This window comes from Cydia splendana, chromosome 24 (assembly GCF_910591565.1).
Source record: "Cydia splendana chromosome 24, ilCydSple1.2, whole genome shotgun sequence".
In the NCBI taxonomy this organism is placed as follows: Eukaryota; Metazoa; Arthropoda; class Insecta; order Lepidoptera; family Tortricidae; genus Cydia; species Cydia splendana.
The window spans coordinates 2,242,470-2,301,792 of record NC_085983.1 but is presented as its reverse complement, the minus strand read 5'-3'; the positions used below and the strand labels follow the sequence as shown (position 1 = coordinate 2,301,792).

The following is a 59,323-nucleotide window of genomic DNA, read 5'->3' as shown; positions in this document are numbered from 1 at the left end:
GAGAGGTAATTGGTTATCGCAAACTCTGAGACTGTTTAAGGAATCAGTGTATGATATTCCTGGTCCTGGGATGCCATCCGACACTAAGTCACCCAAATTTTGTCCACTCAAACTTTACTCAGTGGAACTCCCCAAAAGGGAGGACTGGTCAAACAGTCAAATTAAGTGGAAAGAAGGAAGCCTGAGGTGGTACACTGATGGCTCCAAATCCGGATCTGAAGTAGGCTGCGGAGTATATGGTGAAGCGCCTAGGAAAAGCATCAGCTTAAACCTAGGACGCTTTTGCTCTTTATTCCAGGCAGAGGTATACGCCATTCTAGAATGCGCGTCAATCAATCTGCAAAGCAACTACGGCACCCACACTATCTATATCCATTCGGATAGCCAGGCGGCACTCTTAGCCCTAACCTCTGATGTAACCACATCGAGGCTGGTTGAGAACTGCAGGCAACTATTGAACAACCTTGGAACCAGGAACAAGGTTGTTCTGCGTTGGGTCCCGGGGCATGCGGGTATCGTAGGAAACGAGAAGGCCGATAAACTCGCGCGAGCAGGGGCTAAGGGGAAGAACTACAGTCCTGAGCCTTTTTGTGGTATTCCCAAAAGCCTAACGCGGCTCACCCTAAAGACCTATATACTGTCACTACAAAACCATTCAACTCTGGAGAGAAACAACAGGTTTGAACCATTCCAAAGCGCTTATCAAGGCCTTCAGCAAAAAGACGTCGTCGAACGCCTTAGCGCTGTCTAGGAACCAACTGCGCAACTTGGTAAGGGTGCTTACTGGGCATTGCGGCCTAAATAAGCACATGCACACTATGGGGAAACGTGACATGGGGCGGTGCAGACTCTGTATGGAGGCAGAGGAGACGCCCTTGCACATCCTCACAGAGTGCCCTTGCCTAATGCGTACTCGTGACCTAATCCTGGGCGAACACATTTTGCGCCCGGAGGAGGTAAAGTCTCTCGAGACCAAAAGGATCCTGCAGCTGTTTGAAGTTGCAGCCGACTTGCAGGTTTGGATCGAGAGTTGTAGTAGGTGGCGATCACAATAGATCAGGAATGGTCGCAGTGATACATAGGCTTTGGAGCCTTATATAGCCCCTAAAAAAGAAGAAGAAGAAGAAGAAGAGACATGGGCACTCAACAAAGAGCACCGAGACAGGCTTAAGTACTGTGACCGACATACTCACTAAAAATAGATCAGCAGAATAGGAGATCGACTGGCCACATGTTGAGAGACAGGCAGGAAAAATGGAGCAAAATCGTAACATACTGGTACCCAAGGGGTTGTACACGGAGCCAGAGGAGACCTCGAACAAGAAGGGAGGATGAACTCAAACTCACAGCGGGCCCGAACCGAGTCCGAGCGGGAGAAGAGTGGCCCACGACCGACCCCAATAGAAAGAGCTAGAGGAGGCCTTTGCCAAGCGGCACACTGAGCTTAGAGACATACTTTAACTCAATATAAACGGGCTTAATAGATAGATAGATGGTTAAAGTTAAGAGTCGACAACTGACCTGTTGGTGCATGGCGCCCGCCGCACCGCTCCGCCAGCTCGGGACCGAGCACGAGCTCATCGTTCTTGACGTGATCGGTGTACAGCGCCTCCGCCGCGCTCACGCCGGGCGCCTCGCCTTTTACACACACATCTGAGCACCATCACCAGCACAGCACATCAACAGCACAGAACAGCACAGAATAGGAAGGAATGGGAGACACTGGGGGAGGCCTTTTCCGCACACGCGGCATGCAAATGAACAAAATAAATTGAAAAACAAATAAAATTTAATTAATAAATGTAACAACAATGAAAGTGTAAAAATAACAAAAACGCATGAAATAAAGGCTATTACTATTACTATTACTACTGAGCACCATAGTTCCGTTTTTATACACACACCCTCGCACCTGGGCTCGTCTATAACACACACATCATGCGCCGCGCTCACGCCGAGCGACTCGTCTTTTACACACACATCTGAGCACCATGGCTCCGCTTTTATAGACACACCCTCGTACCTGGGCTCATCTTTTACACACACATCATCCAGCAAAGGCTCAGCTTTCAAAGTGAGCTCATGTTTTATATGCACATCTTCACAAGGCTCAGCCTTCACGCAAACATTGTCTGCGCCCTGTAACGGTGACAACTCCATAGTAAATTTTAAACTTCGATATTATTGATAGTAAGTTACGAAAAGTAAATGTAATTTTTTCAATTGATATAGGTATTGTTTCAAATCCATACAATATAATTTTTCTTGATAAATCTATTCCTATTCCTAATATCAGAGAGTATAGAGGGTATATATATCTCTGCTAATATAAATGTACTCCATGTCATGTCATTGTCAACCAAGTTTGACTTTTCGCCAATTGTTTTTTAACAATTATCGCCTGGATGCGAGTTTTTTGAGCCAACTTTTTGAAAAGATAAGGTTGATATTGCTTTGCTACATACAAACGGGACGAGCGAGAGGATAGTCGAAGTACTTTTCTAATTTCTAAAAGCCGTAACACACTTCCGCACCGCACCATTTTAACCATAATTTGAAGTTTAGTTCAACGTAAAATGGTCAAAACAGTAATACACCTACGAGTATATATGTTTTCAACTATCGTGATTCATTTCATTAATATAATTTTTTGTATGATATATCATTAAAAAATGCATTTATTCTGTGTAAAAACCACGTGCAAAGATTGCCTGAAGCGCTAAAGCCCCGCATTCACACTCCTACCTTGTAGTCCGTACAAGGTACAACGGTACAAGGTAGGAGTGTGAATGCGGGGCTTAACAACCATTTTGAAGTTCTGTAAGCTATACTGATATTAGGAGATCAGAAGCGTTTGAAATTCTGGTGCATATTCTCGCCGGATTACATGAAATTTAGTAATGCGTTTTTTACCTTTAATGTTAGTGAACATGGACACAGTGAAAGAGGAGGAAGAGGAATAGCCAGAGTTGTTGGCAGATAAGATAATCACTTGAATTTTGACAACCCTAAATAGCCGAAAGGGATAGTGCCATAAGTTAGAAAGCGATATCATGATTCGACCCTGAAACGCTGTCAAACTTCAGTTTTGTACGAAGTGTCCTATTCTGTGCTCACGCTAGACCGGGCCGGAGTTTCGTTTTCTATGGAAGCACCAGGGACCGGCCCGCTATCCCTTACAGAGGGTTTTCTATAAGGGTGCTAATTGAAATCGTCTACCTTGTTAATAAAGCACACATTACTTCGAATCCCGAGCGATGGCCGGCGGCGTGACTAGCGTAGATATATACTAATCCTGTCTCTTTCACGCAAGGCTGAACTACGACATTAGTAAAGGGAAAGCTTTATAAAAAACGCTTAATGATAAGGGTAACCCTTATTAAAGGATTGCAAGGCATATAGATAAGTTTTTCGGTAAGGAGTAGTCAAATGAATGGGCTTGCAGTTCAAACTGGAAAGTTTTTCAATGTGTTAGCCGTGTTTAAGGGACGTCCATTGAAAGGCTTTTATCGCGGAAAAAGTTCTCCGGTCCCTGGAAAGCACCACGTTATCGATCAGCCGTCATATACTGACACCATGATGACGAAATAAATGAATCTTATTAAATTGCACAACGGGACTTAATCGCCTATTTAGGTTTTAAGATTTACCTCCGACATTTCGACGACGACGTTGTCCCCGTGGTCTTGGAGAAGACTGGCTAAAGAACATCACTGACACACTGGTATCATCATCTTCTAGCCGCGCGAGTTTTTCGAACTACCCGCACTTGGTCTTGTTTTTCAGTTTGAACGTTTTGCGCACTAGGGATGTTTCTCTGTCGATACACAACACTAACGATATCGATGTCGGAGGTAAATCTTAAAACTTAAATACGCAATTAAGTCCCGTTGTGCAATTTAATAATATTTAAAAATCGTGAAAGTTTAAATCTTTAAATAGAAAATGACATGTCGGACGCCTCGGCACAGAAAAAGAAGTACATCATCTGTGAAAATTTTAACTGGCTAGCTATCACGGTTCATGAGATATACAGCCTGGTGGTGACAGACAGACAGACGGACAGCGGAGTCTTAGTAATAGCAGGTAATAGGGTCCCGTTTTTACCCTTTGAGTACGGAACCCTAAAAATGACCTCATCGTTCGATCGATCGGACTACAAGGAAATATATTGTCCTATTAATTCGACAATCCGACAACAAGAACTTTATAGAGTTCGATCAATCGAACCAACAGGAAATCAAAAAATCGGAGGCCTGATATCGGACCACATGGCCTAAGGGCCCCTCTGACTTTTGAACGAATCTTTTGAAGAAAGAAATCATTCAAGTATAGCTTAATAAAGACTTTACTGTTAGTTTTATATACATATTGTAAAAAACTAACCTAAAGGGAAAATGAATAAAGGAATAATAATAGGTAAGTTTATTTATTCCGAAAATCAGTCCATAGCAACATTATATTACACTAACTTAAATTAAACTAATACTATAACTAAAATAACTAAATTAGCCCAACACCAAAAGCACTTCTCCTGAGTCTCCTGACCATGCGCATGGCGTTTCACTTTTGAACTTTCTCCAGTGTGTTTCCTTCCATACATGGTTTAGCATATGACATTTTTGGGCACTAGCGGAACTATACACTTATTAAGGCATTTCATCAATGCGTCCACAAAAATTCGTTAGATCAATGTGTTTATGTAAATGGAGTAGCAGACAATTTTTATAATACGTAGCATAACTGCAATGTCCGCATTTGTGAGGCTTTTCTCCAGTGTGTTGCTTTAAATGAATTTGCAAATAATATTTTTGGGCACAAGCATAACTGCAATGCTCACACTTGTACGGCTTTTCACCAGTGTGTTTCCTTGCGTGAACCTTCAACTTACATTTTTTCCAGCAAGCATAACTACACTGATCGCACTTGAACCGCTTTTCAGCAGTGTGTTGCTTTACATGGTCCCGCAAATAAGCTGCGTTGGTGCTAGCATAGCTACAATACTCGCACTTGTATGGTTTTTGACCAGTGTGGTTCCTTACATGAACTGCAAAACGACCTTTGTCGCTGTCAGCATAGCTACAATGTTCACATCTGTATGTCTTCTCATTGGTATGTATCCTCAAATGCCTTATTAACCGTGACTTCATAGCTGTTGTATATTTACAGTGGGCACATTGGTAATTTTCGCTCGGTTTCTTCTGTGTAGCTTGCCCTGTAACAAGATTGTTTTATTTTACCTTAACCTTTCTGTCTAAGCACTGATCAGTGCGCACGAATTAAAATCCTTTGTTTAATACAATAGGTTTAAATTCGTTCACACTAATCAGTGCTTACATGTTGACCTATGTATATTGTGACAGTTCATTTTTGTATGGAGTAACTGTCATTTGTCAACCTCAAAATGTTTCTGGACTTTTTTTGGCACTATAACCATCTATAACACATTTTTAGGTTTCCGTACCTGAAAAGGAAAAACAGGAACCCTTGTAGGAACACTTGGTGGTCCGTCCATCAGTCTGTCTGTCTAGACCCTTTATCTCGGGAACGCGTGGAGGTATCAAGTTGAAATTAAACCCATATACTCAGTTGTAAAGTCCCTTGAAGCTGTGAACAATTCAAACTTCTAAGTAAACGTAAAAAAAAATACGGCCGTTTATGCCGCAAAAAACGTATATATATTTTGACACTCTCAAGTGAATCAAAATTCATTCAAAAATCGTTCATTCCCGTTTACCTAGAACTATGAAATTTAGCAAGTAATAAATCTTCTTATACTAGAAGTACGCGGAATGAATTCATCTAAAACAAAAGTCATGACTTTAGAGAAACTGGGTAGGGTGAGTAAAAGACTCCGTTGACTGGTAATCTTAGACTAATTTATTCAATCATACCTAGGCGTTTTATACATCCTGTTATCTTTACATCACATCTCTAATCTGCGGCGACACATACAATATCTCAACTGAATCAGCGCGTGCTCTAATCTATACCAAGCTATCGACACGCGCTGATTATATTTTTCTGACCGCCATAATGACAAATGGACCAAAGGAATAAATTGAATTAAGAGGTACAAGCGTAGAGTATGTGGATGAATATGAATATCTAGGCCAGACAATATCCCCAATGGACCAAATGGAAAAAGAGATCAATAAAAGGATTGGTAACTCTTGGAAACGCTACTGGTCATTGAAGGAGATCATGAAAAGTAAGGAGATTCCAGCACTAGAAAAAGGCAAGATTATAAACACTTGCATAACACCATGTATGTCTTATGGATGCCAAACCTGGGCCCTTACAAGCAGAAACATGAGAAAATTAGAAGTATGCCAAAACCCCATGCAGAGGAGCCTATAAGACATAAAATTAAAGGACAGACAAAAAACAAAGGTGATCCCCATAACAAAAATTGACAAAAAACTTAAGTGGAGATGGACGGGTCATATGACCAGAGGCCCAAACAAATGGTCACAGAAACTAACCCATTGGTATTGGTACCCCAGAGATGCTAAAAGAAAGAGAGGCAGACAGATACTAAGGTGGGAAGATGATATAAAGAAGGTTGCTGGACCAGCTTGGAGTAGGGAAGCGCGGGAGAGAGAGCGCTGGAAGGTTTTAGAGGAGGCCTATGTCAGTGGACTAGCTAGAAATAATAAAAAATAGAGGAAATAAAATAAAACATGTAACTACCCATAATATCTAGCAATAAAGGCTATCTTTTAAATCTTCTTATACTAGAAGTACACGGAAAACCCATAAAATATAAAAATAAGTTAAATTTGTAGAGCCGCGGTTTGCTGACCCCTGTCTTACACCAAAAGTTAAATTTAAAAAGGGATACAATGACATTGACACTGTCACTTTTGACATAAACACTCTTGACAGTGACATTGACATGTAGGTTCACGTTCAGAAGCATGCAACACTCGCGCTTGTTCAGTTTAAGAACTTTGAGTTATGTTGTTATTTCATATTTATGAAAATAAAGCACAGCATAAGCCCCATCGAAATATAGTCTTTTTGCGTACTATATTGTTTCCTAAAAATATATATAGTACGCAAAGCCGAAATATAGTACAATACTATATTATATAGTACGGTTGGCAACCCTAGATACAACCAACCTAAGGCGAAAATACCACACAGATCTCTTACCTCTATCGTTTCCTTTAAGGTCCCCAACTGTGTTGTTTTTGTGACTTCCATTATAAACATGTGTCGGGCTGTTGCAGTCTATGCTCCGAGTGACGGTGAGCAGCGTGTCCACATCAAGGCGCTCCAGCTTCACACAGCAGTCCCTCAGATAGGGTCTCCAGGGGACAATCTCACACGACTGCTTGACTCCTATTGCTAGGTTGAAAGCTGAAATCACCACTCTGATGTAAACAAAAACAACATTTAAATAATCGCTGGCTCAATATTACAGGGTTCTACGTTATGCCAGTTTCACACGAGGGCAGAGCAGTGGGGCAAAATAGTAGGCAGCACAGTACTGCTACAATTTGAACGCACACGCTGGGATAGAACAGTACTGTGCTGTGTGTGTGTGTGTGTGTGTATGATCACTCTCGTGTGAAACTGGCATTACATTTTCAAGATCAGTTCATTGTCACTATAACAATGTTCAAATTTCAGTTCAATAAAAGTGAAACATAGAACCTTGTAATATTGGGCCAGTGAAATTGTACTAATGAATGCAGAGTCAAACCACTATGCTTTAGTCTGGTAAACCAAATTAGTCAGTAAATAAGAACAAAACAAAACTATACCCTCTTCCTTTGGGTGCTAGTAAAGCCTGACCAGAAATATATGATCGCGCGCCATGTTGCAGAATTTCACTGGTACTAAATTTTTCATACCATACTGAACGGTCACCAAATGAATTACCTTGTCCGTTGATAAGTTTTGAGACGATACAAAATTTCATAAAAGTAACGAAAGTCGATTAAATATTTTTCAAAATGTGTCATATTATTTGTATCTTCTTGGATTTCACATTTAGAATAACAGTGCCCTCTTGACAATGATCATATATTACTGGTCCGGCTTTACTAGCACAAGTCAAAAGACAGTATAATTCGCTGTCTATGTTTGAAATGAGACAATTTCTAGCCAAACTATAAAACTGCATGCCACTTGTAATGACTAAATTGACCAATGTCATCAATAATGTCATATTGCTACGAAAATTAGATATTTATAATGACCCTCCCTCACTTTGTTCCTATTAAATTGGTTCAAAGTTAGTTAAGACGGACTCTACTTTATTTCTTCTTTCAGAATTCTTTACTGAGTAAATGAGTTTGCAAACCCGTATTTCCCAAGCCCTAATGATTCAACTTCATTTATTATTATTATATCTCCATTTTGGTTTTCACGGGCCTATAAATCCTGGTCTTTCGATAGGCTTGTGTGGGGATACAGATCAATCTCATAGAGGCCCTTTGGAGAGCTTTTATGTCATGAAGAAGTATTCTTATTATGGTTAAAGTACTTATTTTTCCCTGCATTACATACGGATGTGAGACATGGGCACTCAACAAAGAGCACCGAGACAGGGTTAAGTACTGTGACCGACATACTCACTAAAATAGATCAGCAGAAGTGGAGATGGACTGGCCACATGTTGAGAGACAGGCAGGACAAATGGAGCAAAATCGTAACATATTGGTACCCATGAGGTTGCACACGGAGCCAGAGGAAACCTTGAACCAGATGGGAGGATGACTCAAACTCACAGTGGGCCCGAACTGGAGAAGAGTGGCCCACGACAGACCCCAATGGAAAGAGCTAGAGGCCTTTGCCAAGCGGCACACTGAGCTTAGAGACATACTTTAACTCAGAATAAAAGGGCTTAATAGATATATGGTTAAAGTTAAGAGTCGACAACTAACCTGTTGGTGTGTGGCGCACGCGCCGCTCTACTAGCACGGGGTCGAGCACGAGCTCATCTTTTACGGCGTGATCTGTATACAGCGCCTCTGCCGCCGCGCTCACGCCGAGCGACTCCTCTTTTACATACACATCTGAGCACCATGGCTCCGCTTTTATAGACACACTCTCGTACCTGGGCTCGTCTTTTACACACACATTATGCGCCGCACTCACGTCGAGTGACTCCTCTTTTACACACACATCATGCGGCGCGCTCACGCAGAGTGACTCGTCTTTTACACACACATCTGAGCACCATGGCTCCGCTTTTATAGACACACTTTCGTACCTGGGCTTATCTTTTACACACACATAATCTAGCAAAGGCTCAGCTTTCACAGTTGGCTCATGTTTTATATGCACATCTTCACAGGGCTCAGTCTTCACGTAAACATTATCTGCGCCCTGTAACGCTGACGACTCCATCGTAATTTTTAAACACTCTTTGATATTATTGATAGTAAGTTACGAAAAGTAAATGTTATTTTTTCAATTGATATATTGTTTCAAATCCATACAATATAATTTTTCTTTATAAATAATATTAATCTATTCGTATTCCTAATATCTACCACATGGCCTTGATCTACCATCACACCATCAGTCTATGGTCTACCATAAATGTCATTGTCAAATGTCAAACAAGTTTGACTTTTCGCCAATTGTTTTTTAACATTTATCGCCTGGATGCGAGTTTTTTTGAGCCAACTTTTCAAAAAGAGTTTTGACAAACCATATTGGAACCGTATTTTACTGCTATTAGGGTTGATATTGCTTTGCTATAGCTTTGAGAGAGGATAGTCGAACGAAGTCCTTTTCTAAAAGTCGTAACACACTACCGCACCGCACCATTTTGACCATAATTTGACGTTTGCTTCAACGTAAAATTTGGTAAAATGATCAAAATAGTATCTGTGTTTTCGACTTTCGTGATTTATTTCATTAATTTCATTTTTTGTATGATATACCATTAAAAAATGCTTTTATTCTTTGTAAAAACCACGTGTAAATAATGCCTGAAGCGCTAACAACCATTTCCAAGTCCTGTAAGCTATACTGATATTAGCACGGACCTAGAGAGTAAACCGGATAGTGTACATTAGCCAAAAAGTGTGTCCACATGAGAAGACAAGGTGGGCCGTTGCATCTCTTTCTAATTAGGGGGACCATAAGTCATATGTATGTGGGATATTAGGATAACATTGAATATATAGTTTGGCCAGGATCTTTTCTTATTCGTGCATAGTTATATTAGTTATAAAGAATCATACTGTCTTTTCGCTGTGCTAGTATTATGGCCTAAAAAGGGATGGATATAGTTTTTTTTTTCTCTTCTGTACAACGCTTCACACAACCTTAGGTACTTAATTAATTGTTCTAAAAACTGTTATTAATAGGCGTAGATGCTGGACCACGAACAAGGTCGATCCTCAGAAAGGTGGTCCACCGTAACGTCTTTCAAGAATACAGGTATGAGTGAGAGAGAGATAGAGAGACAGATATGCTGACAGAACCAGAGGGTCTACCGCGAACCGCGTTCGACGTGTCGCCCCTCTGTCACACTTACGTACGAAAGTGCTACAAAGAGGCAACTCATCGAAAGCGGCTCGGGGTAGGTTCTCAGGACACCCCCACTGTCCTGAGAGCTTTTTACAGTCTTTGCCGCGTTAGGTCCCAGGCCCTTCATAGCAAGCACTAGCCGCCCCTTTCTCAGCACCCATCATAAAGACTGCCACTTAAAATCAGGCCGCCCTAGGCCCGGGCCTACTCGGCCTTATGGCAAATCCGCCACTGCCACAGGGTCGCGTGGGACCGCTACGCCCGTTTGCTATAATTTTTAACTAGGACGCTTGTCACTGGAGCATAGACACCGAAGTTTGCATCGTTTGACGAGCATCTTTCTCTGTCTCTGTAATTACTCCTTTATAGGAGTAAAAGAGAAAGATGCCCGCAATTTGCGAACCTCGGTGTTCACGGTGGTAGGCCATCTGTGCGAAAAGAGAAGAGTCGTGAAATGTAAAGAAACTAGTGAAGTGCCGGTCCCAGTAAATTTTCCAAAGAGGGTAATTTCCCAGTAACGTTTCTGGTATCGTACCAAAAGTCAGTAAATTACCATAAAGTTCTATTTTTCTTTTATTATCAATGTGTTTTTTATTATTATAACAATGTATAAATGTGTATGTAATGTTTAAGGACTTTGGATTTCAATTTTGGCAATTATTTATTCTGTATTGGCTCTCATTTCACCAATTTAAATAAATAAATACATACCTATTCATATAAACTTACTTTTAAGTAGCTAATAAGAATTGTGTAACACTGATTCTCATCGTGCCGACATCATGGTCACCCTAATGAGTTTGACAATGTTGACTTGTATTTTTATCGCAAAATGTAATAATTGTGGCTTCCTTGTGAAACAATATTACACAATTAGAAATTCTTTCACTCCTACAACCTTTAACGCAACATTTATTCACAATTTTTAAGAAATTTTTCATTCACGTGTTTTGATAACATGTCATCACACGTTAGGGATACCAATTAATATTCAAAGTTACTACAATGTCTACCATATCAAAATTAGTGTTTTTTTTGTTGTGCACATGCTTGGTTAAATCAGTTAATATACTTGGTCAAGCAGATCTTGTCAGTAGAAAAAGGCGGCAAAATTGAAAAACGTACCCTACATTTTTCAATTTTGCCGCCTTTTTCTTATTTCGAAGGGATATCGTCTCATAGAAATTTTGAATTTCGCGCCTTTTTCTACTGACAAGATTTGCTTGACCATCTATAATATTGACATCATAATTATTTATAAATTTCTTAAAAGATATCAGAACCTTACTCTAAATATAGCACTTAAATAATATAAGAAGGTATTTAATTTCAGTAGTATATTGATATAAATACTACCACAATGGTATATTTTTAACATTGGCAACATGTGCGAGTGAGACACCGCGACCCACCTTTGCTATCTCAAGTGGACCGTTTTCTCTAGTCTGGTAAGAACGTCTTTCTGGCTCGGTGATAAAGTTAAATTTAGTATGGCAAAAAAAGTGACAGTTCACTCCATCTTATAATTTCATGGATATTAGTAGATCGCGGTTGAAAGACTGGTGCCAATTCTAGTCGAAATACATGAATTTTAGCGATGCCTTTACCTCTAATGTTAGTAAATATGGACACAGTGAAAGTGGAGGAACAGCAGGAGTTGTTGGCATGTCGGATTTGTCTGGCTTGGGACGTGAAATTGTATCACATTCGCGAGTCTGGCTTAGATCAAATGTTCTCGGAAATCATGGGAACTTCGGTAAGCACACACACTAAGTACACACTTACACTTACAGCTTACATGTATATCCAAAATTAAGGCAAAGTTTTACTTTATTCATTTATCGTCCTAAATGACTGTGTGTTATTTCCTAGTAAGGATGCTACTTAGGATGACTGATATAACTAAGATGTATCAGGCCTTTTAGATACAGTGTTTATATAAAAAATAGTTAATTTAACACTAAGAATTTCACAAAAGGATCGTCAAACATTAAAAAGATTGTATAAAAAAATACTAGTCTAGAATTTCTAGAATAAAATCTAAATGTCAAAAAAAAAGCATAAGTAACAAAAGAAGTAGATAGTATTACATCGGAATATCCATTTCCTCATCAATAATCAAATATATCTAATAAATAAATAATCATTTCGAATAACAATTAATCCCACGTTGTAATATCATTCATGTAGTCTTGTGTGGTATTATAAGCTTTAGAAATAAGTTTACGCTTTACATAATTCTTAAATTTATTAATAGATAATTCAGTAATATGGTTTGGAAGTTTATTATAAAATCTTACACAATTACCCATGAATGATTGTGTAATTTTATGGAGCCGAGTGAAGGGCACTGCAAGCTTATGTTTATTTCTAGTATTAATATTATGAATTTCACAATTTTTCCTAAAATTTACAATATTTTTATGTACATACAGAATATTCTCATAAATGTATTGACAGTGCACTGTCATTATGTCAATTTCCTTAAATTTATCTCTAAGTGAGTCTCTATGGTTCATTTTGTATATTGCTCGAATAGCCCTCTTCTGCAGAACAAAAATGGTATTTATCTCTGAAGCACCGCCCCACAGTAAAATACCATATGCCATAATGCTATGGAAGTAACTAAAATATACTAATCAAGCTGTTTTCACATCAGTTAACTGACGGATTTTGCTCACTGAAATTGTATCACATTCGCGAGTCTGGCTTAGATCAAATGTTCTCGGAAATCATGGGAACTTCGGTAAGCACACACACTAAGTACACACTTACACTTACAGCTTACATGTATATCCAAAATTAAGGCAAAGTTTTACTTTATTCATTTATCGTCCTAAATGACTGTGTGTTATTTCCTAGTAAGGATGCTACTTAGGATGACTGATATAACTAAGATGTATCAGGCCTTTTAGATACAGTGTTTATATAAAAAATAGTTGTTTTTCTCTAAGTAGCAAAATTCAACTAAATCATAGTGGTTTAAGTGTGAAGTAACAAGATACACTTTCACATTTATCAACGGCTTGTTGGCCCAAAGTACAGTATGTCTGCTTTTCGTGGCAGCTTTCGATACGCCGCCACAAAGTGTAGGAATAATCTGCCACCACCTATAAGAAATTGTACTTCAACAGCAACTTTTAAAAGTAAGATTAAAAAGTATTTAATTGATCTTCAAACTTCCAACACATGAGCTGACGGTGCCAGATGTTATTATTATAATTTCTTCAAGTTTAATTGTTTCAAGTTTGCAAACAAGAATGTTCACCTACTCTCTAATTGTTTAAAGCACAGATTACTTATATAGGTACTGTTTTTGTCTATTAATAGTTTAAATTCACTTTCTCCCACATGTTAGCTTGGTTTTATTCTGTTTTATTGTTTTAATTTTTAATTTTTATTGTGTTTTTCCTGGTTGCCCTGAAAACCAGTGCCATGACTAAGTATCTTAGTCATCGGCATATGCTCAGTGGCATCCATTTTGGTGTTAGAATAATTAGAATAAAAATCAAAAATCAAAATATACTTTATTCATGTAGGCCTAGCAACAAGCTCTTATGAATCGTAATTAATCTTAATCTAATTATCAGAGCAATTTATTGATGTTAATATTATTCCATAATAAAATTGGATTATTATACATGTCAAATTTAACACTAAGAATTTCACAAAAGGATCGTCAAACATTAAAAAGATTGTATAAAAAAATACTAGTCTAGAATTTCTAGAATAAAATCTAAATGTCAAAAAAAAAGCATAAGTAACAAAAGAAGTAGATAGTATTACATCGGAATATCCATTTCCTCATCAATAATCAAATATATCTAATAAATAAATAATCATTTCGAATAACAATTAATCCCACGTTGTAATATCATTCATGTAGTCTTGTGTGGTATTATAAGCTTTAGAAATAAGTTTACGCTTTACATAATTCTTCAATTTATTAATAGATAATTCAGTAATATGGTTTGGAAGTTTATTATAAAATCTTACACAATTACCCATGAATGATTGTGTAATTTTATGGAGCCGAGTGAAGGGCACTGCAAGCTTATGTTTATTTCTAGTATTAATATTATGAATTTCACAATTTTTCCTAAAATTTACAATATTTTTATGTACATACAGAATATTCTCATAAATGTATTGACAGTGCACTGTCATTATGTCAATTTCCTTAAATTTATCTCTAAGTGAGTCTCTATGATTCATTTTGTATATTGCTCGAATAGCCCTCTTCTGCAGAACAAAAATGGTATTTATCTCTGAAGCACCGCCCCACAGTAAAATACCATATGCCATAATGCTATGGAAGTAACTAAAATATACTAATCGAGCTGTTTTCACATCAGTTAACTGACGGATTTTGCTCACTGCAAAAGCTGCAGAGCTCAGTCTATTCGAAAGAGTAGCAATATGGGGACCCCACTGGAGTTTAGAATCTAAAGTTATACCAAAAAAAACTGTACTATCAACTAATTCCAATTCCTCATCCTTCACAATGACACTTGTTTGCACATGCCTTACGTTACTACTAGTGACAAACTTAATACATTTAGTCTTTTTCTCATTTAACAATAAATTATTAACATTGAATCAATTTACTACTTTTGTACTACTACTAATAAGATGTATTATAGGTTAAGTTTTATGTTTTACACCGAATAAAGTATTTCTATTCTATTCTATAATAATATTAGTATCGATGGATACCAAGTCGTTATCTCTTAAATGTCATTCTATCTAATTCTGGAGTGATGGGTGTCACCAGGGGGATTGAAAATGAATACATTCTTCCAATTTTTCTTCCTTAAATGAAGGTGAGATGAGGTGATTGGCATAGGTAGATAGGTAGTTTTTTTTGACAAACGCACCCTATTTCAATCCTTTTTTTTTTCAATATCATAATTTTGGACTTCCGGTTCGAGCGCCATCTTGATGGTCACGCGTCGTGATCAATTGCTTTGTTTTTTGCTCATTAATATTGTTTAAAGTATAATATCGATAGCCTATTATACAGTAAACTGATGTGGTAGTGTGCAGTGAATGGAGAATTAATCTTGAAGCACGTTTAACCATCATTTTGGAGTCAACGGCCGGTTGTCCACGTGTTCCTTGTAAAGTCCGCTATCGCTTTACAAGAGCTAAATCACCGTACACTGTCTTGTACTAACCATACAATATCAATTGTATTACCTTGCTACTACGACCTTGATACTGGCGAAATAGCCCCACTGGGCTGAAGCCATAATTTTAAAAGAATGAATATCATAATTTCCTTACCTATTTTTTTTGTTAACCCTTAGCCCACGTATTGTGAATCCAGGCATAGTGCACTGTATGCTCGCTCTGTGTGGACCCGGCTATTCAACTTATTTTTATAACAGTGGTTGTAGCCGCCGTTCAGGGATTCACAAGGGTTCTTGTCTAAATGGTTAAATGCAGAAGTGGTGTGGTTATTGTATGGAGGCTGATGCGAGAGTGATTTGCATAATTTGAACAGTACAAAAGATTAGATTAAGATTAGGTTTAGATTTAGGTGCCTCTAATTGGCCGCGATACAGGATATGTGGAGCGCTCCTAATGGTGCTTTAAAAAAAGCTTCCAAATACTAACCGAGCCCGACAGCTGCGTTTAGCTACTGCATTAGGAATATAGATGTTATACAAATAAAAGGTTGCGTTCGTAACATTGGTTATATCCATGGTAATATAAGCTTATTTATCAGCTGTCAGCATGGGATGGTCTGCCACAGCACCTGTGCGCGTGGTGCCGCGCGCAGCTCGCGCGGGCGCAGGCGCTGCGTGCGCGCTGCCTCCGCGCCGACGCGCTGCTCAAGCAGGCACTCGTGCAACAGCATATTGTAAGTATCTTTCATAAGCTCACATACTTAATATTGTGATGATATTTAGATTACCAAAATTAATAGCCGATTGCAGAATTTGCGAAGAAAAAAACCGGACAAGAGCGAGTTGGACTCGACAATGAAGGGTTCCGTAGGTACCATTACACAAAAAACGGCAAAATCCAATGGGAACCTAGTTCAGTTCATACTGAACTAGGTTACCCATTGGATTTTGCCGTTTTTTTTATGACCATCTCAATACATTTTTGACATTGGACGTCACGACTCCGAAACCACGCAGTATAATATGGATAGAAATTGATAAATTTCGACACCAGGGAATTTTACTTTACAAGTACATTTTGAAAATTTTATTGATTGAGCGAGTGTACTTTTCATGTCAATCAAATTAGAAGGTTTTAAACCAAATATAGTAGCACTTGTATTATTTCATTGCTTTGTCACAGAAACGAAAATCGCAATTTACTGTATAACAAGGTTTAATACAATTTAAAAAAGGAAATTTTTGTATGGTGGGTCGCACTATAGTATTTATATATTTTCAGATAACAAACGATTTTATCCGAACAATTAACCGCTCAACGCACGACCTCACGCACACACTCTCAACCCAAATATTTAACGAAGACGCCACTTATTATTATAACTACGACACACAGGCCGATTTATACAACTCATGTTTTATAAATAATAATGGACTAATTAATACCGTTGTCGGAAACGATGACATAAATAATGATCTCAAAAACGATGATATACAAAATAATTCCAGTTCAGAGTTAGATGTAGACAAACTAGAACTTGAGGATGATATCAATGTTAAATTAAAAGATAATATCAGTAACATAGATGCAAATATAAATTTACCTGAAGAAGAAAAAGTTGAATGTTTAGATTCACAGTTTAAAAAGGTAAAATGTAAGAAAAAAAGACTGTCAAGAAAAAGGCATGACAGGAACAGTAAAGATACAAAGAAAATAGAAGAAATAGAAATATTTGAAACTTGTTCAGATAAAGAAATAGACATTAATAGAAAAAGACCGACTAGACGAAAAATGAAAGAGCAAGAAATAAACAAAGTAGGAAAAAGAAAAGAGCGCTCAAAGAATAAGTTTTGTACTGAAGAAGATTTCAAAGAATTTGAGAAGAAATACGATTTCCAAGTGCAGTGTTTGACTGAAGAAGAAATGGAGAAGGAGATGGAGAAGAGAAGAGAATCTGACAAATATCTTAAGGGAGAGTACAAGTGTGAGTTGTGTTATAAAGGGTTCCTGACGTCTGTCACGTACGAGAACCACATGAAGACTCATGATCCGGTAAGTGCAATAACAGATGCAAATCGCGTCAGTGGCGGATTTGCCCTAAGGCCCAGTAGGCCCGGGCCTAGGGCGGCAAGATATTTAGGGGCAGCAAATTGTGACAAAAAGTTCGCTGATGATAGTGATGATAACAAGAAATAACTCAAAATGTAGTCAATATGATGGGTGCTGAGAAAGGGGCGGCTGCAGGGCCTGGGGCCTAAGGCAGCAAAGACTGCAAATCTGCCACTGAATCGCGTACTAAGTATAAGTGAACACCAGCTGTCGTTTCGTTGATGGTTTGAGGAACAGCAACCACCTAAGCACAAAGAAAAAAATTCTCGCTTCTATTAAAAAAAAAATCTCTAGTTCTCGCCAGGCATGCGATGACCGACGAAATTAACGCCTGGCCTGGGTCTATCGCGCTTTTACTAAGGGCGTCCATTATACATATAATATCGTGAGGTGTTCAAGGCGAATATCACCAGTTATCACTTAGGGTAGAGAGAATCTCGGCAAACTCGCTTTCAGCTCGTTTCATAAATCCCCACTCGTATTTTAAAGCCTTTCATTATGTAGCAGTCACATAAACTACTAATATGAATGCTTGGCGCAGGCGCGCGGCGAACACGCGTGCCGGCTGTGTCACGTGCGTTACCAGTTCCCAGTGAAGCTTCGCCAGCATGTACAGAATACCCACCGGCTTAAGTTCCGATGCGCGCGGTGCAACGAACTCGTGCACGGCAAGTGAGTATTTATAGGTATAAAACTTTTACAGTAACAACTGTCAATCACAATGAAAAAATCAACGATGATCAACTCTGGCCAACGTGGGACTCAAACCCACATCCTTGGATTGCCGGTCCAATGCGTTACCAATTCCGCCAGGTGACCTCCCGTCAATCAACGCAAATTTAGTCTTTGCAACTGTGACAACGTCACTAGCGACATCTGCATTCTAAGGTTCATAACCTTTGACCACCTCTGATTATAATATTGGTCCTTACCTATGAAATTGGCGTTTTTGTTCATAGATATAAGTCTGATCCTAGTTTTTTTTTTTTTTACAAAAGTACATACACAATTACAATAAAACTACAGTGCACTCAATAAACAACGATTTTACATACAATTAATTGTTATTTTTTATTGTTAAGTGTTCAGAATTAAGCCTTGAAAATAGGTCTTTTCATGTGCTGTCGGTTCGAGTATTAAAATTACTTATATTTTTCTAATGGTACCAATTTTCAAGAAATGGAGATATTGAAAACATACCTTAAAGGTGTCAAAAATTACTGGAAAAATTTTGTTTGGTTTGAATTAGCCATCAAAAAAATATCCGCAAAATTAATTGTATGGAAATTCGTGTTTCGTTGAAATTCTCCGAACAAAACGCCAATTTCATAGGTAATGACCTAATAATCATCTTCTTGATCTGTATAGATTGTAATAACACACACACACACACGTCCTACAATAAGAAAGGCAAAATATATTACATTTAAAAACGTCACTTACACGCCAAGGTAACGGGCGGAAGTGAGATAATGTAAACCTTACTTCAAAGTATCACGATTACATTGACAGCGTCCGCCATAACACCTATAGTTTGTCCTTGGCGCTGTGGGCACGACTAGTAACGACGAGTTTAGGTGATCTTGGCGTTCAAAGATACAATTTCCCGTGTAATAGATACGCCACTTTTAACCTTTTGGACGCCAATGACCTATATATCCGCACCGCAGGTTCAACGCCAAAGACCGATTAATCGGTCACAGACCACAGAGCAACATAGATCTACGTGCATATGCATAAAGTTCAATTGCAGTTTTGACACTTGGGTGACGTGGCGTCTGAGTGACAGCTTTTGTGTTTGACACGGCGTCGAAAAGGTTAAAGGCCTCCTAATCCAGGAGTCACCAATTTTACGAATCTTAAATGTTATTTTCCGTAGTCAAGGAACTCGAAGTGTTAATCTTCAAGTGACTTGAAGCGACGCATTTGATTCTCTAAAGTGCATGCGGCTTCGCGGTTTTTTCGTCGCCTCTCGTAGCCTAGTCGGTAGTGACCCTGCCTACGAAGTAGGAGGTCCTAGTTAGAAATCCTGATAAGGTCCTGATGATCCTGATATTTGGGTGTTCATCACAAATATATTTTTCTGAGTTATAAATGATTTCTATGTATTTATCTGCATCTATCACATCATAATCATATAAAGGATTTAAAATTTAGTACAAAATTTACTGTTAAAAGTTAAAACCTAGCTCCTTCATCACTTTCTTCCTACACACCTCGGCCGGGATAGGAATGTTCATAAAATGCCTCGCTTCGCTCAATTCCCTATTCCTCATTAAGTATTTTATTGTATGCAGGGCATGCGCCGTGCTGCACGCGGCGTACCACGCGGGCACCACGTTCCAGTGCGCGCATTGCGACAAACAGTTCCTGTGGGTATCTTTCTAAACGGCTAATACTATTCGCAAACCAAACTGATACCAGGGGTGCGAAACTCCTCCCTTCGGGCAAACTCGGCTCCGTTCGGCTCAGCATTGCTCCGAGCAATTATTAGGGTTGACATAACTTGATGTCCCTTTGCGTGCACGACCACAGATAGGATCTTCTTCTTCTTCTTCCTCGCGTTATGCCGGCATTTTGCCACGGCTCATGGCAGCCTGGGGTCCGCTTGACAACTAAGAATTGACGTAGGCACTAGTTTTTACGAAAGCGACTGCCATCTGACCTTCCAACCCAGAGGGGAAACTAGGCCTTACTGGAATTAGTCCGGTTTCCTCACGATGTTTTCCTTCACCGAAAGGCAATTGGTAAATATCAAATAATATTTCGTACATAAATTCCGAAAAACTCATTGGTACGAGCCGGGGTTTGAACCCGCAACCTCCAGATTGAAAGTGGCACACTCTCACCGCTAGGCCACCAGAGCTCTCTTCAGTTTTTCTAATGACTTTTCTCTAACAGTAAGAAGACGTCGCGCACTTCGCACATGCGTATGGCGCATCCAGTGGAGAACGCGGCCGGCGGCACCTGCGAGGTGTGTGGAGAGACCTTTACCAGCCGCACGGGACTCAAGGCACACAAGACGCGCAGCCACAAGAAGGTATGTCTGTCTTACAGCCTGGACCCTAAAACTGACAAGATAGGGTCGCCATGTAAGTCTTACAGCCTGGACCCTAAAACTGACAAGATAGGGTCGCCATGTAAAGCGGGGCAATTTGGTGTAGACCTTTACCTGGCCCATGGGGCTCAAGGCACATACGACGTGAAGCCACAAGAAGGTATGTCTGTCTTACAACTTATAGCCTAAATAAGCAAGCATGGCAGGGTCGTCATGTAAAGAACAAATGAGTATGCAAACTCTAAAATCCAGAGATGATTGGTTTACCTTAGAGGAGGCCTTCACCTGCAAATGGGTCCCTGCAAAAAAAACTTACTTACAGGATAAAAAATAGTAATGTTGTCATTATTTTCTAATATTTTGACTAAAATCTTTTTATTTCATGATACTAAAACTACTTTATGGTGACAACTCTAAAATATTCTGTAAGAAATATAAACTTATATTTTGTTTTATCGCAATGTAACTCAGTAACGGCAAAGAGAATTGATTGTAAGAGAGAAATTGTAATGATGGTCCAAAACAGATGGCGCTGTACTCCGCCATATGTTTTGCGGTCACTGAATTGTCAAAAGTCAACTTTTGACAATCAGAGTTACCGCAAAATGTATGAAGCTGTACAGCGCCATGTCGTTTACCTGTCAAAATCGAAGCACAAAATTGTCTTAGATTTAACGCATCTTATTCGATCAATATATCTTTGGTAACGATAGATAACGAAGACAATTTAAATTTTTTTGCCAATAGGGAATATTAGGCAAAACTCTACGTAGGTGGCACCACTAGCACATACAGTAAACAAACCTCATTGACATCATCAATGACACATCATGCGTCACTAGGTCAATCACATGGCCTACCGCGAAACACGACAATCGAAAGTTCGGTTTCTGCCTCTCTATCACTCTTGCTTATTCGATCGATAGAGAGGCAGATAAAGAAATCCCGATTTTCACGTTTCGCGGTAGGCCACCTGTAAACAAACCGCCTTGGTGCATCAAAGTCATAGTGAAAACTTGTCAAAAAACTGTTTAAACCCTAGTATGTATAAGTTGCTCTATGGTTTACTAAACAACTTATTGCTGCATTATGGCGGCAGAACATTGCAGTAATACTCCCAATTCACATTTATATCTGTTACCTATTCCAGGTTAATTTGCCTGAACTCCGATGCCGGAAGTGCAGGACACAGTTCGACAACATGGACGCTCTGAAGAGGCATAAAGAAACGTACGCGAACAACAAGTGTGATTCCAGCTTGAGGTAATTTTGTTTAATTCATTTAATATATACATTATCTGTGAAAATTTCAACTGTCTAACTATCGCGGATCATGAGTTACAGCCTGATGACAGACAGACGGACGGACAGCGGAGTCTTAGTAATAGGGTCCCGTTTTTACCCTTTGGGTACGGAACCCTAAAAGATAAAAGATAAAGATAGATAGTTTATTTTTCAAGTAGGCATATTACAATGCGCTTATGAACGTCAAATAAAGGTACACCGGCTCCAACCCTACACCTCTGCCTCGAGAAGATTTAAATCCCTCTTAATTGGAGGAGGGTATCCCAATATGGGACCGGCAACAAACTCGGCGAGGCATATATTTTCAAAACATTACATCTTATAATTAACATCTATTGCGAGTGAATAAGAAAAAATACAATTTAAATTACTATAGAATTTATGCAATTACATACAATAGGGTATTTGACTGTATTTATGTATATTACTTTATACTTTAGGTCTTAATGAATTAGATATGTATTAAGTATTAACGCATGTCGTGTTTACCTATAATTGGATAGACACTTATTCATGTACTTTTGGCTTTTGTCTGTAATTTCTGTAGTGTTATATCTGTTGGTATCTTGGACACAACACCGTACAAACGTCTCCATACTTGAAGAACTTAAGGTGAAAGAGAGGCTCTCAGCTACGGTCAGAGCGCGTATCCTCAGATACTTCGGTCATGTGACGCGACGTGGAGAGCAGGCCATGGAGAGACTTGTTGTCCAGGGACGGGTCAATGGCTGTAGGTCAAGAGGACGTTCCCCAATGCGTTGGACGGATCAGATAAAAGCCCTTACCAACACCCCACTTAACACATGTGCCAGAGAAGCATCTGCCAGGGAGAACTGGCGTAGAATCGTTCGTCGTTCAACGTGACCACGACTGCTCTGTCAAGAGTAATTCGACGGAGAAGATATCTGTTGGTAAACCTTAAATAAAAAAAATAAAAAAAAAATTTAAAATCAATTATTTTAGAACATGTATGAAATAAAGCACGAGAAGATTAATAGAGAAACGTCGACAGCAGTTATTATTAGACACAATTTCCATTTTAAAACCCGTATAAAACTATAAAGAGTAGGTAATTTGATTGTGACGTCACATGCTAGTGTTTCATATAAATCCTATAGTGGTAAAATCGTTTTGACAGTTCAAAAAAAGACACTGATTTAAGTAGTAGTCAAATATTTAATTACACAAACGGGTCTACCGCGATATAATTTCATTGTTTTTACCTTTAATTCCGACGTTTCAGCTGAGTTGCACCAGCTGTGGTCACGGTGTCTTTCCGTGACCACAGCTGGTGCAATTATATCGCGGTAGACCCGTTTGTGTAATTAAATATGTGTACAAAACGCGAGAGTTTAAAGTGTTATAGTAGTCAAATAGACAAATACCTTATAGATAGGTACTTTTCTTTCCTGGTTTTACATTGTTTAATGTGTCATTATCGCTTGTAGCGCGTGCTCGCAGTGCGGGGAGAGCTGCGCGAGCGCCGACGCTCTGATCTTGCACGCGCACGAGCACGGCGTGCAACTCTACACCTGCGACACTGTGAGTACTGTAGCGGTCATAGCGGTGGTTTGACTCAAACAGGCGTTTCAACCGCCACGGTGCAACCGCTAAGATGGTATAGTCAGTCGATTCGTAGCTGGCCCCGAACTGCTATGATGCTGACTCCTGTGTCTATTGTTAAGTAAAACCGCACGTGCTACTTACCTGCAAAAAAGGGTCTTAATTATTCTAATTAGCACCTGAGCGCGGGCTAGTCCAACGCTCAAAAAACCAGTGTAGTAGGTGCGCTCTCCGATAACGCGCCTTTGTTACACATCTGGATGACACATTTTAGACTGGTTCGACTCGCCAGCACTCAGTAACCGTAGATAATTACACGATCCTTTTTTTTACAGCTAGAGGCACGTGCGGTTTTACTTAACAATAGACAAAGGATTAGCGGCTCGGGGCCAGCTACAAATCGACAGACTATAAATAAAATCATGTGATTTTATTAACCGTCTGATGGATCATTGAGTGAAACTTCATGGTCTTCATCTTGTCTTTCATGGTGTTTTAATTTTATTTTAGTTGGTTCGATTCCTGGGTGAGAATGGTGTCAATGTGATACCATAAATGAATTAAGCACCCCCGATTTATACGAAAAACGATACCAAACACGGCTGGCAGCAGCTACACTGATGATATCAAGATAAAATTGAGAGCCCTAAATTAACTTTCAAGAGCGGATATCTTAAAAACTATTCAAGATATCAAAAAACTTGACTAAATTATACTTGTAGCAAATTTAATCAGCTTTCAGTGTGTCTAAGTAGTCATGTCGCTAAGACGCAAAGTTTCCAAGAAATAAGTGAAAAACCGAAAATGGGACCTTCTTAGCCCCTCTACCCTCCGGCTTAGGGGCTACGGCCGGGGACTTAAGATATGTGTACCTCTTAACTAGTCCAAACAAAGTTACGTAGTCAAAAATTGTGTTCCTAGCATTTCCCTCTACAACTTTTTTTGAGCATTCGTTGCCTGACCTAAATACCAACTACCTTCCCTTATAGGGATAAGTTCGCCTTTGTACTTCCATTACTGTAATTTATTTTTGTAAACCTGTGTTGTGTACAATAAAGTGATTACTACTACTACTACCTTCTGTTGTACAGTGCACGAAATCCTTCACATCAAAGCCGTCGCTCGCGACGCACATCGACCGCGTGCACCGGTTGCTGCGGCCGCCGAAGGCCGACTACAGCGACGGAGGGCGGCGCTCGCAGCCCGACTGGCTGCACTGGGCCTCCGTGTGCGAGCACTGCGGGAAGCGACTCTCCGTGAGTACTTGAGTAGAGGCTCTGTTACCAGCGGCATAAAATGCAAAATTTCTTATCTCTCTTTCTAGGACTGGCCGACGTAGAATAGACACAAAACACAAAATGGCTTTTTCACCTATTTCTTATAAAAAAATCTCAATTTCGTTCATAGGAAAGACACCCATTTTCGTAAACGTTAGTGACCCAATTTTACCATCATATTCAATAAACCTATATATACAATAATGACCGTAAGCTAATTGTACGATTAAACTTACGTTTTTTTCACTCACTCGTGTGACCTGTTTCGGAGAGCCTAGGTCTCCATGTTCCAACACTAAGGCCCACTTGCACCATCCCACTCCCGGGGTTAACCGGTTTAACCTGGAGTTACCATGGTTACCAGTATAATTTGACACTGGGTTAACGGTTTAACCGCTTAACCGCGGGTTAGTGCGATGGTGCAAGTGGATATAACCAAACGCAGTAGCCATTAACAGGCGTTCCCCTCTGTCGAATATTGTATAGACTGACGTTTATCTGACATGGCTATTTTTACGTTACGTATACATTTGACGTGCCCCTCCCCCGCAAAAATCGACAGACTATTTTGTACCGAAAATTACAGACATGGCGTCTCCGTTTGGTTATATCCTATAAGATGAGCAGCGGTCAAGATCGCGATTAGCTTAATGTTAGTGTGTATGTTTAAATTTAAATGATGACCTCTCTTTCAGTGCCTGGCGACGCTCAAGATTCATATGAACAAGCACACGGGCGAGAGGCCGTACAAGTGCTCGCTGTGCCCCAAGGCGTACATGACGCCCTACGGACTTAACGTAACTAGACTACATTATATCACACCATAATAATAGTTATTTGTGTTACAAGGTGGCAAAGTAGTTGTTTAACCGCTCGTGCTAATATTGATACCTGAGCAAGCGAAAGATTCCAAAATTGAACCACTCGCTACGCTCGTGGTTCGAAAAATGGAATCTTAAGCGTTGCGAGGGTTTCAAAGCACGAGGGTTAAACAAAATTTGCCCCCGAGTGAAACTCATAATATTTCACCACACCAACCCGAATATTAAATGTAAAATATCAAACAAACTCAGACCAAATCAAATTCAAATGAATGTTATTAAATATTTATCATTCAAAATCATCATTTAACACATTCGACACCGCGTACCCGACTCTCGGGCACTCGTAAACTTTACTCAGATGCCGGCATACCCGCTAGTCGGGCAAGAGCTATAAACCTACACGCGACGCCGAAGTGCCCGACAGGCGGGCAAGCATTGCATCTCATCATTATTTGTGAATCACAGCCTTTATGGCACCTAAATACTAAATACCTAATAATAATTAACAAATTTTTTATTATCAGTCACCTCTCTGTCACACCAATTTTGGCAGTATTAAAGGGAAGAAATCGGGGGGCACGGCAGTGCCCCCGCCAAGTCGAGCGCGAAGCAAACACTGCCGTACCATCCTTTACTGGAACCATTTCGCCGCATTTTCAGGTCCCTATTGAGAACCTCTGGATAAGACCAGAACGCAGAAATTTTCGTCATCCAGTAAGCTATAATCACATACTTAAAATCCAAAATTTCAAGTCTGTAGGTCATTTAGTTCCGAAGTTAAGCGAAAGCAAAGTTTCGCATTTTCGCACACACACTCACTCACTTATGATCATCAGAATAGAACTAGTACTTCCCATAAACTCAGAGAGCTGAAATTTGGTACAGAGTTAGGGTTTAATGGCCACATAAAGGGAAAACTATAAAAACTAGGATAATCGAAGATCTGGAGTACCTGGTGACCCTGATTAGAAAACACAAGAGCCCAACCAAACTATTGGAGATCGACATACCGCCTTTACAAAAAATATTCAAATTGGTGGGCCGCTTCATTTGATGTCAAAAATCGAAGGTCTGAAGTATCTGATGAAGAACCCTCAGCTGGTCTCAGCTGTATTAAGGCTCCGTCAGACATAGGCGTTTTGCTTGGTGCAACATATGTACACACTGTTTTGGTCATCCGATACGCTTTGATGAGCCTTTGGGAAAGTAGTACCCAAGATGCAGCTGATGCTGAACCCTGGCTGTACCTAATGGAACTCAGGCTTGGTGCAACATATGCACACACTGTTTTGATCATCCGACACGCCTTGATGAGCACTTGGGAGAGCAGTACCCAAGATAGAGCTGATGCTGAACCCTGGCTGTACCTAGTGGAACTCAGGTTTGGTGCAACATAGGCCCACGCTATTTTGGTCATCCGTCACATCTTGATGAGCACTTGGGAGAGCAGTACCTGAAATAGAGCTGATGCTGAACGCTAGCTGTACCTAGTGGAACTCAGGTTTGGTGCAACATAGGCCAACGATATTTTGGTCATCCGGCACATCTTGATGAGCACTTGGGAGAGCAGTACCCAAGATAGAGCTAATGCTGAACCCTGGCTGTACCTACTGGAACTTAGGTTTGGTGTAACATAGGCCAACGCTAGTTTGGTCATCCATCACATCTTGATGAGCACTTGGGAGAGCAGTACCTGAAATAGAGCTGATGCTGAACCCTGGCTGTACCTAGTGGAACTTAGGTTTGGTGCAACATAGCCCCACGCTATTTTGGTCATCCGTTACATCTTGATGACCGCCTAGTGGAACTCTGCAACAGGCACACGACGACAAGTCGGTTAACCAAAACAAAGTGTGCCTGGGTCAAAAACATTCTGTGTTCGCGTCTTTCCTGTAGACATACACAAGAGTTAAGGGCTATAAAGGTTAATTTTCTTATTTAACACAGAGAACTGTACTTATGTATAGGCGAGCCCGAAACAAACACTTCTTTTTGAAGCGTCAAATCGACCATCGATCTAACATAAAATAGACGTACAGACGGACTTCTATCAATGATTAGAAGTCCGTCTGTACTGGAAATATTTTTTTATACTGTATGTTTGGTGTCATGGAGCACCTGGTTTTGTACCCTTGTGTACCCTTCAACGGCCAAGTCACACAACATTAACTATAATAATAAAGAAATCGCAGTAAGGAACCTTAGACTTGGCACGACTTTGTCTAGATTTCATTACTTTTTAGAGATAAACAAGCAGCTCCATCGAGACTTGGCTAGTTTTTTACAGAATGTTTTTGGTGGGATATATGTTACTTATACTTATTTATAACAATAATATTAGTGTCAGAAAAATACATACTCCCCATGACTCACTAAACTGGCTAACATTTGTAGGATCACTAGACCCTTTCCAAATAATAGTTACAAAATGTGAAAACTGTGCAGTCAACCAATTTGGTTTCGGGGCCACTTCATAACTTGCCACATTATGAAGGGGTACCGAAATCAAATAGGTTGACTGGACTTGACAATTAACACATTCGACACCGCGTACCCGACTCTCGGGCACTCGTAAACTTTACTCAGATGCCGGCATACCCGCTAGTCGGGCAAGAGCTATAAACCTACACGCGACGCCGAAGTGCCCGACAGGCGGGCAAGCATTGCATCTTCACTACCTCAGGGCTGCCACTGCCACTAACAGAAAAAATTGTAAGTCTTCTGATTATTATGTGGTCGAAAAGTTGGTACAGTTGATTATTATATTTTATTACTTCACTTTGTATTTTTATTTACTTTACCTAATGCGATTACAAAATAAAAATTCTTATTAGTTGGTTACGTGAAATTGCAAACACGGGTATGTATCAATAGGAGTTAGAATTTTCGTAAATCGTACAACCTAATTTGTGTTTACGAATATTTAGTAAGTATAGGTATACATCTATTTCATGAGTACTCATAGGATGATTTTTGTGAAACAAAATTCGGAGAAAAATAAACCAAGAAATTCAACTAAGTACCTAACAACATTCTAATAACTTCTAAGCGGCACGGCAGTTCTCAGAAAAAGACAATAGGTCAGTCATCATAAAACAGCACTGCACTGCAACTGCGTGGAAGCAAAACGTAACAAGTAGCTTTGAATAGTTACGATAATTAGTAAAGTCGCAACTTCTTTGACAAAAGAATGTAGTTACTGTGATCATACACTTAACCCTGGAGATGTTGTTTACCATCCCTTATCTATTTGAAGTTTGCGACCCGGGTTTTTTTTCAACCCGGTCTCGGTGTAAAATTGCAATCGGAGCCATTCCGTAATGGTTTGTGGTGTGCTTCGGACGTTGCTGTGTTGTGTTAATTTTCATTTTGACGACTCGGCTTGTTTTTTGGACAACTGTGGTTTCTGCTTTCTTACTGGACTTTGTGTTTTGCCTGTTGATGATTTGGCTTTGTGTGATTTTATTCATTTCCTACTGCCCCACTGAATGCATTGTGATAATTGATAAAACGGGGAGCCTAAACAGATGAGACAGCAGATTTTATTTTATCCACGTACTTATACGAAAGTTACTTGGCACAGCCCTGAGCGTCCGCCGCTTGCCCGACTAGCGGGTTCGCGGCGTGCGGCATTGAGTTGCACGTCGTTGCCCGACTAGCGGGTACTGTCGGTTTCTGGGGTATTGTTTGAAATTTTGCCTGGTTGCGAAAGTGTTAAAAGTCAATACTACCAGCAAACATAAGAAAACAACTCAAATTTTGCACTTGATTACTTTGCGTCACATGTGAATTACTGATAGCAAAGTTGCACTTTGCTATCCGTTTTTGAAGTGCCAAGTAAGCCTTTCCGAGCTGGTGTGGTGAAAATAATAATGAGCTGTCTCGCAGTGCCTGGCGACGCTTAAGATAAAAAGCCCACGGGCGAGAGGCCGTACAAGTGCTCGCTGTATCGCTTAAATAATAAAGTATTGTTTCCAGAACCACCAGGCGTTCCACACGGGGGTGAGGAAGTGGCAGTGCCCGGAGTGTCCCGCCACCTTCATGCACCAGTCCTCCGTCTACCAGCACAGGAAGGTCAGCCCTAATGGTTTTAACCTCTTGTATGTTGTGGTTGTTGTTTTTAACAAGCTTTTATTAGGTCGACCTGTATGTAACTAACTATGTAATGGAATCTAAGGTAACTAATTTAACCATATTCCAAGGATCGTGGCGTCATGAAAATTGGCAGCTGTATGTAGTTCTGATGACAATACGATAATATGGTACTGTCGAACTGATCTGATGATGGAAACAGGAGGTGGCCATAGGAACTCCGTGATGAAACAACGCAACCTAATTGTCTTAGGGGTTTTTAGAATTGTCTCGATGAGTATTAGTTGTCTGTCGTAAGAAAAGTACAGTCAGCGATAAAAGCTTGTACCAAAAATGAAATTTTTGCCAAAAACTTATTTAATATACTTAACAACAGTTTAGCCAAGTAAGCTAATAAACAGAGTACATGATGTATTTGTTGTTTTGTCATTATCTCATTATGCATTTTACAGATACATACAGGCGAGCGCTCCCACCAGTGCACGATCTGCGAGAAATACTTCACGCAGTCGGGTTCCCTCTACACGCACGTCAAATACGTGCACATGAAGGAAACGCCGCCGCCGCGCAAGCGCAATAAGAAACCTGTACAACAGTAGGGCCCTTTACGTCTTTTATCATAGAGTAATACAAAAGAGTGGTAACTCCATACATCAGTTTTCTTACCAAAACTCGAGTTATTTCGTAGTCTAAGGTCAAGCAGAGAATAAATAATAGTACTAGGTACAGAAGACTCACTCTAACAAAACGCGTCTGTTACGATCAGGACAGATATGACCGCTAGGTGACGACAGCGCCACGCGCGGCTTATGGCTAGCCACCAAAATTGGTGTGGGACGTGTACTTGTAGCTACCTGTTGCAAAGCGACGAAATCGCGGAGTGAGCCACGCCTGCGTCAAATAGTGAAACTATCAGTACCGCTACTTGACACCAGATGTCACAAGTGTCGCTACTGACGAAAAATGTAGTAATAAAACAATTTACAACTAATATTAAAAGGAGTTGAAAATAGACTTCCAGTTAATCCGCTGAAAATTGTCGAGTATTAGATATTCGTTCGCCGTGACATCTATTGTCAACTAGCAGTACTGATAAATTCCGCTACTTGACGCTAGATGTCGACTACGAAATAACTCACCTTTTGGTAAGAAAACTGATGTATGGAGTTACCACTCTTTCTTTGCTTATGTTACTCTATGCTTTTATTAAAAGGGAACTTTAACAATGATCTGATGATATTACGTTGGAAAGAAAATTCACTTAGTCGCATACTATGTAAAGGATGTCAGATACGTCACAGACAGATCTAAAGATAAAAAAATATTACTGTTACAGAAACTCGTTGTAAAGTAAACAACTAAAATCATCGCATAGCAGTCTCCTAAAAAAGTTATAGTTTTGTTACAATGTCAAAATATATTTAATTTCCTCTGGAATCCATTCTAGTCATGTTTCTACTTAATTGTAATAAAATAAAATATGAAACTTATATGTATGTTGTGTAACAAATTAATATTTAGGCGAATCACACACTTAACAGCGAAATCTGCTGCGTGGACCAGAAAACGATTTCCAAATCATTCTGTACCCCGCGGACGATTCTTTTGGACCGCGGGCCGGGAGCAAATATCCTCAGTCATCGCCTCCCGTTTGATTCTTTGTCAGATGATAATTTAGATGCTTTTATAAATGACCATTGACGCGCCTGACCATTTATGTCCGCGAATCCGTAAGGCGTTTATTGAAACGCCTGATGAAATGCTACATACAAAGTTTCATGATTTAGTTATTACTAAATAAAAAGGTAAAGCGCTTATTTTTACATGTTTACGCAAGTAGCTGACGGTCTTTCCACCGCTATACAACCGGCTGACGGTTTTTTTTATTTATAATTGCATCCAAACTATCGTCTGCCAAAGTATCAAACGGGAGGCGATGACAATTTTTTTTATACATGTTTCGGTGGCTGCCATTCCTTAACCCACCAACGGAGCGGCAGCTGACGTCCATGAGGGTTCATCATACATAGCCGTTAAGCACTATAGGAACGAGTTATCACCCGGGAGGCGATTGGTCATGGAAATCTGTTCCTGGCTCGCGGTCTATTTAGTGTTAAAGTCTATTTCAATAGAATTTGCTAACTATGTAAACAAACAACGTAACTTTGTTTTATCACTGTTTCTCTTTGAATTTTCACACCACCTCATCAAATACCATTGAAACCATACACATATACACTATTGAAACGGTCCGTTCCGCAAAATACATAAATATATAACTGTATCTTGGATATTTAAATTATTTAATTATAAGTTTAAAATGGGTTCATAAGTTGGGTTACTAGGACCTGTTGGAATGACGGTTTATTTCTTTTAAATTCTACAATTGTCTATGATGGGTAGTGTTGTGACTAAAGTTTGTGATATAAACCCGCTACACACTACCCAACCCACGCTCTGTACCTACCGCCGCGGTTATAAAATACATCAATACATCATTCTTAAGTACTAATTTGTCTTCTGATCGTGATTAAACAAATTAAAAATAAGTAACTACTTGTTTTTTACTTTTGGTATTTTATTATTCGATATGGTTTGACATTAGTAAAGTAGTAAGTAGGAGTCTTGCCCATCACTAGTAAATTCATCATTCAGAGACAATTTCAATATGGCGGTTTGTTTACATAGTAAGCAAGTTCTATTGAAATAGACTTTACCTGGCATGATCTATTTATTTTAATTGTTTAATTAATAATATTTATTAATAGCGATAAGAATAATAATGTATTTAAAAATATATATTGACGTATTAAATAAATCAATATTTAAACTTGAACGCTGTTTTTTATACCAATCAATGCAGTTTCTCAATTTACGACAATCGAAAGAGACGCAGCAATCTCCCTGCTATACTATACTCTGGCACACCCAATTAGTCAGTAGAAAAAAGGGGGAAACTTAAAAAACAAGTGCGAGTACCATTACGCAAAAACCGGCAAAAAAAATCACGTTTGTTGTATGGGAGCCCCACTTATACTTACATATTTATTTTATTTTGTTTTTAGTATTTGTTGTTATAGCGGCAACAGAAATATATCTGTGAAAATTTCAACTGTAGCTATCACGGTTCATGAGTTACAGCCTGGTGACAGACGGATAGCGGAGTCTTAGTAATAGGGTCCCGTTTTTACCCTTTGAGCACGGAACCCTAAAAAGGTAGGCGCGAAGGGTTTACTTGTCATAGAACATTTGAATTTCGCGCCTTTTTCTAGTGACTAAGTGGGCGTGCCAGGTTATTTAAGGTAATAGGGTAATTCGCTATTAACTGGCCACCCCAAACCAAAAATGAATTCTATTCACCTATAAATAATATTCATTTTAGTACAAGGTGGCCAGTTACTGAATCCTTATACTAAAATTAATTCTGTTTATAGGTGAATAGAATTCATTTTTAGATTAGGGCGGCCAGTTACAGGCCAGTGGACAAGATGGTCAAATAAAATAACGAGTTGATTAATGTACATCTTTTTATGTACCTTCATTTTACGAATAAGAGTAGGTTCAGTTCAGTAGCCGCCACTGCTGTATGTTGTACCATTTACTTTTTTTCGAAAAACCAGAAACTTTTGGGTTATTTAGACTCAGAATCACGAGTATCATTGAATAAGACATAGAAAAAAAGTGTCCCCAGTTTTTCATACAAATTTTGGGTGTCAGTTTTGTAACGGTCCATACAAAATGTATGTGAAAATGCGTTACAAAACTGTCATTTTTTGTGAGCCTTTTTTTCTTTTTAAATCGTTTGTCCTCGTGATTCTGAGTAGAAATAACCCAAAAGTTGATGTATTTTCGAGAAAAAGTAAATGGTACAAGTGAAAATGCCCGTTAACAACATACTTCGCAGGTGTATGTGTTTTTTATAAAACTACTCTGTAATCTGGGGCGGCTGTTTCCTCGGCCTCCGGTCTCGGCGCGGCCAGGGCGCTCCGTCGTGCACTGTTCTGACGTGCAGCTTCATCGTGGAGTTAGTGGAGAAGGTTTTCTCGCAGCGCGGGCACGGCACGTTCTTACGGAGGCCTAGGTGCACCTAAATAATACAAATTAATGAGGCTTCGTCCGAAAGTCCACACATTATATATTATAGGACATTTTTTACACGAATTGACTAAGCCCCACGGTAAGCTCATGAAGGCTTGCTTGTGTGATAAATACTTAAATACAAAGAAAACAACCATGACTCAGGAACAAATATCTGTGTGAGCACACATATAAATACCCTTACTGGGACTCGAACCCGGGATCATCGGTTTCAAACGCATGGTCACTACGCACTAGGCCAGACCGGTCGTCTAATGTCGACATTGAACAAATTAATCTCTTTTTAACGACATTTCATGCGAAAGGGATCTCTTTTCATCCCATAACTTATTGCTTCTATGTTTGAAATAAAAAAAATGTTTCTCATAGTATTCATGACCATAAATATTATTAGCATAGAGTAATATTATAAGTACAGAAAGAGTGGTAGCCCCGTAGCCCATACATCAGTTTTCTTACCAAAACGCGAGTTATTTCGTAGTCGACATCTAACGTCAAGCAGTGGAACTATCAGTACCGCTACTTGACGCTAGATGTCGACTACGAGATAACTCGCGTTTTGGTAGTAAAATGATGTATGGAGTTACCACTCTTTCTTTACTTATATTACTCTACGTGTCTATGGTATAATAAAGTTAAATTGTCTAAACTTCTACGCTCTGATTTTCTTTGTTTTAATTTTTTTAGCCACGAGAACTTCTGTTATTCCTTAACAGGTAGGCTGTACGCCTGTTAGCCACCGACGTGAGTACTTACCGCTATGCGGTGCCTCCTTAGGTTGCCTTCTAGACTGAACGGCTGGTGATACTGTTCGCACTGGAACTGACTCTCCCCCGTGTGTGTTCCTAGGCTGTACGCCTGTTAGCCACCGACGTGAGTACTTACCGCTTTGCGGTGCCTCCTTAGGTTGCCTTCTAGACTGAACGCCTGGTGACACTGTTCGCACTGGAACTGACTCTCCCCCGTGTGTGTTCCTAGGCTGGACGCCTGTTAGCCACCGGCGTGAATACTTACCGCTTTGCGGTGCCTCCTGAGGTTGCCTTCTAGACTGAACGCTTGATGACATTGGTCGCACTGGAACTTACTCTCCCCCGTGTGTGTTCCTAGGCTGTACGCCTGTTAGCCACCGACGTGAATACTTACCGCTTTGCGGTGCCTCCTTAGGTTGCTTTCTAGACTGAACGCCTGGTGACACTGGTCGCACTGGAACTGACTCTCCCCCGTGTGTGTTCCTAGGCTGCACGCCTGTTAGCCACCGACGTCAGTACTTACCGCTTTGCGGTGCCTCCTGAGGTTACCTTCTAGACTGAACGCCTGGTGGCACTGGTCGCACTGGAACGGACGCTCCCCCGTGTGTGTTCTCGTGTGCCACTAAACATACAAATAATTAATAAATATCATAAGGGCAGCAATACACAAATCGACCTATTCCCACAGTAAGCTCTAAAATACTTGTATTGTGGGCACTACATTGTGAGGACTATTAGGACTGTGTGAGAGATGATATGAAGCGAACGCAAGTGAATGATGAGATGACGGGCGAGAGAGAGGTATGGAAGAAAAAGACATGCTGCGCCGACCCCAAATGAATGGGATAAGGGCAAGCGAATGATGATGATGATGAGATAGGACCTTGGGCCTTAGGAGGTTACAGGTGATTGTGTTACCGTGAGCTGCACAGCCGTGGTGAACCCTTTAGGGCAGCGGTCGCACTTGAAGGGCCGTTCACCCGTATGCGTCATCTGGTGATTCTTCAGAAACTGATGTGTCTGCACAATCGAATACAGATAAGTATAGTAACACGTACATGCAAATCACAAACTTGATGGATATTATTTATTCATTGCCAAGAATGTTAGAATAATTAAAGTACATTTAATTTAAAAAAACTCTCATGTCTTAAGTATCACGTCGACTAAAAAACCTACATATTGTATGTATGACGTTACGTGTAATTTATTTGTAGTATACCTATACATTATTTATATTGAATTATTTGTGTTTGCTTCACGGAACGCAGGTGTATGAGTTTGCATTAGCGCAGGTGTGTGTGTTTGCATTAGACGCAGGTGTATGTGTTTGCATTACTCGCAGGCGTATGTGTTGCGTTTACCATGTAGGCCTTCCCGCAGTGCTCGCGCATGTGGTCATGCCCCCGTCTCTTGTGCTGCACGGGCCGCTTGCTGTGCTTCTTGTACTGTGTGAGCTGGTGGTGCTGTAACGGCCTGATGCCGAGGTAGACGCGATGTATGTTTGCATTATCGCAGGTGTATTAGTTTGCATTAGTCGCAGGTGTATGTGTTTGCATTACTCGCAGGTGTATGTGTTGCGTTTACCGTGTAGGCCTTCCCGCAGTGCTCGCACATGTGGTCGTGCCCCCGTCTCTTATGCTGCACGGGCCGCTTGCTGTGCTTCTTGTACTGCGTGAGCTGGTGGTGTTGTAACGGCCTGATGCCGAGGTGGACGCGATCTATGTGGGTGGAGAGCGAAGGCTTGGATAGAAAGGATTTGTTGCACTGAAACAATCATTTATGTTAAACTAGCGACCCGCCCCGGCTTCGCACGGGTAAACCTAAACAGATTATATACCAAACCTTCCTCAAGAATCACTCTATTGATAGATGAAATTAGAACTGCATGAAAATCCGTTCAGTAGTTTTTGAGTACTACATAAGTACTAACATTATGCGCCCCACCCGGGTGTCATATACTGACTACATTCTACTAACATTTTCTGTAATGCACATGACTTTTAATGTTAAATAAATGAAATAAATAAGTTTATAGCGAACATACGTACAAACAGACAGACGCGGTGGGGGACTTTATTTTATAAGATGTAGGGATACACCAAAAAGTGTAACAGTTTACAAATCCCAACCAAAAATATATTTGCTTAATACTCTGTATCTTAAGGTATTTAAATAAAAGTAAACAAATAATTTGTAAATTTTCGGGTAGTTAAACTTATGGCATTTATTAATTAATCAACCAAATACAAAACCGCCTAGATCAGTCACTGAACGACCTGCATTTAACCTAATGTAGGCCTTTAACCTAATTTGATCGTGTAATGTTTCCATCTACCCTCAACTGGCTTAAGGTGCCGTTTGAGGGTAGATTTAGTTTACTTTTATTTAAATACCTAAAGATACAGACTATAGAAAACTGTACTAATAGTTCCTTTAGGTTACTATATATTCAGAGCTACTGTGTCAAAGGTTAAAATAAATGCTATAGTGGTTGACAAACTGCAATAAAGTTTCCTATCTCTAACGCACGCGGTTAAGAGGATACAATAGTGGTAATTTTTCCATACGCACGTTCTCGACATTTTCCTCTCTGGATTTAGGAGATGAATATTTTTTTATGAGTTCTATATTACCAGTATTTGTGTTGTACGTTTTGCTTTTTTTGATATTCTTGTTTTTATAAGAACTAAGTAGGTTACTTCAAACAGCGCTAAAAACGGCCAAATAAATATTCCGTAAACAGACGCCGCGCATACAAAATCGGCAACAATGAACGCAATTTTAGCGCGTGCGATAGAGATGGGAAAAAGCGGATTAATGTACGAAAATCTCCGTGCTTCGCGTCCTTACTTTAGCAGACGGAACCCAAAAGCCCCCTCCAGACTATGCGCGTGAATCGCGGGCGAAGCCGCGAACGCAAGTGTGGAGTCGATTTTCGCAGACAGCGAAATCGACTCCACACTCGCGTTCGCGGCTTCGCCCGCGATTCACGCGCATAGTCTGGAGGGGGCTAAAGAATAACTTACGAGGTCACAGGTGAAGATGGCGACGTTGTGCGCCGCATGCATGTGTCGCAGCAGCGCCTCGGCGCCCGCGCAGCCCCCGCCGCACGCCGCGCATGGGCTGCGTACACATCCTCACATTACATGCGTAATACTAATACTTCATATTTTGGATTTCACGGACCTATAAATCCCGGTCTTTTGATAGGCTTGCGTGGATAGATTCAACACATAGAGGCCCCTTGGAGAGCTTTAATATCATGTAGAACGCCTGCTGGAACCTGTTCACAGGCGCAACAATAGACACCCATGAACCGGTCTCAGCAGGCATTGGGACTATTGGAGAAAAAAAGTGAATAGTACACCGGTGTATGGATTGAAGTTTGGGTGGACAATGAGACTGGGCTAAGTCCGGACACCTGCCATAATAATGCTAACGGGTCTCTATTGTTTCCCAAATAGTTTTAAGTCATAGATTTCAGATCATTTATTCGTAAATATCACATACATATTTATAAGTCACACAATAGGTACACACAGTTCATAATTAATTAATTATTTACATTATGCATTAAGTATATTATCTTAAAATTATTTATTACATTCCTTTGTTTTTAGTAAACATACCTACAGGTGATTTACATATTAGGTATTTGATGTGTTAGGGTCAACGGGTTGGTCATTTGCAGAAACTCTGAGACAGTGTAACATGCTAGGTCCATTAATATTGCCTTCAGTTTTTTCGAGAATGCTGCGTTGCTTATAGCCTCTTTTATGTTTAGAGGAACATGGTTATATATGCTCGCCCCGGCAACACTGAGCGCTGCACGTGCACGGGCCTTCGCCAGCCGCCGGTTCGGAGCTATTAGCAGCGGTTGCCTATGTGACTATTTAGTGTTTGGTAGTTATGTAGGTTCTCGCGTATGTAGTCACAAGCTGTCAGTATATATATACTTGGCAAGGTTAAGATCTTATGATTTTTAAATATTTCTTTCGCCGGATGGTCGAGTGGTTTCCGATCAATGATGCGTAAGGCACGTTTCTGTAATTTAAAGAGTCTTTCCCAGGTGGCCGACGTGGCCCATAAGTCAATTCCTTGAATTAAGACAGAGTGAAAATATCCAAAGTACGCTTTACGCAGGTTATTGGCAGACAGGGTGGGCGCGAGTCTGGACAGGGCGTAGCACGCCGAGGACAGCTTGTCGCACATGTGGTCGACGTGCGCGGCCCACGTCAGCCCGGCGTCGATCATGTACCCTAAGTACCTTGTCGTGTCAACTTGGGGAACTGTGATATCGTTTACCTTTATATTTATTGGGTTGTGTGTCTTTTTTAATTGAAAATGAATTATATTAGTCTTATCGACATTTAGTAACATACCATTTGCCGTAAACCACTCGGCCATTTGATGCATTACATGGGCAAGTTTCAATTTTAAGTTGTCGAAATTATCGGCGTTGACTATGATGCAGGTGTCATCGGCGAACATCGCGTACTCGGGGTAGGGACAAGCGGTTGTGATATCGTTTACTAACATCAGAAACAAGTTATTGCCCATCACGGATCCTTGAGGAACAGCAGAACATCCTATCGGTTCCAGAATTGACTTCGTATTGAGCACGTATGTAGCTTGCCTTCGATTGCTTAGAAACGAGGCAACAGCGTCATGAAAACTTCCACTGAAGCCGTAGCGGGAGAGTTTGGCTAGCAAGAGTGAGTGGTCGATCATCTCGAAGGCGCGCGACAGGTCGCAGAACACCGCTGCGACCTGTCGCCCGCCCTCCAGGTGTGCCAGCACCCGCGTCACAACATCGCGCGCCGCGTCCGCCGTCGACCGCCCGGGTTGGTAGGCATATTGCTGCCGGTTTAATAGGTTATTAGATGTAATATGATTCATTATCCTATTGCTCATCATTCGTTCAAATATTTTTGAAATAACTGGTATCAGTGATATCGGACGGAAATGTTTAGGTAGGTGCATTTCACCTTTGACTTTGTAAACCGGCATAGTGTATTATTTGTCCGAATTTTCGTTAGTCGTAATTAGTTTTTCTCAGAAACGCGTAACTTTTCAGGATTGCCATAAAACAAACCTAACCTAACCTAACCTATCTATAGAATAGCCATACGAAAATCCTGAAAAGTTAACGGTTTCGGTTTTATGACTAACGATAATATGACAAACAATACATTATGACTTAAAACTTTATGGGAAACAAAGGGACCCCTAATGCTAACACACGTTATCGAGGCAGGTGATGACTTGCCGCTCACTAGATGGGCCCCTGAAACTGCCGTACTTCACTTTTTTTTTAAGTTTATTTATAGTTTACTGTTATGTGCTGTGTAATCTAGTTTATGAATAAATCAATTTCAATTAAGAAAAATTTTAAAGTCAGTACTTCACATAGGGTGACAGCTATAGTTATTGACCACTCCTAACAAATCAGAAAGAAACAAGCCAACATGTCTTGTTGTTAAGAGTGATAAAAATACAAATAACTATGTAGTGGCCCATAACTATAGCAGTCACCCTTCTTAGATATAAGGGATAAGTGGAAGAAGTCGTGGTTTAAGAAGTTTAAAACTTATTTAATGTCATTAACGGGTCTAAGTCTTCCCTGACCACAGCTAGTGCAACCTGGCTGAAACGTCGGATAAAATGTAAAATAATGAAATTCTATCGCGTTATATTGGTTAATGACATTTAATGGTGCGAGTCACCAGTATGTCGGTGTGGAGCAGCCGAGCAGACCGTACACCACACGGTATTTGACTGTCCTCTAACCAAATACCACGGGCATGTGGAGGATTTTACCACCTTAACCACAGAAGCGGTACAGTACTTAAAAACTGTAAATCTCTGAAGTAGAGTAACACAAAAAGCCATACGAGAAAAAAAGACATTTAATATCTGTAGAAAACGCGAGAGTTTAAAGTGTTATAAGTTTAAAGCTTACGGTAAATTTCTCTAGGCACCCTTGAGGCGCGTATAGTGGAAATATTCGCTGTCAAATGGTAAGTCTATATCATACTCGATGAAAACACACGCAGTGTGCAGCAGGTGTTATTTTAAACGTCAAACTTCTATGAAATTTAGAGTTATAAATAACGGGGTATCTTTATTTCCCGTAATGTTTTAAGTCATAATGTATTGTTTGTCATATTATCGTTAGTCATAAAACTGAAACCGTTAACTTTTCACGATTTTCGTAAGGTTAACCTATAGATAGATTAGATTAGGTTTGTTTTATGGCAATCCTGGAAAAGTGACGCGTTTCTGGACCAAATAAATTCTGACTAACGAAAATGCGGGCAAACAATACATTATGACATGACTTAAAACTTTTTGGAAAACAATAGAGACCCATAAATAACACTTACACTGCGTATGCTATCAAAATCGTTGCAGACTTTTCTTGGTCTAACTCTATAATGGTTTCGGTTGGTTTTGGTTACCTTAAGTCAGGATCACACTTGTCGTCAACTTGTTGTTGTCTGTGTTTCGTCAGAGCCTCCTTATTGTCGAACTGTGCGCGGCAGCGGCCGCACTGTAGCTCGGGCGCAGAGCGCTGTTAAAAAAAAAACTTTTGAGTTTAAACTGTGAGACATATTAACATTGAATAACTTTACGGTTTAGACTCACTCGTGCGACATGTTTCGGAGAGCCTAGGTCTCCTTTCTCGCGATCGCCTACAATGCGAGCAGCGTTCACGACGGCAGTACGCGATACACGGCCGTCATGAACGCTGCTCGCACTGTTAGTCTTGAGAAAGGAGACCTAGGCTCTCCGAAACATGTCGCACGAGTGACTAAAGACAAGTGAATCTAAACCATAAATTTATTAAAAAAAACTTTGATACAAGCTCTTATTGAGCTAATTTAATTTTTAACAAGCAGAAACGTCCCTAGACCCATATGGTGGAAAAATTTGCTGGCTATGGATGAGGTCTTTGTGGCTCAGATGGCAGAGCGCTGCAGTATCGATCCAGAGGCCGTGAATATGTCAGTTTTAAGTTGCAAATCGCTTCATACAAATTTTGTCTAAGCTAACAAGTGGTCTCCTGCGTTACCTTATTATGTGCAAGTAGTTTATGCGCCTTGAGTCCCTTGGCGCTAGTATATATCTTCCTACAGAGCTCATATGAGCCGCGCGCTGATTTCTCCACGGTTGTCTCCTGCGTTACCTTATTATGTGCAAGTAGTTTATGCGCCTTGAGTCCCTTGGCGCTAGTATATATCTTCCTACAGAGCTCATATGAGCCGCGCGCTGATTTCTCCACGGTTGTCTCCTGCGTTACCTTATTATGTGCAAGTAGTTTATGCGCCTTGAGTCCCTTGGCGCTAGTATATATCTTCCTACAGAGCTCATATGAGCCGCGCGCAGATTTCTCCACGGTTGTCTCCTGCGTTACCTTATTATGTGCAAGTAGTTTATGCGCCTTGAGTCCCTTGGCGCTAGTATATATCTTCCTACAGAGCTCATATGAGCCGCGCGCTGATTTCTCCACGGTTGTCTCCTGCGTTACCTTATTATGTGCAAGTAGTTTATGCGCCTTGAGTCCCTTGGCGCTAGTATATATCTTCCTACAGAGCTCATATGAGCCGCGCGCTGATTTCTCCACGGTTGTCTCCTGCGTTACCTTATTATGTGCAAGTAGTTTATGCGCCTTGAGTCCCTTGGCGCTAGTATATATCTTCCTACAGAGCTCATATGAGCCGCGCGCAGATTTCTCCACGGTTGTCTCCTGCGTTACCTTATTATGTGCAAGTAGTTTATGCGCCTTGAGTCCCTTGGCGCTAGTATATATCTTCCTACAGAGCACATATGAGCCGCGCGCTGATTTCTCCACGGTTGTCTCCTGCGTTACCTTATTATGTGCAAGTAGTTTATGCGCCTTGAGTCCCTTGGCGCTAGTATATATCTTCCTACAGAGCTCATATGAGCCGCGCGCAGATTTCTCCACGGTTGTCTCCTGCGTTACCTTATTATGTGCAAGTAGTTTATGCGCCTTGAGTCCCTTGGCGCTAGTATATATCTTCCTACAGAGCTCATATGAGCCGCGCGCAGATTTCTCCACGGTTGTCTCCTGCGTTACCTTATTATGTGCAAGTAGTTTATGCGCCTTGAGTCCCTTGGCGCTAGTATATATCTTCCTACAGAGCTCATATGAGCCGCGCGCTGATTTCTCCACGGTTGTCTCCTGCGTTACCTTATTATGTGCAAGTAGTTTATGCGCCTTGAGTCCCTTGGCGCTAGTATATATCTTCCTACAGAGCTCATATGAGCCGCGCGCAGATTTCTCCACGGTTGTCTCCTGCGTTACCTTATTATGTGCAAGTAGTTTATGCGCCTTGAGTCCCTTGGCACTTGTGTAGATCTCCCCACAGAGCTCGCACGAGCCGCGCGCTGAGTTCTCGATGGGATGCGCAGCTCGCATATGCCATGTGTACGACGATTTCTTACTGTGGACAAATAAGTTTTTATCAAATATTTCACCTTAGATACAAGGTTTTCTTTAGACAACTGAGGAAATAATACGCCGAATGGAATAAGGGAAAACATAATAAGTTTATAATATTGTCTTCGGTTACCGCGATAGTTACTCATGAAATAAAACTATTGAAACGGATTATATCGCGTATATTGAATACATCCCGACGTTTCGAACCCTTTACAGCGTTCGTGACCAACGGGTGACTGAGGAAAAACTGTACTGTGCAAAAACTACCCACTTACAAAATAATGAACCATCATAAATTATAAATTTTAAGGTCAGTTATACATACAAAATTGGTTCATAAGGCTAGTTCTACATTACAACTATTTTCAAGTAAAGCTAAAAATACGCGATAAAACTATGCCGGCTCTAACCCTACAGCTCTGCCCCGAGAAGATTTAATTCCCTACTTAATTGTAGGAGGGTATCCCAATATGGTACCGGCAAGAAACTCGGTAGTATGTATTCAATATAAGTACGCGATATAATCCGTTTCAATAGTTTTATTTCATAATAAGTTTATATTATACGTTAACATTGTCGAAAAAAAGAAAGTATATATGTAAATCGTTACCATAATCAAAATTTGCCGAATGATGGTTGCAAAAGTAAATCATCTACAAAAAGGTGATTAGAATGTGACATTCGGGCTATAAAACCACAGTGAAAAGGCAGAACACTTTAAAAACGTCATACTCACAGGAAGTGCTTTCCGCAGTACTTGCATTGCCGCGTGGTGCCGGCGTGGCGCGCCGCGTGCGCGACGCACTCTTTCCTGTAACAATATAAGTGGCTGATAATTTCATATTATGTACGTGTATAACCTTCGAAGAGTATAATAAATTAAAATTTGCGATTAAAAGATATTGAGGCACAGGTATCGCAAGATCCACAAACGTCCTCGTTATGTAACCTTTTCCACTGTGTGACTGTTTCTTGCATTACCTGCCCCCGTTATGTAACAGTGTCCACTGTGTTACTGTCCCCTGCGTTACCTGCCCACACGCGCTCGTCGTAGTCCGCCACACTCGCCGCAGCCGATGCGCGTTCCGCAAGTACTCCTTGATGTAGAAATCGTAGTGGTAGCTGTGACAGTGTCCCCTGCGTTACCTGCCCCACACGCCCTCTCCGCACTCGGCGCAGCGCAGCCGCAGCCGGTGCGCGTTCTGCACGTGTTGTTTGAGGTAGAACCCGTAGCGGTAGCTGACGCGGCATAACCGGCACTCGTTCTTTGCGTTACGCTGAACACAAACGATAAACATAGGTTAAACATTTTTTTTGACAAAAATTTCACGTTTGATACAAGCGTTTATCGTTGACTATAGACTATAGGGACCGTGCGCGTTGGAGGGTCTGCCATCTTGTGGTCGGAATCGGAAAAATATATGCACATGTACATTGCCAAAGCAAGTGCTACCATCTACCGTTCTCGTCGGTACGTTTCCTTGTGTATAGTAGGGTCTGCCATCTTGTGGGCTACATGGGAAGCATAAACGACACATTTACGCCTCGCGCTAAAAATCTGACGGCTCCTATGCTGCCCCCTATAGTTCATGCACGGGGCCTATACTTTTCTTTCCACATGCAACTATTATAATACTCATTGAGGCAATTCTAACAAAGCCAAACACAATTAGGTTGCGTTGTTTTATCACCGACACGCGCGGCTACAACCCAATATCAACCTTCGTGCATTCCGACAGGTTTTTCGATGACGCGCCGCGTACGATAGACGTAGCTTTCAAAGGGTTAAAGAGCTTCAATTTATTAGCATAAACATTTTTTGTTTTAATAAACTTGCGATTAAGAAGCGGTGGTGGCCGAGTGGATCTGACGTCCGACTTTCAATCCGGAGGTCGTGGGTTCAAATCCTGGACTCGTACCAATGAGTTCGTATCATTTGATATTTACCACTAGCTTTTCGGTGAAGGAAAACATCATGAGGAAACTTGCATACATCCGCGAAGAAATTCAAAGGTGTATGTGAAGTCCCAAACCCGCATTGGGCCAGCGTGGGGACGTATATCGGCTAAATTATTTTTATTATATTATTATAAAAAAGCTTACCGGATCATGATCTTTCTTCATATGGTTGTCAAAGGTAGTGGACGTCAGAAAGCCTTTATAACACAAGTTACATTTAAACTTGCAATGCTTATACCGATCCGACATTTTTCGCCTTTCCATATCCTCCGCCATTTCTTCCTCAGTCAAATACTGTATTTCAAAATTATGCTTTTTTACAAACTCTTCTATATCCTCTATTGTAAAAAACCTTCCTGGTTCCGAGTGTTTTTCTTTAACGGCTTTTGTTTTTACTTCATTTGTTTCCTTATTTTTCGTTCTTACTTTATTGGCTTTTGAATGTCGCTTTTTATTTTGAAATGTTTCTACATTAACTTCCTTTAGTTTTTTTGAAACTTTTTTTATTTGTTTATCAAATCTAGTTCCTATTTTAACTTCGACTAACGCTGGTTTTGGCTCAACATTTCCCATTTTATATTTATATTCTCGAAGATTCATTTTGGAATCTTCATCAGAATCATCACTGTCTCCTGTCCCGTCACAATTCAAATCAAACGCTTTAATTTCAGTTTCCATTATATTAATCTGTAATATATCTGTTTCTACCTTATCATGTTTATTGTTCAAATCATTTTCATTTCGTTCTATCTCATCTTTGATAATATCAATATCTGGATGGACATTTACATTTTCCAATGTTTTGTCTTGTTCAAAGTAATACTGGATGGTAGTTTTTAAGTTTTGCGAGAGTGTGCGTGTCAGTTTGTGTATAGAACGATCGATAGTGCGAATGTATGCGTTTGTTATCTGAAAAAGTTATTTTGTGATTAGCTATCACTAAATTTTTTATTATAGGTATCCTATTAAAGTAGAGTAGATGTCTTTCCGTGAAACGTGAGTGCTGATGATTTTTAGGGTTCCGTACCTCAAAAGGAAAAAACGGAACCCTTTAAATTAGAGGATCACATTGTTGACCGTCTGTATGTCTATCAAGACCCTTTATGTCCGGAACGCGTGGAGGTATCAAGTTGAAATTTAAACTATATACTCAGGTCTACAGTCACACTAGAAACTGTGAAAAAAACCGATTAACGTAAAACAAAAGATACGGCCGTTTATGCCGCAAAAAACGTATATTTCGACACTCGCAATGGAATCAAAATTTATAGAGTGCTTTCTGTTGATCTAAAATCTAGAACTATGAAATTTGGCAAGTAATATTGTCTTATACTACAAGTACAGGGAAAAATCTAAAGGGTCTTGACTATGGACGGACAGACAGACAACAAAGTGATCCTATAAGGCAGCGGTCGGCAACAAGCGGCCCGCGAACCTCTCACTTGCGGCCCACGAGCCTCCCTGGCTATTTTGTATGTAATATGATATGGACAAACGACAATGTCTGATAAAGTCATACATAAAAACAAAGTGTGGCCCGCGTCAACTTCGTTAACTACTATGTGGCCCTTGGCTGCTAAAAGGTTGCCGACCGCTGCTATAAGGGTTCCGTTTTTTCCTTTTGAGGTACGGAACCCTAAAAATTAACTTAACAAAGTACCTAACCACAGTTTTTTTCAGTACGGGCGGCAAAATGCTCTTGGCGCAAGCACTCTAGGATAAACAAAACGAATGTCAATAATTTTGTTACATAAATAGAATTGACCTTATGAAGAGGAACAAAGTACTTGTATTGTGTAGCCCGGGCAATTTTTCCGTAACTCGACGACTAGCGCCTATTTTGCGTGACAGAGATGGGGGGCTAGTCCTGCCAGCCTAACTCCTCAAGGAATCCTATCAGAGCTTTGATGTTGAGTAGGACCTCGGATATCTGAGATGTTATTGACAAAATTTTAATATACTTACCAATTTTAATTTTTAACAAGCAGAAACGTCTGTGAATGTTGCTATTAAGCTTAGAATAAATTTAAATGTGGAAAAATTACTGTCTTGGTCAAGCAATATTTGGTTTTTAAATTAATAAATTCTAAGATTAAAATACTGACTATTTGTTGATGTGTGAGCGCCTGTCGAAGCAAGCTGTCTGATCGTTTTGAGCAAGCTCGCAGCCTCACTGCTTTAAGCAGGAGTGTGCGACACCAGCTGCATAAGTGTTGAGGTAGCCCATCTGCTGCCGATATCTGCAAACATAATTTAAAAAATCTTAGCCAAATTTGTCCATCCGTTCACAATTTTCACAATCTTAGGAATACATAAAAATAAAAAAACAAATAATTAAGCCTATATATGTCCCACTGCTGGGCACAGGCCTCCTCTCATGCGCAAGAGGGCTTGGGCTATAGTCCCCACGCTAGCCCAATGCGGATAGGGGACATCACATACACCTTTTGAATTTTTCCGCAGATGTATGCAGATTTCCTCACGATGTTTTCCTTCACTGAAAAGTTAGTGGTAAATATCGAATGATACTTCGTACATAAGATTCGAAAAACTCATTGGTCCGAGCCGGGTTTGAACCCGCGACCTCCGGGTTGCAAGTCGCTCTTACCGCTAGGCCACCAGCGCTTCTAGTATATACAAACATTGCTTACCGAAATTCCCATAAGTTCTGAAAACGTTTGGTCTAAGCCCACCTCGCGAATATGATACAATTTCACGTCCCAAGCCAGACAAATCCGACATGCCATCAACTCCGATTGTTCCTCCAATTTCACTGTGTCCATGTTTACTAATACTAAAGGTAAAGGCATCGCTAATATTCTTGTAGTTCGATGAGAATTGGCACACAGACTTCCTGTGATTTCAGAGAAATGTGATATACTACGATTTTATAATTTAGAGCGTATAGGAGTTCAAATAATTTATCAGCATTCCAGGCAATGCTTGCATAAGGTTTTATACAGAATAATGCATTTCTTCAATGTTACAATTACTTTTTTATCATGAAATTTTGTCTCAGTCTCATTAGACATAGACAAATGTCAAGTCAAATAAAGTCAAACGTCATAGATGCGTCATACGGTGAGTGATATATTTTTTTAAATCAATGCACAAATGAAAAATGTAATGGCATAACTGACGGGCGCACCGGACCGCAACTTTAGTCTGGCGAACATATGGAGTAGATTATTTTTAAATAGGTAGTTTAACATTTAACTAAAAAGTAGGTTTTGAAAGTCTCCTATCTGATTAAATTGCCCGATCGAATCAGGAGGTGCGGACGCAAATACCAATTTAGGTCGTCGAATTCAACCGCCGATAATGACCGATATTACCGATAAAATGAGGTGCGGACGCAAGAATACCAATTTATGAGGCCAGTATTTTCGTTCTGGGGCATTTTTTCAATTTAGATGGCTAATATCACCATAAATCTAAAATTGGAGATTGACTTCAAATTCATTTCTGATCAAATCGACTGATTTGATCAGTCCCGTCTGGATACCACTTTATGGACGCACCAAGGTCGCGGTGCGGTGCCATAGTGTGTTATCACTTTAAAAACTTGACGTTGGCAAAGTGCCCTGGCAGCAAAAGTCAATCTCTCAAAAAAAAAAACGATGCGTTAAAAAAAAACTGAACCGATAATCGTGCATATCGTGATAATGAGATAATCATAATCATTTATTTGTTGCAAATCTAACTTTATTACGTCTATATCCGAGTGTTTAAGTTAGCAATGGAGTCATCAGCTTTACAGGGCATAGAGAGCGTTTGCGTGAAGGCTGAGCCCTGTGAGGATGTGTGTACAGATGAGCCCACGGTCGATGGAGTGTCTGTGAAAGTTGAGCGTTTGCTGGATGACTCTATAAAAGACGAGCCCAGGTGCGAGGGTGTGCCTATAAAAGCCGACTCTTCATGCTCAGATGTGAGTATGAAAGACGGGTCGCCCGGCGCGAGCGCGGCGGCGGAGCTGTATACCGATCACGCCGTCAAAGATGAGCTCGTGCTCGGCCCCGTGCTAGTGGAGCGGCGCGTCCGCCAAGCACCAACAGGTCAGTTGTGGGTTCTTTGATTAATCCTTCATTTAATCATAATAAAATTAAGGGTTGATTTAGACAGCGCGCGAACTCGCATGCGATTTTAGTTGCATTGCGGACTGTTGGTTACGTCCAATACAACCGAACGATCAAAAACCGCAATGAAACACGCATACAAGTTCTCGCATCGTCTAAATGAGCCCTAAGCATAAGTAAAATAAGTAAATGAACAATATATGATAAAGTTTAAACAACATTATTTGCGGTATTTGACGTCTGTCACTCACAACAGCAATACTACGTAAAATGTCTTGCACATCGAAATCACAAAGGAAAACAACTGCACTGCGAACGTTTACGTTCTACGTCTTTTTTTTAAATTTTAGGGTTAGCTGGACACCACCATTATGAATTGGTAGTTGTCTAAGTAAATTGATATTAATTTTTCATTTTTCTTTTAATAAAAATAAGGATAAGGTGGATAATTAACTGTAAATATGGATATATTTATCATCACCTAACAGACAACAAATTTGACACAGAAATAACATAATTAAACTTTAAAATAGATCCCTAGTTAGTTTAGATTTTGATGATGGGTGCGACCTACTCGGTCGGTGTATTAAATGCATTTACCTTGCGGGAAAACCATATGATTCTAGCTTTATTTAAATCTCAAATAAAAAATCATTATACGTCACAATTCGATACCTCAGTCTACGTGCCATCCAATCGTAATCGCTTGCTGTGACAATCGATTTGCGTTAGTTACATCTCTATATACGTCAGTCATAATGTGTCAAATACCGCAAATAATGTTGTTTATACTATAACTTTTATTATAGTATATAGGTGTTGTGACTGTTGTGTATGGATATAATTTTTAGCAACATGCAGTTTTCATAGCAAAGTACTTGATACACAACAAGGAGTATTCTAAGTTAGTAATAAAGACTTTATTTCAAGAAACGTGGATAGGTAACAGTAGACATACATATGGATGTCTTCTAGTAACCTCAAAAAATAAAATCTATAGTTAAAATAATCATACATCATTAATATAAAAAGAAATAGATAAATATATAAAATAAAAAAGTATTTTTATTTCTTGGTAACTGAATTACAATCCATACTTTAATATTATAAAGGCGAAAGTGTGTCTGTCTGTCTGTTACCTCATCATGCTTAAGCCGCTGAACCGATTTAGTTGAAATTTGGTATAGAGATAGTTTGAGTCCCAGGGGAAGGACATAGCATAGTTTTTATGTCGGAAATCATCCCTGAAGAGAGTGCAAAAGGGGGTGGAACAGGCAGAGTTAATGAATTGCCTAATAATTGAAGTAAGCAATGCGCAAATTGAATGATTGCTATTAGCATATGTAAAATTTATTTGTAACTCCTTAAACAGAAGAATAAAACCATGGATTATACTAATTTACAGTTTAAAGAAAATTACACTAGAACCATGTTATGCAGTCTTGGGCCTCTCAGATCCAGTTGGCCCCCGCTACTTTTATGTCTTCAAATCAGGTGCCAATGGCCGTCTTATCTTCCTTTCCCTGGACCTTTCCAGGCTGTCATTTGTAAGGTCCACATCTCGTCCTGGAGTCTAGCAACATGGCCAGCCCATCTCCATTTTTGTTTCTCGGCCTGGCTTAGTGCATGTATAATCTTAGTTTCTCTTATTACGAAAACTCTTCATTCAATTTTCGGGAAAACTAGGCTCTGAAATCACGCCTTGATCCAGAATAATGGGATTGGACGTCCTTAGACATGACTGGTGCAAACTTAATAGACTGCATACTGGTCATGGTCGTTGCCCCCTACAAACACCGCTGTGGGTGGCTGGAATCCCCGGCCTGCGTTGCGGTGCGGAAGCCCAAACCATCCAACACATAATTCGAGAATGCCCTATAACGCGTTATATTGGCAGTATCACCTTAAGTGACGAAGCCATAAAGTCGCTGAGTGGTCTATTACCGACATTGTTTCTATTTATACATTTATTATGTTTGCCATATGATTAAATAAATTGTCAATTTTTATTAGGCCACTTGTTAGTAACTGGCCACCCTATACTAAAATGAATTCTATTTACCTATAAACAGAATTCATTTTAGTATAAGGTGGCTAGTTATTGAAGGCTGGCCAGTTATTGAAACCTTATACTAAAATGACTTATATATTATAGGTGAATAGAATTCATTTTTAGTTTAGGGTGGCTAGTTATTGGCCGGTGGCCAGTTACTAGTGAATTACCCTACTTGCTTCTTTGTTTTGCTCAACTTGGTAGGGGACTACAGTGCCCCCGATTATATATTTTTGGGTAGCTGCACCATTAAGTAGTAAATAAAAATAAATAAAAATAAAATAAAAAAAGCCCTTTATTCATTGTAACGTGTTTACATAAAAAATTTAAAATAAAACTATGACTTATAATATGTGTTGTTACTAATGAATCCCTAGTGGGTAAAGGCCTCCTCCATTGCTGCCCATTTGTCCCTGTCTTGTGCTGTCGCCATCCAGTCTGTGCCGGCTGTTCTTTTTAAGTCTTCCTCCCAACGCATTTGTGGTCTGCCCCGGCCTCTTTTGCCAAGTGGACCTCTCCATTTGGTGACTATTAATGTCCATCTCTTATCTGTAAGCCTTGCTGTGTGGCCTGCCCACTTCCATTTTAGTAGTAGCATTAAGTAGTAGTAGTAGTAAAATAAATATGTGTGAATGTTATTTTAATCTGGGGGCGGTTTCAGCTTTCAACCTAGGGGTAGAAGTGAAGCAGTCATGTGAGATTGTCCCCGGGAGGCCCCTTCTGAAGGACTGCTGTGTCAGGCTGGAGCGTCTCGTTGTGGAAACCCTGCACACTACTCGGAGCACAGACCGGGCCAGCCAGAGACAAGGACGTGAAGCTGATGTAGAATGTGGATACAGGAACACCACAGTTGAGAATGTTAAAGGAAACTGTCACGGTAAGTGATTTATTAGTACTTGTGTGCAATTTTTTCCTTAATTGGCATTAGGCTTGTGCCTGCTCGGTCACTACAGAGAGCACTCCGCTCTGGGTCAATCGGTCAAATGAACTAGTTCGGTCATTTAGTTCCTTTGCTTCAGTTCGGTTGTTGAGAGCTAGGAATGTAGGAAGCGATTTTACAGTAGTTTTTAGGGTTCCGTACCTCAAAAGAATAAAACGGAACCCTTATAGGGTCACTCGTGCGTCTGTCTGTCTGTCCGTCTGTCACAGCCCATTTTTTCCAAAAGTACTGGACCAATTAAGGTGAAATTTGGTACACACATGTAAATTCGTGACCCAAAGACGGACATCTTACGTAAACAAATGAATTTTAAACACGGAGGCCACTTTTTGGGGGTAAATGAGAAAATTTAAAAAAAAAGTTTTTTAAACTATATCGTGTTAGATATAAAATGAAAGAGCTCATTTTTAGAAACTCAAATATATATTTTTTTGTAATTTTTAAATAAATAGTTTAGAAATTATTTAAGGAAATAGCCAAAAATCATCGAATTTACTGGGTCTAAAATTTTGAAAAAAATGTACAAAATACTTCTTTACCTATAGATGACAGGAAAACCCATTAGAAATATGCAGTCAAGCGTGAGTCGGACTAATTACTTAGTTTTTGATCCGACCCCTACGGGTTTATTAAAGGTAATTCAATCGCGTTTCACATACAAGGTGGTCCAAACCTTGACGTACCAATTTTTTTTAGATTCGTCACGTCGTGGGCTATCTGAATATACCCCCATGTATGTTAGCCGATATTTAGTAGTTTTCGAGTTATGAATTTATTAACTTTTGTTAAGAAATTCCGGGGTGAAGCTTTGCTTTATGCCTACTATTTAGGTAATTATTGTTGGTGGTATTTGCACTGATAACACGAAATAGCGATGGGGAAGTGACCCCATAAAATAACAGTAGGTATTGGAGCAGGTAAAAATTAACCCTTTGTAGATAACAACCCGTCGCGACGCGGGTCCAGTTAAGATAATGAATAAGTAAAGCAAAATGATGATTAGTCCATCACATGGCACAATATTAATTTCTCGTGGTAATTTCTGTTTGATTAACGTTAGGAATAACAAGAGGATTTTTTTTTATGAATTACTAATTTGGAAACTTTCCACCTCAGTTCCTTTGACCGGCGACTCTGTCAAATTAGACTATTAAGTATCACTTTTTTACCTTTTAAAAAACTTAGGGTCTAGCAGTTTCTACAATAACCATAAGTCCTTGAAATTGCTTGTATTTTTTATTTATTTAGGTAAGCGCAAAGTCTAAGCTTGACATGCTTGAACGTAAAATTTTGTCGTTTTTTTTTCCAACTAACAGCCAAGTGAAGTTGCTGATTTTTTTTAGCAACTGCGCCGTTTGTCAAGGTTTATGTTACAAAAAGAGTTGTTACAAGAAACATTCAAAAAACTTCAAGTTTTTTTTTTAATAAATTAATTGCTTCATCCCGGAATTTCTTAACAAAAGTTAAAACTTTAAAAAATCATAACTCGAAAGCTACGAAAAATCGGCTAACATACATGGGGGTATATTCAGATAGCCCACGACGTGAGGAATCTAAAAAGTTTTGGACGTCAATAAAAAAGCATTGTTAAAAGTTGGGTAATGTACGGAACCCTTGGAACGCGAGTCCGACTCGCACTTGGCCGGTTTTTTTCTAAATCTTTGACAACTGAATTACGATTCAACTTGTACGATACTACATGACGGTTAAACATCAAAAAGCTAGACACAATAAAATAAAATAAAAAAACCTTTTCGGGTTTAGGACTGTTTGTCACTCTTTTATCTCGTTCGCACTCGTGCCAGCGTCATTGTGAACCATTTCGTTCAGTCTATTTTCTGTTTCACTAATGTCAAGCGCTCACCAATCCCACTGAACTAAAGGACCTAAAGACCGATTAAGAGCGCGTAAAAATATTTAGTTCCTTTCGGTCCTTTATGGGATTTCATTCTTAACAGTTCTTAGTTCATGACCGACACAGGCCTAATTGGCATTTCACGTTCATGATATTTATTTTTGGTGCTAAATAACCGTTCAGGAATAAGTCAAACGTAATATTTGAATTGTTTAAAATTAACTTTGTGTAGTTTCATTAAATTTCAGACTCAGTTATCTTAATTTACTGTTTCCTGGCATCTTGCCACTAAAAGCTAATAGCTATGATATTAGAAACCTCAATATCATTTTTGAAGACCTATCTATAAAAATATATGATGTACATTACTATGCAAACTTCCACCGAAAATTGGTTTGAACGAGATCTAGGAAGTAGTTTTTTTAATACGTCATAAATCGTAAACCGCAATTTTATTATGTTACTTGCTGCTACGGAACCCTTTATGGGCGAGTCCGCACTTGGCCGCTTTTTTTAATACCTGTTGTTAATTTTAAATAATCACGATTATTTAGCAGTGACGCTAGTGTGCACGTTGATGGGCTCTTAATGTAGCAAAATAAACATTTTTGTTGCAGATCAATCTCCTCGGATGACACAAAGTGGTAGACCTATAATATACCAATGTGCCCACTGTAAACATGCAACATCTAGAAAAGCTTGCTTAATCACGCATTTGAGAAAACATGCGAAACCATACAAGTGTGAGCAATGTAGTTATGCATGTGTCGAAAAAAGATATTTGCAAAGTCATATAAGAAAACACACTGGCGATAAGCCTTACAAATGTGACCAATGTAATTATGCATGTTTCGAAAAAAGATATTTGCAACGTCATATAAGAAAACACACTAGCGACAAGCCTTACAAATGTGACCAATGTAATTATGCATGTTTCGATAAAGGATATTGGCAACGTCATATAAGAAGACACACTGAAGACAAGCCTTACAAATGTGACCAATGTAATTATACTTGTGTCGAAAAAATATATTTGCAACGTCATATAAGAAAACACACTGGCGACAAAACATACAAATGTGAGCAATGTAATTATGCATGTTTCGAAAAAAGATATTTGCAACGTCATATAAGAAAACACACTAGCGACAAGCCTTACAAATGTGACCAATGTAATTATGCATGTTTCGATAAAGGATATTGGCAACGTCATATAAGAAAACACACGGGCGACAAAACTTACAAATGTGAGCAATGTAATTATGCATGTGTCAAAAAGAGATATTTGCAACGTCATATAATAAAAAAACACACTAGCGACAAGCCTTACAAATGTGAGCAATGTAATTATGCATGTTTCGATAAAGGATATTGGCAACGTCATATAAGAAAACACACTGATGACATTGACAAACCTTACAAATGTGACCAATGCTATTATGCTAGCAGCCAAAAAGATAATTTGGAAGTCCATGTTAGTAGACACACTGACGAAAAGCTTTTTCAACTTCATGTGAGGACTCACAAATGTGCGGTGTGTAATTTTGCTAGCGCCAAGAAACGTGATTTGCGAGCACATTTAAAGATACACACTGGTGGAAAGCCTCATAAATGTGGGGTGTGTAATTTTGCTAGTGCCTGGAAATATCAATTGCGAAATCATTTAAGGATACACAATGGTGAAAAACCTTACAAATGTGACCAGTGTAGTTATGCTTGCAGACAAAAATATTATTTGAAACGTCATATAAGAAACCACACTGGCGACAAACCTTACACGTGTGAGCAATGTAATTATGCATGTGTCGCAAAAATATATTTGCAACGTCATATAAGAAGAAAACACACTGGCGACAAGCCTTACAAATGTGACCGATGTAATTATGCATGTGTCGAAAAAATATGTTTGCAACGTCATATAAGAAGACACACTGGCGTCAAGTGTTACAAATGTTTACGATTCCATGAAGGTAAACATATTAATGACGAGTTTACAGGCTCAAATAATTGTTCTCTAGATCTTGAACGACAGTGTAAAGGTAAGAAGCCTTAATCTTATGCTATATGCATGTCTGATAATGGTATTCATATACAAATCTGCTTTTTGTTACTTTACTAGACATTTATTCATTATTTATTTATTCTGTCGATTTTATTTAATATTAGAATTTATTCATCAAAAATGTAAAATTATTAAAAAAAAAAACAGAATGAGCAACAACAAAAATATGGCGCTAGCGCAGAGTGGAGGTAGACGGGTTAGGTAGGGCTGCACCGTCATTGAGACCGAAGAAATGTTGGATGGTTGGAAATTATAATTTATTTATTTATTCTGTCTGTGAAGCCGATGGTCTCGGGCTCGAATCCTGGTAAGGACATTTGTATGATGATACAGATATTTGTTCCCGAGTCATGGTTGTTTTCTATGTATTTAATTTTTTATATATATCGTTGGGTGAGCACTCACAACACAAGCCTTCTTGAGCTTGCCGCGGGGCTTAGTCAATTTGTGTAAAGATGTCCTTTAATATTTTATTTATTTATTACAGGGTTTTAACTTTTTTTTCACCATCAAATGGGCTTGATTTGAATGTCAATTACTTAGCTATAATGTGAACTTTGTCTTTCATCTGAAAGTGCTACAAAATTCACTATGATCTGTGGCTAACAGGTTAGGTTAAAAAAACCGGGCAAGTGCGAGTCGGACTCGCGCACGAAGGGTTCCGTACCATAATGCAAAAAAATCAACGAAAAAAAAAAGCAAAAAAAAAACGGTCACCCATCCAAGTACTGACCACTCCCGACGTTGCTTAACTTTGGTCAAAAATCACGTTTGTTGTATGGGAGCCCCATTTAAATCTTTATTTTATTCTGTTTTTAGTATTTGTTGTTATAGCGGCAACAGAAATACATCATCTGTGAAAATTTCAACTGTCTAGCTATCACGGTTCGTGAGATACAGCCTGGTGACGGACGGACGGACGGACGGACAGCGAAGTCTTAGTAATAGGGTCCCGTTTTACCCTTTGGGTACGGAACCCTAAAAACCGGACAAGTGCGAGCCGGACTCGCCCACCGAGGGTTCCGTACTTTTTAGTATTATAGCGGCAACAGAAATACATCATCTGTGAAAATTTCAACTGTCTAGCTATCACGGTTCGTGAGATACAGCCTGGTGGCAGACGGACGGACGGACAGCGGAGTCTTAGTAATAGGGTCCCGTTTTACCCTTTGGGTACGGAACCCTAAAAAGGTTAGGTTTACCAATACCATGTCACTGCCACATCATTGTCTCTAAATTCAATATTTCATATCCATCCAGCTAGAGTCAGATCAAACCAGGGGTGCGAAACTCCTGACTTCGGCCAAACTCGGCTCCGCTCGGCTCAACATTGCTCCGAGCAATTATTAGGGTTGACACAACTTGACGTCCCTTTGCGTGCATGACCACTAGGGATCGGAAACTCGGGAGCTATTATATCTAAACTTCGGGCTCAGTACCTACGCCGCGTCGATGTTGACTAGTATGGAGGCGGACTCAATTTAATTTTACTAATAAATTTCCCGGGATTTCCCGATATACCGAAAATTAGAATAACAGCCATACAAATGTATGAAAGTATTTAAATAGACTATTTTAGTTGTTCCTATGATCAAAATTTTATGTAATTCATGTGTTTTTCATTTAACTGACAGTACAGTATTAGTTGACATCAAACTAAAGTTGTATTGTTACTTTTAGTAAAAATAATGGTACAAAGGTATGTATCTTCGTTTTTAATTTAATTATAATAATTTACGTAATTTTGAAATAATACAAATTGCTATTACGAGATTGGAAAAACAGGATTTGTCCATAATAGAAGCGTTTGAAATTTTTGACGAAGTAAGATTAGCCATAGAATGGACGATGAACAATAAATTCATTCATAAACTAAACCAGCTTATCAATAGAAATCCAGATTTTGATGTACTCAGAGAAATATGCGAAAGGATGAATCAGGAAAGTGACATTTATATTTATAAATACGCAACACTCACGTCGGTAGATGTAGAAAGATCCTTTTCCATGTTTAAATGGATGCTTACGGAATCAAGAAATAGATTTACTATGGCTAATCTTGAAAAAATAATTATAATTTACTAGAATTCGAAACAAACTTCACATGTGTCAAATGCATTGAATGTTACAGATTCCTTAAATCTTGAACCCACCCCTGGCCCTAGTAATTAGGTCGCACTTAAAGTGTTTTTCGTTTCTTTACAACTCCTCTGATACTATCGGGATCAAGCAAATTAAAGTCGTAGCTATTATTTCGTGACCTTAACTTAATGTAAAATTTTGCCAAATGTTAGTGCTTAAGAGTGTTAAAAATAGGGCTGGTACCGCGACCATCGTAAATTGTAAATTATTAGCATCTGTCACACTTGTATTTGAATGAATACAGATATTCGAAATTTACGATGTTCGCGGTACTGACCCAGTTCTATGTCAGTACTTGTTAGTGTCATGAAATGAAAGTTGTTTTTTATTGAAGATTTTAAGTGAGTATTCATGTATATGTTATAAAAAAAAGGTTTTTATTTTTCCACCACCCACATAACCGATGTATGGAACTTAGCAACAAAGTTCGAGGTATAAATTTACGTAGTACATATATGTTAATAAAAACGATTTATTAGCATATACTACGGTTACTTTATGCATTAAGCACATACAAAGTGTGACAAAAGTACTGGTGATCCGTTTAAGAGGATAACGGGCATCGTGTTCTGATAAGAAAAAACTAGACTTTTGGCCGAAACTATACCATAAATCTTTTCACAAAAAAATACCTAATGTTTCCTAAGACGGTTTCCCTGTATCTTCTATACTTTAGGATTTCCATATACTGGAAACCACTCAAAAATACCCTGTATAAAAAAAAACACGTCTTGATATTATGTTATCAATATTATCATCTTAACACAATACCTATAATTAATTAAGCGCTTAAACGGATTAACACGTATTTTTTTTATACATTCTGTATGTCGTTAAAACGGCTTGTATGTTGACGAAATTCGCTAAAAAAGGCATAACCCAACGACAATTGATACGTATTAACCATTTTCTGATGTTGCATACAATACCGATATTTTAATAAAAAATATTATTTTTAAGAAGCCGACTCCATACTTGCTTAGATTTTTCCGGAATTTTGCTAGTTGTAGGTATAATAGCTCCCGAGTTTCCGATCCCTGATGACCACAGATAAGATAATG

At 39.6% G+C, this 59,323-nt stretch overlaps 4 protein-coding genes and 1 non-coding gene across 8 annotated transcripts; 2 read left to right on the top strand and 3 right to left on the bottom strand.

The window, feature by feature from the left end:
• Positions 1-4,544: 4,544 nt before the first annotated feature.
• On the bottom strand, positions 4,545-9,527 carry LOC134802203 (zinc finger protein ZFP2-like). 2 transcript variants are annotated; one of them, XM_063774796.1, is made up of 3 exons: positions 8,898-9,527; positions 7,159-7,365; positions 4,545-5,215 (listed from the first exon to the last, which is right to left on the bottom strand). In XM_063774796.1, the coding sequence occupies exons 1-3, from the start codon at positions 9,361-9,363 to the stop codon at positions 4,650-4,652; spliced, it is 1,239 nt and encodes a 412-aa protein (XP_063630866.1). In that variant the 5' UTR covers positions 9,364-9,527; the 3' UTR covers positions 4,545-4,649. The 2 variants fall into 2 exon arrangements, with proteins under 2 accessions (XP_063630866.1, XP_063630867.1); XM_063774797.1 differs by lacking the exon at positions 4,545-5,215 and adding an exon at positions 5,474-5,607.
• A 2,521-nt stretch (positions 9,528-12,048) lies between these two features.
• LOC134802342 (zinc finger protein 567-like) lies at positions 12,049-30,500 on the top strand. Of its 2 annotated transcripts, none has more exons than XM_063774954.1 (12): positions 12,049-12,253; positions 16,229-16,363; positions 16,912-17,682; positions 18,281-18,411; positions 20,037-20,111; positions 20,641-20,779; positions 21,948-22,060; positions 23,551-23,644; positions 24,757-24,921; positions 25,638-25,739; positions 29,745-29,840; positions 30,311-30,500. In XM_063774954.1, exons 1-12 carry the CDS (start codon positions 12,095-12,097, stop codon positions 30,455-30,457), a joined length of 2,127 nt encoding a protein of 708 aa, XP_063631024.1. In that variant the 5' UTR covers positions 12,049-12,094; the 3' UTR covers positions 30,458-30,500. The 2 variants fall into 2 exon arrangements, with proteins under 2 accessions (XP_063631024.1, XP_063631025.1); XM_063774955.1 differs by lacking the exon at positions 12,049-12,253 and adding an exon at positions 13,185-13,243.
• Positions 18,487-18,558, bottom strand: Trnaa-ggc (transfer RNA alanine (anticodon GGC)). Its single transcript has one exon. It is a non-coding gene; the product is annotated as a tRNA-Ala (tRNA).
• Positions 30,501-33,753: 3,253 nt separating the features above from the next.
• LOC134802338 (zinc finger protein 813-like) lies at positions 33,754-48,161 on the bottom strand. Of its 2 annotated transcripts, none has more exons than XM_063774948.1 (13): positions 47,786-48,161; positions 47,240-47,374; positions 45,279-46,043; positions 44,322-44,452; positions 43,912-43,986; positions 43,038-43,176; positions 41,170-41,282; positions 37,735-37,831; positions 36,293-36,472; positions 35,624-35,725; positions 35,255-35,327; positions 34,971-34,996; positions 33,754-33,945 (listed from the first exon to the last, which is right to left on the bottom strand). In XM_063774948.1, the coding sequence occupies exons 1-13, from the start codon at positions 47,942-47,944 to the stop codon at positions 33,784-33,786; spliced, it is 2,157 nt and encodes a 718-aa protein (XP_063631018.1). In that variant the 5' UTR covers positions 47,945-48,161; the 3' UTR covers positions 33,754-33,783. The 2 variants fall into 2 exon arrangements, with proteins under 2 accessions (XP_063631018.1, XP_063631017.1); XM_063774947.1 differs by lacking the exon at positions 34,971-34,996 and adding an exon at positions 34,842-34,867.
• A 648-nt stretch (positions 48,162-48,809) lies between these two features.
• On the top strand, positions 48,810-56,111 carry LOC134802089 (zinc finger protein 431-like). The gene is made up of 3 exons (XM_063774682.1): positions 48,810-49,189; positions 51,925-52,140; positions 54,676-56,111. Exons 1-3 carry the CDS (start codon positions 48,874-48,876, stop codon positions 56,109-56,111), a joined length of 1,968 nt encoding a protein of 655 aa, XP_063630752.1. The 5' UTR covers positions 48,810-48,873.
• The last annotated feature ends 3,212 nt before the right edge of the window (positions 56,112-59,323 follow it).

Coding starts and splice junctions, on each gene's coding strand:
- LOC134802342 (XM_063774954.1), top strand. CDS start 12,095: ATGCCTTTACCTCTAATGTTAGTAAATATGGACACAGTGAAAGTGGAG. Junction 18,412..20,036: donor AACGAACTCGTGCACGGCAA/GTGAGTATTTAT, acceptor TATTGTATGCAG/GGCATGCGCCGTGCTGCACG. Junction 20,112..20,640: donor CATTGCGACAAACAGTTCCT/GTGGGTATCTTT, acceptor TTTCTCTAACAG/TAAGAAGACGTCGCGCACTT.
- LOC134802089 (XM_063774682.1), top strand. CDS start 48,874: ATGGAGTCATCAGCTTTACAGGGCATAGAGAGCGTTTGCGTGAAGGCT. Junction 49,190..51,924: donor CGTCCGCCAAGCACCAACAG/GTCAGTTGTGGG, acceptor GGGCGGTTTCAG/CTTTCAACCTAGGGGTAGAA. Junction 52,141..54,675: donor TGTTAAAGGAAACTGTCACG/GTAAGTGATTTA, acceptor TTTTTGTTGCAG/ATCAATCTCCTCGGATGACA.
- LOC134802338 (XM_063774948.1), bottom strand. CDS start 47,944: ATGCCTTTACCTTTAGTATTAGTAAACATGGACACAGTGAAATTGGAG. Junction 47,375..47,785: donor CAGAACTTATGGGAATTTCG/GTAAGCAATGTT, acceptor TTATGTTTGCAG/ATATCGGCAGCAGATGGGCT. Junction 37,832..41,169: donor AAGTGTGATCCTGACTTAAG/GTAACCAAAACC, acceptor ATGTGTACGCAG/CCCATGCGCGGCGTGCGGCG.
- LOC134802203 (XM_063774796.1), bottom strand. CDS start 9,363: ATGGAGTCGTCAGCGTTACAGGGCGCAGATAATGTTTACGTGAAGACT. Junction 7,366..8,897: donor CGTGCGCCACACACCAACAG/GTTAGTTGTCGA, acceptor TGGTGATTTCAG/CTTTCAACCTAGCAATAGGA. Junction 5,216..7,158: donor CCTTAAAGGAAACGATAGAG/GTAAGAGATCTG, acceptor ATCTTGTTACAG/GGCAAGCTACACAGAAGAAA.